General features: G+C 42.0%; 1 protein-coding gene across 4 annotated transcripts; it reads left to right on the plus strand.

The window, feature by feature from the left end:
* The first annotated feature begins 2,608 nt into the window (after positions 1 to 2,608).
* On the plus strand, positions 2,609 to 60,626 carry LOC124381290 (girdin-like). Of its 4 annotated transcripts, XM_046842761.1 has the most exons (32): positions 2,609 to 3,332; positions 3,423 to 3,523; positions 12,851 to 12,959; positions 24,231 to 24,300; positions 29,653 to 29,711; positions 30,821 to 30,904; positions 30,990 to 31,130; positions 31,788 to 31,963; positions 35,060 to 35,141; positions 35,921 to 36,079; positions 36,183 to 36,329; positions 36,418 to 36,565; positions 38,142 to 38,314; positions 38,706 to 38,843; positions 39,755 to 40,825; positions 41,618 to 41,745; positions 42,809 to 42,947; positions 43,051 to 43,227; positions 43,364 to 43,525; positions 45,427 to 45,704; positions 45,798 to 45,941; positions 46,697 to 46,883; positions 50,101 to 50,246; positions 50,506 to 50,598; positions 50,692 to 50,888; positions 51,885 to 51,926; positions 52,303 to 52,380; positions 53,438 to 53,626; positions 55,154 to 55,219; positions 55,661 to 55,818; positions 56,208 to 56,613; positions 59,464 to 60,626. In XM_046842761.1, the coding sequence occupies exons 1-32, from the start codon at positions 3,261 to 3,263 to the stop codon at positions 59,526 to 59,528; spliced, it is 5,385 nt and encodes a 1,794-aa protein (XP_046698717.1). In that variant the 5' UTR covers positions 2,609 to 3,260; the 3' UTR covers positions 59,529 to 60,626. The 4 variants fall into 4 exon arrangements, with proteins under 4 accessions (XP_046698717.1, XP_046698714.1, XP_046698715.1 ...); XM_046842758.1 differs by lacking the exon at positions 59,464 to 60,626 and having other exon boundaries at positions 56,208 to 57,448; XM_046842759.1 differs by lacking the exons at positions 51,885 to 51,926; positions 59,464 to 60,626 and having other exon boundaries at positions 56,208 to 57,448.
* The last annotated feature ends 11,463 nt before the right edge of the window (positions 60,627 to 72,089 follow it).

Below are 72,089 nucleotides of genomic sequence, written 5' to 3' on the forward strand. Positions count from 1 at the left end.
CAGCATTCCTCTACTGATATACCCCATGTCCCTCCTCTGAACATGTCCAAACCATCTCAATCTCACCTCGTCACAATGATTGACACCCTGCACATGGAGGGTGAGACAAAAGGTCGTCGCTAAAGAAGCTGCTGTTCACAGACTGCTGTATCCAAGCACATTAATGGGAGGAAAATAATGTGGTGGAAAAATATGAAACGAAGCTCCTTCAAGAATTTTTTTAGATTCACAAAGAGTAGACTGCAGCTGGAGTCAGTGCTTCAAGAGCCACCATGTATCCACGGGCTACAACTGATGCGTTGGAAATCAAGGTCCCAGAGTCTGGAAGAAGAAGAGAGTAGAGAATCCAAGTTGCTATTATATAGTACTTTATAACTATAGTCCACAGTGTGATAGTAGCATGATGCAGTATTGCATTGAACACCAGTATTTGAAGCTTGTGCTTGAATCCACACCCAAGAACATGGAATTCTGTCACAATCTAAATCCCTACAACCTTCATTTCATCACCTCCATGTGCCCACACTAAGGCTGTAATGATGAGTAAAAACCAGGCAGATGTGGATGAGATGTGTTCATGAAGAAGAGTGAAGAGGATGTAAGGGTGTGCTGATGTTGCTGCCGTCGCTCACGGATGCTCTGGGCAACGGGCGGTCTATTGTTGGCATGGCAACACTGGATTCCCCATGGAAATTGTGGACGAAGGCTGTTTCTGCAGCTCTGTGTTTCATAGGCTTGGCATTAATCGCATGTGTCGTATCATGCAGGACGGGCCGGGATCGATTTTACGCCTGATGGAGATATTTGTCTTTTTGTCTTTGTCAACCGTGAAGGGTTACTATCCAAAACATCATCTTAATGTCCTGCTGTAATGCCTGAATAAATCCACATGGTCCCTCGTATTTTCCCATAATATTTTATTTAAATATTAAATAAATATTAAATATATTTAATATAATATTTAAATACATTTTTTTAATATTATTAAATATCAATATTAAATTTTCCAATTTTTTCTCGTCCTGTGGGCCAGAAGAGATCAGATCAGTATTCCTTGGACTATACACAGTGTATGGACTTTACATTTTTCCATATGCAACCTCAAATATGACGATCTCAATATTATTATTATTATTATTATTATTATTATTATAGCTTTAAAAATATATTTTTAAATATGCAATATGTCCCCTCACCACTAGGGGTCAGTGATCACCAGGTCAAGAGCATTACTAGCAGAAAAAGGGTGTGTCTACTGCATCAATTCCTAAATAATGGCTACACAATCAGTGTAATAAAAAAAAAAAAAGGAAGAACCCAAGGCCTACATGATGATATGAAAATCAAAGGAATGGCGCCAATGTGGCTTCTGAGGATCACAAATATTAATACAGTACACATTTAAATATTAAGTTATTATATTATTATATTTTTAAAGGTATATATTATTAGTATATTATTATTATTATTATTATTATAATTATAATAAATAAGTTGATTTATTGAGTTGTGAAACAGCTGTCTGTTTAAATAATAGATAGGTTCCATTCAAGGTTTGGATGGATGGATGGATGGATGGATGGATGGATGGATAATGGATGAATGGATAAAGGATGGATGGATAAACTGTATGGATGAATGGATGGAGGATGGTGGATGGATGAATAATGGATGGATAGAGGATGGATGGATGGATGGATGGATGGATGGATGGATGGATGGATGATGGATAATGGATGGATGGATGGATGGATGGATGGATGGATGGATGGATAGATGGATGGATGGATGATGGATAGATGGATGGATAGATGGATGGATAGATGGATGGATGATGGATAGATGGATGGATGGATGATGGATGGATAGAGGATGGATAGATGGATGGATAGATGGATGGATAGATGGATGGATGGATGGATGGATGGATAATGGATGAATGGATGGAGGATGGTGGATGGATGAATAATGGATGGATAGATGGATGGATGGATGGATGGATGGATGGATGGATGGATAATGGATAGATGGATGGATAGATGGATGGATGGATGATGGATAGATGGATGGATGGATGATGGATGGATGGATGGATGGATGGATGATGGATAGATGGATGGATAGATGGATGGATGGATGATGGATAGATGGATGGATGGATGATGGAGGGATGGATGGATGGACTGATAAACTGGATGGTAAAGAAGTCTTTAGTGTGGAATAATTTTGGCAAGTTTTACAAGAGAACGCCAAAGTATCTGTCCAGATGTGTGTCCAGATGTGTGTTTGAGTTTGTTTGTTTTTCAGTATTTTTGAATGTAAATTAAATATATATTTGTTGATATGTATCTGATGGAGTTTTATTTCTATGTAGCAGTAAAAAGAATAAAGTGTGTATAGTTTTGAAGTTTATAAACACGTGTTTTAAGATATAAACCCAAAGGGAGGTGTTTGGTGTGTGCAGGAGTGGGCGGGGCCAAACGGCTACAACGTTGCTGCAGAGGCGGAGCTTATGTGAGTAACGGGGCGTGGTTTCGGTGGAGCGTCTATGTGGTGGGTGGGCGTGGTTTCTCCCGGTCTCCCCTTGCACACTGCAGTGTGTTGAGTGTGTTAGTGTGTGTGAGTGTGTGTGTGTTGAGAGAGTGAGTATGAGTGTGTGGGTCCTTTTTGAGGAGCGGCATCATGGAAACGCAGGCAGGAAACCAGCGCTGCCCGAATCCACATTCCTGGGATACTCATTAAATATTTTTCTTTTTCCATGATTTTAGAAACGTCTTGGTGGAACTCAGGAGATCACTGGAGAACCACGAGATCGGTGATTTTCTATTTCACCTGGTGGATTTTTTTGGATTTGATTGGTTTCTTCTTATATATATATATATATATATATCTCAATGGTTGCTGCTGGATCTATTGCATTCTTCTAAGGACCTTCAGAGGCTTTTGTGTGCTCCTCAATCGGCTCTCGGGCAAAACCCAGGACATGATACATCTATCATACAATATTTAGACAAAGAGAAGAAACAAAGAAACTCTGATTTTCTCCTTCTTTTCTCATTCCTTTCTCACAATATGCGCCCTGGAACCTCATCAAGAAGATCTGCGGCTCTGATTTGCGGTTTATTTATGGGAAAGGCTTCATTCAGAAGAAAAATGATTCGGTTCATTTGATCCTTTTTTATATTTATTTTGAGTCCATAAAAAAACCTTTTTCCATCACATTATTATTATTATTATTATTATTATTATTATTATTATTCATGGAGATCATGGACAGTGAGGTGTTCACACCACAGCTGGAGCAATTTTTGCTCACTCCTCTGGTGGCATGGGTAAGATCAACCTTTTTCTAGATATGGATTTTTTTTTTAATACATGCATGTATTTGTGTAAAAAAAAAACAATGTCTGGTTCTATTGTAGGTCCAGACGGTTCTCCAGCCGAGCCCGAGCGACCGGAGCAGCCTTTCTCTCTACATGGAGTTAGTGGATGGGTCCTACCTTAACGAGGTCATGTTGATGATGTGAGTCTTTTTTATTGTATCTCGTCTGGGTTTATTCCGCACCCGATCTCATATCTTGAAGCATCATCTCAAAAGCTCAGAAAAGCATTGGATGAGAATCCATCAATAGACGAGTCGTAAATTACATCCCGGGCGATGTAGGTTCCTTTACTTCTCTTTGTGAGGTCCGAACGATCATGCACACACATCGAGCACGCGTCTGGTCTTCAGACCTTCTCATCTGAAGGTGAGACGGTGTGGGTGTGCTTTTAAGAATGCCACGCTTTCATGGCAGACATTGAGCATGAACGTATCCTCCTAAAAAGGTTTCCAAATAGCTTCTGGAGGTCAGAATGCTGATCACGAATTTAATAACCTGAGCCACATGGTTTGGTCTTCAGACCTTCAGAAGGTGTGCTTCAAGAATGCCATGCTTTTTGAAGACTTCGTGTGAACCTCCTGAGAAGGTTTCCAAACGGCTTGGGGAGGAAATGTCGAGGAAATCTCTCTGTGAGGTCTAAATGTCGCCCAAATCGAGCGCATGCTCTAATCACCAGATCTTCTCACCATCATGCTTCAAGAATGCCATGCTTTGGAAAGATATTGTGCTCCCCGCCTGAGAAGGTTTTCAAAGAGCTTGGGGAGGAAACTGTCAGGAAATCGTGTTGAGTTCTTAATGATGGTCACGAATCATACAAGCCGAGCGCATGTCTGGCCTCCTAACCTGAAGGTCTTCACAAAGTGTGACCTTACAAAAGAGATTTTCCTCATAGTTTCGAATGTCTTCACAAGAAAGCGTGGCCTTTTAAATCTCACCTTCTCACCTTCTGGTTGATCTTTTAAGGAGCTTTGAATGTACGTAGACGCCACATTCACACTAGGAGGACATCATTTATGTTCTGCGTACGAGTGAGACACTGAACTAGAATCTTCCACAGCAAGCAAGCAAAGTGTCCAGATGATCTTCAGCCCAGATCTCATGGAGTCTGTGGTTTGACGTTCCTTCAGGTTCTTTACGTTTTGTTTCTGGTTGAAGTTTGAGCTCGTTGCAGATGTTGGAAAGATTCTGACTGTTTCTGCATTTCAGTCGTTTATTTTAAATTCTATTTTTTATTACGACACTTTCATGTTTGTTTTGCGGCTTTGAAGTTTCTTCTGCAAACCAACAGCAGTGCGAGACCCCAGACTGTGGAGCAACCAGAAATTCACTTGACCCTGATATTAGTTTCCTGGAATTCGTTGTTTTTAGGTTTAATTTTTCATAAAACACAAAACTTTAGATTTCATTTCCACCAACTCTAGACTACAGTTACTTTCTTTCTTTCTTTCTTTCTTTCTTTCTTTCTTTCTTTCTTTCTTTCTTTCTTTCTTTCTTTCTCTTTCTTTCTTTCTTTCTTTCTTTCTTTCTTTCTTCTTTCTTTCTTTCTTTCTTTCTTTCTTTCTTTCTTTCTTTCTTTCTTTCTTTCTTTCTTTCTTTTTTCTTTCTTTCTTTCTTTCTTTCTTTCTTTCTTTCTTTCTTCTTTCTTTCTTTCTTTCTTTCTTTCTTTCTTTCTTTCTTTCTTTCTTTCTTTCTTTCTTTCTTTCTTTCTTTCTTTCTTTCTTTCTTTCTTTCTTCCTCTTTCTTTCTTTCTCCTCCTCCTCCTCTTTCTTTCTCCTCTTTCTTTCTCCTCCTCCTCCTCCTTCCTCCTCCTCCTCTTTCTTTCTTTCTTTCTTTCTTTCTCCTCCTCCTCTTTCTTTCTTTCTCCTCCTCCTCCTCCTCCTCCTCCTCCTTTCTTTCTTTCCTCCTCCTCTTTCTTTCTCCTCCTCCTCCTCCTCTTTCTTTCTCTTTCTTTCTCCTTTTCTTTCTTTCTTTCTCCTCCTCCTCCTCCTCCTCCTCCTCCTCCTCCTCCTCCTCCTCCTCTTTCTTTCTTTCTCCTCCTCCTCCTCCTCCTCCTCCTTTCTTTCTTTCCTCCTCCTCTTTCCTCCTCCTCCTCTTTCTTTCTCCTCCTCCTCCTCTTTCTTTCTCCTCTTTCTTTCTTTCTTTCTCCTTTTCTTTCTTTCTTTCTTTCTTTCTTTTCTTTCTTTCTTTCTTTCTCCTTTTCTTTCTTTCTCTTTCTTTCTTTCTTTCTTTCTCTTTCTTTCTTTCTTTCTATCTTTTGCTTTCCTTTTTTCATTGTGTACTGTCAGTACTGTTTTTCTCTCTCAAACACACACACACACACACACACACACACACACACACACACACACACACACACACACACATTAAATGTACTGATGACTTTCACTATACAATGAAATTCGGTGTTTTTATTAATGGTTAAAGTGGAACTACGACAAACATTACGGGGCACAAGATATAAAATTAATTTGACATTTAGTGGAAACGTATATGTTCGTTTTAAGGCCCTTTTTCTTTTACTTTTTGCTTCGCTGTGTTTTTTTCAGCAACCTTTTTTTTCCTAAAACCTGAACATTATTCTTTGATGTTCTTCAGTATCTGATCCTCAGATCATGAAAATCAGGATGTGGATTAAGATAGAAGTTACATCACCATCCTAATGAAAACGTTATAAACCCTGTTTATAACTGAATCTACTGTGCATTTGTTAAAAAGAAAATGGAAAAAAGAAAATGAAATTCTGAATAAATGGGGAAGAAAAAAGGAGGAAAAAACCTTGATGCGACTCAAATCCTCAGTCAGTCAGAAGACGTTATTGTTCCCAGTGGGAAATTATTTGGTGGCTTCAGTAAAAGATTAAAGTAAAATAAAAACGAATATTTATTTACAATTTCTTCATGTATCTTCTTTATAAATTGTGTCGCAGTGAAAACAGACGACAGAAAAGTCAGACTACAGTAAAAGTTATTGCACATGTAACTAATTATTATTATTATTATTATAATTAAAAGACGTCTCCAAAACCGTAGCTTCTATTTGGAGCAGTTGGAAGTTTCTGGGATGCTCCTGTGGTGTGTGTGGTGTGCTGTGGGCGGGACGTTGGTCCTGGACGAGGCTCCTCGCTTTGGGCAGCTGTTGGCGCTCGTCCTCACAGCGTGGCGCTCGGACAGAAGGCACATTGTCTCTCTGAGGGAAGTGAAGCGGCTCTTTGTTAAGCGAGTTAACTGGACGCTCCTGAAGGTCGTGTGATAAAATCGATCAGTTGTTTTGAGTGGAGAGGAAATGTTCTGGTCATCACGTCTAGAGTCGAGGCAGCGTTCTGTTCCTCCCCAGTGGAGAAGAGCAGAGGAGTTTAGATGAGAGTCTGAGAGCGTCGCAGTCAGGCGCTGAAACGCTGAGGAACATTACGGCTAGTGATCAATACCCACTCTGGAAAAGGGCTTTTATTGGCGTGTTGGTGCTCAGGCTCGTGATCTGGAGGAACTGCTGCAGGAGGATTTGAGCTCCACATTCGTCTCAGCAACTCAGAGTTCTGTCACGTTTCGGCCCCGAGCCCAGAGTCTGTTAACGTCCTGCTGCTTCTCCACAGTGTGTGATGATGATTTGGGGAACGCGGTCAGGAACAATAGCAGGAAGTACATCTGCTGAGAGAGAGGGGGGGGGAGAAAGAGAGAGAGAGAACCATAACATCAAATATGTTCTTCACAGTTTATGGAGTCACCGCTTGCTCTTATAATAACTTCCACTCTTCTCTTTCTTTCCCTCTCTCTTGCTCTCCCTCTGTCTCCCTTTTTCTCTTTCTCTCGCTCTTTCTCTCTCTCTATCTTTCTTTCTTTTTCATGTCTTCCGTTCCTTGTGAGCTGGAATAGTCGGGTGTCCCAATACTTTTGCTTATACAGCATATTTCAGAAGCTTCTTCCCAAAAACATTTCCTTTTGTCTTTTGTTTGTGGTCATATGGTCATGCCTCCTGCTTTAGCTCATGCAAACACACACACACGCACACACACACGCACACACACACACGCACACACACACACACACAAACACACACAAACACACATGTTAAACACTCTCAGTCTCCTCCTTTTTTCCTGGAGCCCCGCAGCAGACTTATTTCTTGGTCTGAGAAAAGAAGCCTCCAGGATTAGCTAACGGTTTTAGCGTATGTGAAACAGATGGTGAAGGTGAACCGCAGACACACTCCTGCACAGGTCCACAGCACCTGAACCCACGTTTATCTTCTTATCTCCTTAAACTATCATCCCCAACATAGCCATTACCACACAAGCTGTAGCGCTGTTAGCATTGTGACTTAGCATTGAGATTTTACACCAGCGCTTTTATTACAGCGAATCCCCAATCGGCCCTCCTTTCTTTTTGTTTATCAGTTCTCACCCCATGCTGCTTTCTTTGATGGGTGATAATGGGATAAACCAACATTAACACACACACACACGCACACACACACACACACTCACACTTCTCGCGTCTTGCTTGCTTCCTCTCGATGCACGGCAAAGCCTCGTTTCCTCCTTTGTTTCCTCCGTCGTCCGATCTGAGCCTCGGCTTGTCTGAATTTTTTACCTTCAGGCAACCGAGAGCAGGTTTGAGACGAAGGTGAAGATGATGTCAAAGATTCCATCCCCCCTTCATTCAAACCCTTAAGGTTTTTTTTTTTTTTTTTGCTCTTATCTTCCAAGTGGAAATGAGCGCCTGTGATTCCTGTGTGGAAAAACGTTCATAAAAAAAGTACTATTATGCTTTAGATTGTCTGCCTGTCTGTCTGCCTGTCTGTCTGCTTGTCTGTGTCTGTCTGTCTGTCTGTCTGCTTGTCTGTGTCTGTCTGCCTGTCTGTCTGCCTGTCTGTCTGTCTGTCTGTCTGTCTGTCTGCTTGTCTGTGTCTGTCTGTCTGTCTGTCTGCTTGTCTGTGTCTGTCTGCCTGTCTGTCTGCCTGTCTGTCTGCCTGCCTGTCTGTCTGTCTGTCTGTCTGTCTGCTTGTCTGTGTCTGTCTGCCTGTCTGTCTGCCTGTCTGTCTACTTACTTACACATATCCTGGTCTACAATAAACCAAATCATGTAAGAAGAACAGAGATTTCCAGAATGATCGTTTTTCAGCTGATTAAGGGCATTTAAGGTTATTATGGCCTCGTGTTTGTCGACACCTGAGCGTAATCCTGCTTCTTTTTGAATATCTTATTCCACATTGAGTCTCCATTCACTCCTTAAAATCTCCAGGAAGATTTTTCATTTGATTTCTGTGGAGATTTGTGCTCATTCAGTCATTTAGTAAAGTCAGTTACGGGTGTTGGTGATGTGAGGAGGCCTGGGGGCGCTGTTCCAATTCAGTAGGTGTTCAGTAGGGCTCTATAGCAGGAGATCTTCCAACCCATGTACAGGTTTGGGTGTTGAAGTTCAATGAAAGGGTGAATATCATGTTCTGGCATCCAAAAAAACTGTGTCTACAACTTTGTGGTAACAGTTTGAGGAGAAACCACATATGGCTGGAAATGTCAGGTGGCCCATCCAGTGTATGTAGTATTGCAGTGCAGGCTGATTTTTAATCCAGTTCAGATTTTTTCCTCAAAAGAAAAGAAAGCCAGACAACACACAACTGTTCAAGACATCAGAGATTATAAAGTTGAGGCATTAAGGCATGCGGCTTCGGAGGCAAAGGTTGTGAGTTCAAAACCCGGTCATACCATCCTGCCACCTCTAGGGGTTCCTGAGCAAGGCTCTAAACCTTGTAGCTGCTCAGTTGTATGAATGAGATAAATGTAGGTCATAAATAAAAACTTAACTGTAAAAACAAACAAATAAATGCATTAAGATCCTGTAGTCTTGAATTGGACAATATTTGGGGAAGTGAGACCTCAGTGGTTAGGGCTTTGGATTGCGCATTAGAAGGTCAGGGGTTTGAGCCCTGGTATTTTTAGGCTGCCACTGTTGGGGCCCTTGAGCAAGGCCCTTAACCCTCTGTGCTCTAGAGGTGCTGTATCATGGCTGACCCCACCAAAGAAAGAATTTCACTCTTGTTTACCAATAAAAAGAGTGATGTTTAAATTTCAATGCCTTTTTTTTAATACCTATTGGTTAGTCTGGTACATTTACATTTAAATTTGCGGCATTTAGCAGATGCCCTTATCCAGAGCGACGTACAAAAGTGCTTTAAATCTCTAGTAATGAATAAATCTACACTGGTACGCAAGATTACAAACTTAATATAAATATAACTCGAATTCTACAAACTTGGAAAGTGCTAATTTAGGTATTTCAGGAATTTCTGGTAAAAGAGTAGAAATCAGAGCGAATTTAACACAATCAAAAGGTTGGGGGTTCAAGCCCCAGTATCGCCAAGCTGCCTCTGTTGGGCCCTTGAGCAAGGCCCTCAAGCTTCTCCGTGCTCCTTGTGCACTGTATCATGCCTGACCCTGGGAACATTGCTTTGATATGGAAACAGAAACACCAAAAAAGAAAAGAAAACCCTGTCTGATTTGGGTATTGAAAGGAACAAATTGTTGTTTTTGGAAAGGAAGTTGTGAATTCTTTAACAAAAAAAACAATAAAAATCTCCCAAACGCAAGAGGAGAATAAACATCATGGCTGTGTGGGTTTGTGTTATTACTCAACGCTTGTATTTCTGATTGGTCCGACGTGTGTGTGTGTCGTCCTCGAAGGCTGACCAATGGGATTATCGGCCCTGGGGTACATGATGAAACCTATTCAGACTGTCAGATGGAGGTTACTCGGGTGCCTGGGCATCGTCCTCTGCGTGACCTGGTGTTTCCTCTCGCTGCTTGCTAGCGAGGGTGAAGGAATCACAGGAATGTGTGTGTCTTGGTTTTGCTGAGGTGAAAATGATGGACCTGAATGATGAGTGTTTAACCAGGATTACTGTTCCCACTGCTGGGTTTAATTACGGGGGTTAAACTCATCAGGGCCGCCTGAATGCCCTCCTGTGATCAGAGGTCACGTGATAGATGCTGCATTCACACTGCATAAAAAAAGACCTTGTCCTTTAATTTGTAAGACAGAGGGGCGGTGTGTGTGTGTGTGTGTGTGTTGATTACCTTTCTAGCTTTTTGTGTTCATTTACGACTCGGACGTCTGATGACGTGTAGTTTCCCAGTCACATGATCGTGTGAGTGACACAGTTGAATGGGCGAGTTAACCATTGTGTGTGTGTGTGTGTGTGTGTGTGTGTGTGTGTGTGTGTGTGTGAGAAACCCCTAAGGGTGAGACAAGAAAGTGTGTCAAGGTTCATGCATGTGGCACAGAAGGGGGACTGGGGTTACTGATCATGTTTAAACTTCATTGAAGGTGATGGTGGATGTTCCAGTTCTTGTGTGACGTGAGAAGATCCTGACGTGGTGTTTTGCGGTTGTACTCTTAAGGGTCCACACATTGTGGAAAAACTAAAACTATGAGTAGCCTTTCTGTTTTTTCTCATCATCAAGTCCATATTTCTGTGTTTGGAAATACTGTAGAGTTGTTGTGTGAAAGTCACTTCTTCTTTCTTCAACAACCAAAGTAACTGAGTTCCATCTATTAGTTCACTTTTTATTGGGGTCTTTTTGTTGTGTGTCTTTTTCACAATCCTGATTTAGACAGTTTGGGACCTCAGTGGTAAATAAGGCTCTGGGTTACTATTCGGAAAGGTCCAGGGTTCAGGCCCTGGTATCGCCAAGGTAATACTCTTTGGGCCCTTGAGTAAGGCCCTTAAGCCTCTATGCTTGATGGAGATTGTATCTTGTCTGACTCTGCACTCTGCCCCAGGTTCCTAACTTCTTTCTTTCTTTCTTTCTTTCTTTCTTTCTTTCTTTCTTTCTTTCTTTCTTTCTTTCTTTCTTTCTTTCTTTCTTTCTTTCTTTTCTTTGTGTACTGTCAGTGTCTTTTGTTTTCTTTCTCTCACTTTTCTCTTTCTTTCTTTCTTTCTTTCTTTCTTTCTTTCTTTCTTTCTTTCTTTCTTTCTCTCACTTTTCTTTCTTTCTACTTTTGCTTTCTTTCTTTCCTTGTGTACTGTCAGTGTCTTTTGTTTTCTTTCTTTCTTTCTTTCTTTCTTTCTTTCTTTCCTTGTGTACTGTCAGTGTCTTTTGTTTCTTTCTCTCACTTTTCTTTCTTTCTTTCTACTTTTGCTTTCTTTCTTTCCTTGTGTAGTGTCAGTGTCTTTTGTTTTCTTTCTTTCTTTCTTTCTTTCTTTCTTTCTTTCTTTCTTTCTTTCTTTCTTTCTTTCTTTCTTTCTTTCATTCACTTTTCTTTCTTTCTACTTTTGCTTTCTTTCTTTCCTTGTGTACTGTCAGTTTCTTTTGTATTCTTTCTCTCACTTTTTCTCTTTCTTTAAGAAATGTTTCTCTGTATTTGGATGTAGAATTGTCTTTGTTCAGTAAAGTAATTTAAAGTGTATTTATTAAATCCTGACCTTCACTTTCAGTATTTACTGCCAGAGCCTCACTTTTTGATCTGTTTCCACTCGGGTGTTTCGCAGCTCAGACTCATTCTGCAATGGTGTGATAATTGAGCCAACATGGTAGAACATCTTGAGGGAATTCTTCTTTTTCCCGCCATACCAGACTCGTCTCTCAGTCGAAGTAAATTCGTTTCTTACTGTAAAATTATACAAAGCAGCGTATATATAACCAGATTTAGACCGAAATAAATCCAGATTAGGGTTCTGTCACGAGACGGGTTAATGTGTGATGTGCATGAAGTGAAGGGTTATGATCCGGGTGACGCCGAGGCCAAGTCTGAGACAGACGCATGAGATGTTTTGGTCTGGTCACCACGCTGATGTTACTCATAAACACTAAACACGTGCCATTGAGAGGATTTTGGACGTTTTGTACAGAAAAAAAACTTCACTGTTTGGACAAATGTTTCTCGACACCAAGGTTGCCATGTGCTTCTTTTTAAGTATTAGTAGTATTAAACATTTGATCGAAAACAAAAAGCTACGATGTAAAAAGATGATTGTTGTCGCATCACATGATGTCTCTCTATTACGCTACGATCAACCCCCATCATTATCTCCTTCCCACACACACACACACACACACACACACACACACACACACACACACTCACTGTGTTTAGTGTCTGGAAATATCACACGTCTCGGTCGATGCATGTTTGTTTTTCAAGAGTCACGTCACATGATGCCACGTCACATGACAAACTTTTGTCAGCGTTCCCATTCATCCTAAAGATGTTCATTAGGGTTGTGGTCAGAGATTTGTAGCAGGCCACCCAAGATCTTAGATAGATTTAATGCCATCTTCATGGTCAGAGGTCTAATTATCTTCATGGTCCGAGCTCTACAGCAGGCCATTGTAACTATATATCTCTTCTCTCTATCTCTCTACTTCTAAAGTTTCTGCTATGGAGCTAGATGGCCTCAGATGATGACATGGCATGAAATCTCTCCTCTATCTACTCCATATGGGATCTAATTGTTTCTGTTGTGTTCTGCAGAAATCCCAAAGTCTCCAGCCAGAGAGTGAACAAGAAAGTGAACAACGATGCAGTATTACGTGTTCAGAATCTCTCCATCCTCATACGCCACATCAAAACATACTACCAGGTAAGTCGCTGCTTTTATCATAGAAATCTTTTTTAATAAATATGGCTTTTTTTTAAAGCTATGACGGGGAATTTGCACTGGCGATTAGTGAATTTAGTTTTATTTACTGTTTATTATTATTATTAATTTTTTTTATATTTAATTCAATTATTTTATATGTCAACACCAGTGATTGTCCCAAAGCAGGATAGGTTAGGATAGTATAGTTTGGGATAGTATAGGTTAGTATAGGTTAGGATAAAATGGGGTAGGTTAGGATAGGATAGTATAGGTTAGTATAGGTTTGGATAGGATAGAATAGGTTAGTATAGGTTGGGATAGTATAGGTTTGTAAAGGATAGGATAGGATAGTATAGGTTAGGATAAGATAGGTTGGGATAGTATAGGATCAGTTAGTATAGGCTGGGATAGGATAGTATAGGAAAGGATAGGTGGGGATAGGATAGGTTAGTATAGGTTGGGATAGGATAGGATAGGTTAGTATAGGTTGGGATAGTATAGGTTAGTAAAGGATAGGATAGTATAGGATAGTATAGGTTAGGACAGGATAGGTTAGTATAGGATAGGATAGATTAGTATAGGTTGAAATAGGATGGGGTAGGTTAGTATAGGCTAGGATAGTATAGGTTAGTATAGGTTAGGACAGGATAGGTTAGTATAGGTTGGGATAGTATAGGTTAGTAAAGGATAGGATAGTATAGGTTAAGATAAGATAAGTTGGGATAGCACAGGATCGGTAAGTATAGGCTGGGATAGAATGGGATAGGATAGGTTAGTATAGGTTGGGATAGGATAGGTGGGGATAGGATAGGATAGTATAGGATAGGATAGGTGGGAATAGGATAGGATAGTATATTATAGGTTGGGATAGTATAGGTAAGGATAGGATAGATGGATAGATAGATACTATAATTTATAATGAAGGGGGCATTTGGTGTTGAGGAAGAGAGTGATGTTTATGTGGTGTCTGGTTCCTCTCAAGGTTTCATCATCATGAAGTTTCAGGGAATGTTGCCACTGGCTCGCTCATTAGGAATAAACATAACGTGAGCGTAATGATTTTTATAAACCTGCTTTGGGACAATGTCCACTGTTACACAAAAAACCTTGAGTTGAATTAAATTGCTGAGGACGTCCTACAACATAAAGGAATAGAAATTGCAATGCGTCGCTCTATAATGAATACAAATGCGTAACATTGAACACGTTGCACATGTACAATGCATTTGTGATGGAAAGAAAAACAAGCGATTATTTTTCAAACGATCCCAATGCCTCAAAGAGCTCTAATAACTCCCTTCCGTCCTGTTACACGTCACACAGTCGTAACCTCAGCGTGTGACTGCAGCGTCATGTGACCTCATTAATCATCAAACCCTCACCGAGCCGAGTTTCACCACTAATTCAATCACCAAACATCAAACCGTCCCTCTGCGCCTAATATTCAATACAAGCAGTGACTTTAACCACATCTGTGTGTGAGAGACGTTCCTGCTGTAACACATCTGCAGATTTGGCGAGAGGCATGTGGAAAACAGGCGGCGTTCCCACATCGCACTTCATCGCACCAGCCTGCGGAATACGAGGGCATTTTCCACCATGTTCTTTTTTTCTTTTAAAATAACTTCGAATTTTCCGTTTACTTCGGCAGCGTGCTCGGTGTCTGCAGGTTTTATTCCGGGAAACCACTCTGGACTGATGGTCTCAATGATTCAGTACAATACGATTTAGTATTCAGTTTATTCTGTACACAGGAAAAATCTTTTCATTTGTAAATTCTAAAAAAATGACACATACAACAATCCATAGTGGCTAAATAAATCAAACTTTTCTTTGTTAGATTTTTTTTTAATCTATCATTTATTTAGAAAGACTTGACTTCACTGTCACTGGAGACTCCTCACTGGAGACTCCTCACTGGAGACTCCTCACTGGAGACTCCTCACTGGAGATTCCTTTAATAAATGTTGACATTTCCATAAAGAAAACGCCACGACGGGAATCGTAGCTCATTACTATTAACACCTTCTGACCAGTCAGGATCAAATATTTAACAGCACTGAGGTGAACAGCACACTCGTATTGAATGGTTTTAGAAAATTGGACTTCGGGCTGGATGGAGAAATTGAACGCGATGCGACACGCCTGATGTGGACTACGGAATGCGGGAAATGCAGGGGAAAAAAAGATGGTGGAATTTCTTCATTAGTACATCTGCTGAAGTGCAGATCACAGAGCAGAGTGTGGTAATAACAGACCCTGCAAATCTACACCTGGGATTTTTACTGCCTCAATGGCTTCAGCTTCAGTGTCAGATCACAGCAAATTTATTGAGTTATTGTATCTGATTGGTCAGACGGTATCTGTCTGTCTGTCTAGACAGACTCCGATTCAAAATTAGATACGTTCCATTTTGAGTGGTTCCTCTCAAGGTTTCTTTCTCATGAAGTCTGTATAGATAGATAGATGGATGGATGGATGGATAGAAAGTTGGAAAGATAGAATAATGAACTAAAATGAAGGGGCATTTGCTGTTGACTCGTTTGTGTTTGGTTTCTCTCATGGTCTTTCCCTCATGAGGTCTCAGGGAGTGTTTCCCTGCCACTTTTGCCTCTGGTTAACTCATTAAACAATAACATATAGGGAGTTTTCTGTAAGTACAGATCTAAAGGACACAGCTATCTGTCTGTCTAAATATTTATTTAATGATCACTTCTGCTGGATCCTCAGACACAGGTTTATATTTTGTTCAGTTTTATTCATTGTGAAACCGAACCACACAAACTCGATATCAATTTTGCTCACATTCAGTCTCTCCTTGCAAACCGACTCACTGGTGCGTACGTATTTTTAGTAGTAGGAATAAACTGACATCACTCAAGCCGTTATAATCAGCTTTCCGTTCAGAGAAGCTTTGATTTATTTGAACTCAAGTAAATGTTGGGATTAATACTGAAAGAGCTCCGTGCTGCCTGAATCCGCAGAGGGATTAAAGAGAGCCGAGTCAGCAAAAATCCAAACCGTACGTCCTCTGATGGGACTGTGGGATGCGATAAAGCCCACATGTCGCTAAGACTCGACTCCAATCACCTCCACGGCATTTGTTGTGGTAGAGCTTTAACGTCTGTGGGACCGAGTGCCAATAAATCGGAATAAGCTGAAGTCTGCTTTCATCATAAAGGCTGGATAAAACCTGAGACCCCAGAATCACGTCTGCTCCTGATGGATTTTTAATGGAGGGGGAACATGCAGGCGTGGGACGTCTCAGTCTAGACACACGACTGCTAAAACCATCACATTCTCTGAGACATGAGGGTGGGGTGGTGGGGGCTTCAACAGACTTCGACAGACCTCAGAAAATCTCAACATACTATACCTCATCAAACCTCAGCAGACCTCAGCAAACCTCAGTAGACCTTAGCCAATCTTAACAGACATAAGCAAACCTCTACAGACCTCATCAAATCACTGCAGACATCACCAAACCAAAAGAATTTTACAGACTTTAACCGACCCCAAAAAATATCTACAGACCTCAGCAAACCTCTATAGATGTCAACAGACCTCACCAAACCTCACCAGGCTTTAGCAACCCTCGACAGACCTCACAAGACCTCAGCAACCCTCGGCAGACCTTAGCAAACCTGTACAGACTTCACTATACCTTAACAAACCTCTACCTACATTAACTGACCCCTGCAGACGTCTACAGACCCCTACAGACGTCTACAGACCCCTACAGACGCCTACAGACCCCTACAGACGCCTACAGACCCCTACAGTCGCCTACAGACCCCTACAGACCCCTACAGACGTCTACAGACCCCTACAGACGTCTACAGACCCCTACAGACGTCTACAGACCCCTACAGACGTCTACAGACCCCTACAGACCCCTACAGACGTCTACAGACCCCTACAGACGTCTACAGACCCCTACAGACGTCTACAGACCCCTACAGACGTCTACAGACTTCTACAGACCCCTACAGACTTCTATATACCCCATACAGACATCTACAGACCCCTACAGACTTATATAGACCTCTACAGACTTCTACAGACCTCTACAGACTTTTATATACCTCTACAGACTTATATAGACCCCTACAGACCTCTACAGACCTCTACAGACCCTTACAGACTTCTATAGACTTCTACAGACCCTTACAGACTTCTACAGACCTCTACAGATGTCACCAAACCTCTACAGACCGCAGTAAACCTTGGCAGACATCATCAGACCTCTACAGACCTCAAGGCTTGTCTTGTTTTTGGACCGTGAGATGAACAGAGCTCTTTTCTTGGCCCGAACCCTCAGGCTACCGAGCATGAGCACATACACCACATTTTCCCCCCCTTTGAGCTCTTTTTGGAAGCAATTACGCACATGTAGGCGACTTTTTTTTTCTTTCTCCCCCTTCTGCCCCGTGCCACTCGGATGGAAATAGAAGCGACTCCCACATCAGTGAGTCTCGCTCTGTCCTGGCTTTCAAAAACACAGCAGTTTGTTTAGGGAGTTACGTAGAAGTCGGCAAACACAAAGAGCCTCCTGTTCGACGTCCAGTCGGGGGAAAACAGCCGGGGTTGGGGGGGCGGGGGGGAGTTTATTTACCCCCTCTTGTCCTCAAAGATGATTTTTGACTCCACTGATGATTTTTCCCCCTTGCATGTTGCTATAAATCACTACAGATTTATATTATAAGGATAAAATGTAAAGTTTAACAGTTTAGACCTACACAGAGTTGCCAAAAGTATTCGTACACCCGGCATTTCCACCCAGATGTGGTTCTTCCTCAAATTCTTACCACAAATTTAGAGGCACAACATCTCTAGAACGCCTTAAGATGAAATGTTTTCTTCACTTGCAACTATTAGACCCAAACCTGTTCCATGAAGAAATGCTTTACAAGGGATGGAGTGGAAGATCTCCTGCTATAAAGCTCCAACCCCTCAACTCCCAGGGCTCATCAGGTGACTTTATTAACACCCTTGTGACTGAAAGAATCTCCACAAATCCCCACAAAATCTAGTGAAACATCTTCCATAATAATCAATTATGAATCATGTAGTCTTGACCTTGTGACCTATTTATGCATCTTGTGTTTTGGCTGTGATGGTGTGTGTGTGTGTGTGTGTGTGTGTGTGTTGAAGGGCTGAGAGCACATCACATCAGTTTATTAGGGCATGTCCTGAATGTGGAATAGCTGCAGGCCAAATGTACTTCCCTACACACACGCGCACACACACACACACACACACACACACACACACACAGAGGCAGGTCAGTGTGTCAAAAACACACGGCAACATTGATTTGCTGGCGCTAATCCTCAACTTAAAACAGAGTACACAGTGTGATGATGACTAGCTGCAGTTTTCAAATTGAGAATTTCTATGCTAACTCAAACCCAAGTGTATGCTTACTAGTGCCTTTATGCGAATTCAAACCAATTTTTACGCTAACTAGCACCTTCTTACATAATCCGCATCAATTTTCATGTGGACTAGTGCCGTTTGACCTCATTTGAATTTATTTCTATGCTAACTCGACAGGATTTCTATGCTAACCACCAAATTCTTACCTTATCTGAACTGCTTTTTTTATGCTAACTGGATCCTTCTATGTTAGTTCAAACTGATTTCTATGCTAACCAGTGATTTCTATGCTAGTTCGAAGCAAATTCTATGCTATCTAGTGCCTTCTTGGCTAATTCCTGCTTTCTGAGTCATATTGTGTCATACTGAAGAGGGAAGATATATAATTATATTGTTAATATTATTTATTAGCGTAAGTCGGAACCGTATTACCTTCTGTTTAGCGCATTATCAGAGCCGCAGTGTGACTAAAAATCGGTGCAACTGTGGGAAAGGCAAGATAGACCCCCACCCCACACACACACACACACACACACACACACACACACACACGCACACATAAAGGGTGAATAAACCTGACTGTTGCCATGGCGACCGCACCGGGTCTGCAGAATGGGCATGATTCAGATCGTTAGCATTATTTCTTAAAGACGACACGCGATCAGTCACCCCCTTGTTCGTGCCTCTACACACACACAACCAAGAGAATGAGGGAAGGAAATGTCCATGCATACACACACACACACACACACACACACACACACACACACAGAAGCCTCAGAGCTGCAGCTGCAACCCCCGGCTCCTCCCTGCTGCTTTGCCGTGGCTGCCAAACAGCACTTAAACAACATATAATCCACATCCGTTGAGAATTTGGCCGGAGGTTCATAGCGCTGAGCTTCGCTTCGTGTCTGAATTCACCGTCTGTAGGAAGCCCAACAAACGATAATGACCAGATTACAACAGACTTCCGGCGTTTATCCAAAATTACAGCCGGTACTCAAGGTCGTTAGGGGGAAATGAGGCAGGCAGGTCGTCGCTGCGTGAGCTCGAAGATGCAGGCAAAACAAAAACCTGACACGTGTGTCGCCATGAAGTGCCGAATGACCGTCCACGAGGCAGGAACATAATAGCAGAGGAAGTCTGTCTGTGACGGGTTTGATTAATTACAGTTTGCATTGTCGGATACGCTGCCGAGTTCAGGCCGCATCACCATGGTGACTCGTAATGTGGGGTTTGAATAAGACTGCAAAATCGCAGCTCTCATTGCACAACGTTTATATCATTTATAGTTATATCTCTTCTCTATATTCCAATTAAATAATGGAGCATATTTTAAATAATATAAACATCCTAATAAGTTACAGAACACGCCTCCTTTAATGAGACTGAAGGATTTAGACCACGCCTCCTTCTCTCAGACTGACACACAGGTCATTCCATTTTTACTGAGCCTGAACAATATAGGCCATGCCTCCTTTTATTTTGAATCAAACAGGCCATGCCTCCTTTTCTCATTCTAAAGTTCACAGGCCACACCTCCTTCTCTCATTCTTAAGTACACAGGCCACACCTCCTCTCATTCTAAAGTACACAGGCCACACCTCCTTCTCTCATTCTAAAGCACACAGGCCACGCCTCCTTTAATTGAATTCTTAGCTTAAATTTATACCTCTTTGGTGTAAATTTGAGAATTGGAGAATCTGTCAACAACAGCATCTGTACACACACACACACACACACACACACACACACACACACACCTGCCACTATTGTGGCTTCACATTTAACCTTCATCTCCCTGCACACACACCTGTCAGGTCATGTTTACAGCAAATCTCCCGGCTCATAGTATCAGTGGCTTCACATTTACTGAAACACTTTCCCTTCTGAAGAACGAAAGCAGGACTGGACAAAAGAGACTTAACAACCAGCAGCTCTGCGTCTGACCCTAAACCTATGTTTTTTTCTTTGTTTGTGTGCTTTAGTGTTAATGAAGGGGGTGTTGCCTGTGTGCTTTAGTGTTAATGTAGGAGGTGTTGCCTGTGGGTTCTGTGTTATTGAAGGAGCTGTGGTCTGTGTGTTCTGTGTTAATGAAGGAGGTGTGGTCTGTGTGTTCTGTGTTAATGAAGGAGGTGTGGTCTGTGTGTTCTGTGTTAATGAAGGAGGTGTGGCCGGTGTGTTCAGTATTAATGTAGGAGGTGTGGCCTGTGTGTTCTGTGTTAATGTAGGAGGTGTTGCCTGTGTGTTCTGTGTTAATGAAGGTGGTGTGGCCGGTGTGTTCAGTGTTAATGAAGGAGGTGTGGCCTGTGTGCTTTATTGGTAATAAAAGGGGTGTGGCCTGTGTGCTTTATTGTTAATAAAGGGGGTGTGACCTGTGTGCTTATTGTTAATGAAGGAGGTGTGGCGGTGTGCTTTAGTGTTAATGAAGGAGGTGTGGCCGGTGTGCTTTAGTGTTAATGAAGGAGGTGTGGCCTGTGTGCTTTAGTGTTAATGTAGGAGGTGTGGCCTGTGTGCTTCAGTGTTAATGTAGGAGGTGTGGCCTGTGTGCTTTAGTGTTAATGTAGGAGGTGTGGCCTGTGTGCTTTAGTGTTAATGTAGGAGGTGTGGCCTGTGTGCTTTAGTGTTAATGTAGGAGGTGTGTCCTGTGTGCTTTAGTGTTAATGTAGGAGGTGTGGCCTGTGTGTTCGGTGTTAATGTAGGAGGTGTGGCCTGTGTGATAGTGTTAATGTAGGAGGTGTGGCCTGTGTGCTTCAGTTTGAGTAGTGGTGGCGTGGCTTTCATTAAAGATTATAACTTAGCCGTATGTCATTGTTCTGCACCAAAACAGCTTTAATGTGTATCTTTATCCATTGAATTATTATTAACACTATTAAATAGTCTCTAATTTGGAGATGCACGTCATTGTTCAGTAGAAATTATTTTAAATTTCCGAGAGACGGTGAACGAATAAGCGGTAGGTTTTTTTCAGGTCACATTTCAACTTTAATTTCCTTCTCTGTTTTCTATTTTCGGTGTTACAGTTGCGAGATGATGGGAATGGAGCTGACTCACTGGCTGCTAGCAGACTTACAATCCTCCTTTACTATCTGACTCACACACACACACACACACACACACACACACACACAATATCCTCATTCTTTTGTCTTATTATCGGTTGAAATAAGATCAGATGGCGACTTCTGAGTTGACTGAGTGGATTCGTTTTGCATTGGTGTGAAAGAGCTGAAAGGTTCATTAAATACAGATTAGGAGAGAGAGAGAGTGTGTGTGTGTGTGTGTGTGTGTGTGTGTGTGTGTGTGTGTGTGTGTGTGTGTGTGTGAGATTTTTTTTTTAATTTTTATTTTTTTTCCTTGCTTTGAGGAAGCTGTAAGTGTATGACCTTGGTGGCAAAAAACTGCTGGTCTTTGGATATTTTTTAAACACTCACGGAGCATTCAAATGTCACATGTTTAACAAAGTGACAGACTTTAAAGGCAGCACCAGCCATATTGAATATAAAAAACTGATCAGATAACCAGTGTGTAATCTCTATAAGCAGCCCAGAGCATCTGTCAACCAACGTTTTCCTGTTTTTCTTGCCTCTGTTTTTCTGTTTGTGCATCGACAAAGCAGAAGTCTGAGATTTTTTTTTTAGGCTTTAGAAAAAAGCAATAATGCCACACTAGAGTGCTACGGGAAGTCTAGATGTGATCCAGAAAGCCTGTGTTTGCTTGCCTCAGCCCATTTTTGTAACCACTGGAGCTCGAGAAAAAAAAAAGAGCTCTTCTATACTATAAAAAGGAAATCGCAGAGGACAAACTGACCGAGCCTTAAAAACATCAGACTCATGGTTATTGCCAAGTGGGTTACATATACAGGGAATATTCAGGGTGTCCTGGTGCTACAGAAATATAAACACTAGTAAAATAAAATAAATTGTCTTATAAACATCTGGTTTACAGCAGCAGCTCTCATTGACTCTGTAGTAACAGCACCAGCATCTGGGCATGTGATGAGGTCTCTGAGGTAAGATGGTGCTGGTCCATTTATGGCCTTGTAGGGACGCATCAGTGTTTTGAATCTGATACGTGCAGCTACTGGAAGCCAGTGGACCGAGCGCTGCAGTGGAGTGGTTTGGAAGAACTTGGGCAGCTTGAACACAAGTTGCGCAGCTGAGTGTTGGATTATTTGCAGTGGACGAATAGCATGTGAGGAGAAGAACAGTTAATAGTCCATAGTTACTCCAAGGTTGCGAGCAGTGACTGAAGGACAGAGCAGTTATTTAAAGTTATTGTGAGATCCTGACCTGGAGATGAATCTCCTAGGATGACCTGCAGTTTTGTTTTGCTGGTGTTGAGTTTTAGTTGATAAGCACTCATTCACAATCATATGTCTTGCCATGATTCGAGCCGAAGCTGTGGTAACTGAGGAAGGGAAAAGAAAAAATGAGTTAATCAGCATAGCAATGGTAAGAAAACCCATGTGAGGATATGACTTCACCAAGAGAGTGGGTATAGAGAGAGAAAAGGATGGGACCAAGTACTGACCCTTGTGGGACACCAGTGGAGAGTCTGTGTAGAGCAGATGCGAAACCCCTCCATGTCACCTGGTATTAGCGACCTTCCAGGTAGAAAGCAAACCATTCCCATGCTGCTCCACAGATACCGAGGCTCCTGAGGGTAGACAAGAGAGTCTTGTGGTTGACAGTGTTGAATGCTGCTGAAAGGTTGAGGAGGACGAGTACAGATGACAGCTTGGCTGATCGAGCAGCATGTAGTTTCTCAGAAACAGCCAAAGGGCCCTCTCTGTGGAATGTGCCTCTTTGAAGCCAGACTGGTCTGGATCATGGAGGTTGTTCTGTGAGAGATAGAAAGACAGTTGGTTAAAAACTGTGCATTCCAGAGATTTAGTAAGGAAGGAGAAAAGTGATAACGGTCTGTAGTTGTTGATGTTCAATGTATCCAGAGCAGGTTTCTTCAAGGTGGGAATAACCTTCATTTGCTTGAAGGTAGTTGCTACATGACCAGATGTTAAGGAATCATTGACGATTATGGAAATGAACGACAGGTCTGAAGCATAGTTGAAGGGATTGGATCCAGAGGGCAGGTAATGGGATTGCAAGATTGGATGACTTGCAGTATATTTTCTTTTGCTATGGTTGAGAAGCTTGAAAATGAAGTAGCAGGGAATTCCTGGGTGTGTGGTGTAGTCATTGTTAAGAAGGAAGTGAAGTTTGGGCAGATTTCCTCTTCAGCATTCAGGGAGGATAGGGCAGCTGTTTGAGATCGAGACAACAGAGGAGGGAAGACGAGGTTACTGGCAATGTGACCTTTGTGATGTGGATGAGAACGATCTGCCAATTTGAGATCAATGTATGATTTTACCACAGGTGAGACTGAAACTACCCTTGATTAATCACCTGAGAGAACTAATAAGCACAGACCAACACTCTAGAATCAACACTATAGGACACTATAGAATAAATAATGCTATACAAGGTAACAATGCAAATAACACTCTAGAATCAACTGAGTTAAGTAGATATACAAATTTACAAAAGGGAACTGGTAGCCAGATTTTTCTACTTCAGTGTAATTTCTATCCTTGATTATGCGTCTTTGTGTGGCTCAAGATTTAAACTCTCACCTCCTATTAATTGTTTCAGGTGAAAGCATGAATGCCTGCCATCAGTGGGGCTGCTAAAAGCTTTTCCGTGTGTGTGCTGATATACAATAAATGCATAGTCTAAAGAGCCTGTTAAAGCACTTAGTATTGATCCATGCTGGTGGATAAGCGGCAGCTGAATAAGTGCTGACAGCAGCAGCAGGTACACACAGCTGAGAACCAGAAGGAGATCTGGACTGATAACTGATGAACTGTGTGTGTTTTCTTCTCTTTGTGTTTAGGAGACCCTACAGCAGCTGGTAATGATGCCCCTGCCCAACGTACTGGTGCTCGGCCGAACCCCACTCACTGGTAGGGGATTTTGAACTTTCTCTTTTCCTCCCTCACCATCTCTATTCGAAAAACTATACATTTTGCTGATGGATTTAACCTTTTCTGGATTTATCTCATTTAAATTTGTAAGACGTTCCCCAGCAATTATTAGCCACAAACCTTTTATTCAGAATTCCTTGGAAAATGCTTTGAAACTGCAGTTAGTGGAAGATTTAATATCCAATCAGTAGTTCATTATGATCTCACTACCTTAATATCCCAGTGCCTCATTACCCCAGTACCCCAACCCCTCATTACACAAATACCTCTGTGTCCTATGACATCCTTACCTCAGTAACTCAGTACATAAGTTCTTCTGTATCTCAGTATTTCAGTACATCAGTTCTTCTGTATCCCAGCACACAGACACCCCATTATATCAGTACTTTATTATATTAGTATCTCAGGACATCAGTATCCCAGTGCCTCGGGTTTTTATAACGCTTTTATACCTCCCTGTTGTGGTACAACTGTACATCAGTGTCTCATTACCTCAGTAATTCTGTATCTAAGTACCTCAGTATTTCGGTACACCAGTCCCTAGTACCTTCACATCCCTTTATATCAGTATATCAATATCTCAGTGTCAGATTTATATCAATTTCATACCTTTCTATTGTGGTACATCAGTGTCTCATTACCCCAGAACTTGTACCGCAATGCCTCATTACACAAATACCTCTGTCTCTCTTAATATATCAGTTCCTCAATACACTGGTATTTCAGTACATCATTATTTCAGTGCCTCATTACCTTCTTGCATCAATGTCTGAGTCCCTAAGTATCTTGGTGCCTCAGTATCCCATTGCCTCAGTACCCCATTACATCAATATCTCATCACATCAGTGCCTCAGTACCTCATTACATCAATATCTCATCACATCAGTGCCTCAGTACCTCATTACATCAATCTCATCACATCAGTGCCTCAGTACCTCATTACATCAATATCTCATCACATCAGTGCCTCAGTACCTCATTACATCAATATCTCATCACATCAGTGCCTCAGTACCTCATTACATCAATATCTCATCACATTAGTGCCTCAGTACCTCAATACATCAATATCTCATCACATTAGTGCCTCAGTACCTCAATACATCAATATCTCATCACATCAGTGCCTCAGTAGCTCATTACATCAATATCTCATCACATTAGTGCCTCAATAGCTCATTACATCAATATCTCATCACATCAGTGCCTCATTACCTCATTACATCAATCTCATCACATCAGTGCCTCAGTACCTCATTACATCAATATCTCATCACATTAGTGCCTCAGTACCTCAATACATCAATATCTCATCACATCAGTGCCTCATTACCTCATTACATCAATATCTCATCACATTAGTGCCTCAGTACCTCAATACATCAATATCTCATCACATCAGTGCCTCAGTACCTCAATACATCAATATCTCATCACATCAGTGCCTCAGTACCTCATAGAAATCAGCATGGCCTTGGTACCTAAACGCTTCATTACTGAAAACTTCATTATCCGAGTACCTCAGTATTTAATGATTCAGTACTTCACAGTGAGCCACAGGAAAGCAGCGGTTGCTTCATGTGGAACTGTTCAGCCATGTGTTTTTTATTACGCAGTCATTAGAGCTGGATGGGGGATGGGGCCCGTTATCAGCTAAACACCAATTCACCTCAGGCTACACTCTCTCTCTCTCTCTCTCTCTCTCTCTCTCTCTCTCTCTCTCTCTCTCTCTCGTCTTTCACTCGTCTTTCACTCGTTCTTTGTCTAGTTTAGAGTCTCTCTGTAGTCACTCGTTTCAGTTCATGGAATTCCGTGTGGTTTGTTCACATCAGAAATATACGTGTTCAAGTCCAAGAGGAAAACGATTAGCTAGTCTCTCCTCGTCAGTCTCTGTGCTCGGAGTGTTTTTATTTGCCATCGGAAAACTAAATGTAAATTACGATGCCTTCAGTCCTTTTTCGATGTAATATTGAAAGCAGAAAATTGCGAGAAGGGCTTTTTTTTAATGTTTCTTATCCATACACAAAAAACAGACAACGACTCCCTTTCTAGTGTAGCAATTAAAATCGCACAATTTATCCCAGAACCTAGAAGTGAAAGGGTTGTCTTTTCTAACGGAGAGATGATTGAGTGTCCGGAAATATTGCGCTTTGCATAAGACTGTAAGAAGAGGACATATGGGAGTCTCCTATTTCCTGTCTCTCTCTCGTTGATTTAAAAAAAAAAGCACCTAGTGATCCATTTGAGCTTCTTGGAGCGAAGCCAGAATGTTGGATAAAGCCGCTGATGGATTTTGCGTTAATGGTTGATCAGTTGTTTTACATCCCGATTGTTCAAGAATCCCACAATCTCAAATAATTCAGCATATTTTGATATAATATTTTGAGCCAAATTTTTTTTTTAAACATCATTATTACAGCAGCGTATTGCAACACGGAGCGTTTGCTGTATTGCTCTTGGTTTCTTTTTCCACACAGTTTTTCTGTTGCTTTCTTGCTCATGGATTTCTCTTTCTTACGCTAACACTATCCACTATTCCCTCGCTTTACCTTCACCACTTTTGTCTTACTGTTTTCTCTCTCTCTGTTTTTTTCTGTCTTCATAAAAAGACAGGTCACCATTCTGTCTCAAGTTGCACTCACTCAGACCAGGTTGTACCGACTCTCTCAGCGCTTAGATACGTCCCTGACAGCTGCTCAGATCAGCCATTGTAAACAGGGACAGCTGGAGGACCTGGCGGACGTGTCAGGACAGCTGCAGTTTAGCAGCAGGTTGTTAGGATGTTAGCATAGTGGAGTGTGTGAGAAAATGCTCATATTAGCGTTACACCATATAATATACACTATTCCTCAAACCAGTCCATTAAACGTTTCTTTAGCTACAAGCTAACAGATGTTACTGTTTGTCACACAAAATTACTGAAAATCATAGTGATTGTGTATACCACTAGTAGCTAGAGGAGACAAAAAACACGTGAGCAGAATGAAACATATCGTGTATAACACGAATTGCAGGGTATAAACTAGTCTATTGGCCACACTGCAAAAATTGCTGTCTAGATATAAGAAATAAATGCAGGATTCAAGAAAATACAGACTCGAAACAAGTTAAATGATCCGCCAGTGCAGTGAGAAAATGATACTTGGTGAATATTCTTGAAATAAGAAAACACTAAAACACTTAGTCCCAGCAGTCGATTTAGTCTAATTATTAAAAATTAGAATTTATGTCTTGACAAGATGAGGAGTTTTTGCAGTGCATATGTTGATTCACCAAAGGAAAATGGTGAACAAGCCAACGATCACAGCTATGAGGGCAATAAGTGATCGTAGCTTCATTGTTCAAACATATAACGTCATGCTGGATGTGTCAAAGCCCCAAACCGGAAGCGATCGTCGGTGACATCATCCAGCACCTCTACAGGAAACCACTCTGAGTCAGTATGAAGCTTCATCGTCCATCAGAAGAAGATGTTTCCTCTTCCTGCACACCACACATTGTTTAGAGGAACTGCTGGAGGTTTGGCAGGGTCCCTGTGACCTCTAGTTTCCTGTCAGGATGATGGCAGAAGAGGTTAAGAACTGTGAAATACCGTATTTTGGGGTGTGGATAGAGCAATGTTTCCTATCGTCCTTCTCCTTCACTCTATCGCTCCTCCAAGTGGCCTTGAATAATTGATGTGCAAATACAGCGGACCTGATTTGAAACCAGTAGGGATTTCCATTTCAGGATCCAGGAGTTTGTTTGTAAGAGCGAGAGAAAGCGAGTTCATCTTTTTATGATTAAGAAAAAGCATTTCCTGTAGGGAGAGCTCATGTGGATACTTCAGCTTACATCACGTTTCTTTGATTCCGTATAACGTGTTGATCCTGCAGCACTCGTTTGCAGCTCGGTGTGCGTTTTCGTGCATAATTTCCATAATCACGTAAACAGACTTCCTAATGGGTTTAATGCCCAATCTACTGTGTACGGTCAAGGCAATTGATCGTACAAGCCCCACCCCCTTTCTTCTAATCAGAGTAATAATCAGATTGATAGACAGACAGACAGAATCTAGATAGATAAACAGACAGACAGAATCTAGACAGACAGACAGACAGAATTTAGACAGACAGACAGACAGAATCTAGGTAGATAGACAGAAAGACAGAATCTAGACAGACAGACAGATAGATAACACTCAAGATGGCTGTTTGGATGTACGCTTCAGTTACAATGATCCGTAGTCAAGTTCTTCTGGTAGAGACGGAAATGTCCCGTTTATACTCCATAGAACTTCCTTGCACTCATTGGCTGTTCAGTTTTTTGTCTGTTTTTGCCCTTTTACCTCGTTTATACTCTAGAAACAGAGGGAACATGTATATGTCTTAAAGACCATAAAAGACCAGGTGTTTCCACACATTTGACAGGTGGACCAATCCTGTTTAACTTGGAAAAAAAATACTATAGCTATAATAGGCGGGATCAATGCAAATCATGAGATCAATGCAAAAATAGAATCCTGTTGTAGTAAATATATATTTCAGGGAGAAATGTGTAATGACTCCTATACTCCTTAATCAGATTAGATTAGATTTGATTAGATTAAATGAGAGTCAACTTTTTATCACTTACAATGTAACATATTTGCTTATATGTCCAGGTTGGTAAGGCTAGGATATATGTTAGATTTAATTAAATAATGACAGATGAGTAAACAATATGAATATAAATAAACAGTACAATAAACAGTGGTAATTTTTCTACAACCGCAACGTTTTCTCAATAACTGCGAAATCTTTAGGATGATGTCGATCATATGTGTGTGTGACCAGAAGCCCGACTCGGTGGTGATGCATAAATCTGGGCCAAGTCGAAGTGCACATCCTATTAGAAGCTCAGGAAATATCAACACACTGAAGCTTAGATTTCATACGCCGTGTGTACGAGAAATCCGATCCTTGTGCGGGCTTTATTTTGCTTCAAACGGGAAGGAGGTTGTCGTGGTGTCCTGGCCGACTCCTCGCAGTAGTACTTTTCACGCTCGTTAAACAGCCCGTATGTTTGTTTTTCTCTGATTAAGCCCCTCCCCTCGTCTGGTTCAGCGGGAACGTCGGTGCCAAGCAGCCCAGTTGGATGAACCACCTGCTTTTCCCTTCTTAATTCTGGCGTGTTAACAGTTCATCTCCCCTTAACAGCTGCCTTGCGCCTCGTCTTGGCTTCCCACAGTCTGGGGTGTGCTGAGGGGCTGAGGATTATGTTTGTTTTTGTTTTTTATTGCATCAAAGTGTTTCTGTTCAACAGGTGTACATGTGTACACGTTTTATGATGATGTGGTTTCTTTGCTTTCAGAACAAGGGCTTGCTGAGGTGAAGAAGCTGCTCTTGCTGTTGCTAGGATGTGCTGTCCAGGTACAGACACACACAAGCACATATATATACAAACACACACATATCTTTGTCATGATTTACAGTGTCTGTGCAGCTGGTAGAGACTCCAGATTGTAAAAAAGAGAAGTAGGCGATAATGCCATAAGCCTGACAGGTGGCATCCGCTGGCCAGGAGCCAAGATTAGCTCTGGGCAAGGAGCGGTCTGCTCTGTAGGAGGATGGGGTTAATCCTGCACACACAAACACCAGACATAAACCAAGGGGTGCCAACACTTTCATTTATCCCTAGTATAACCCTAGTATTAAAGTATATATTTAAATAGATATTTACTAATAAGGGCAATAGGAAGCTATATGTTAATCTCTTGTTTTTTGCAAAAAAAGTGAATGTGAAGTTGTTTTCTGATTTGAAGTGATTTTGATTATAGTTGTGGGAGTTTAGTGGTTAAGGCATTGGACTCTGGATCGGAAGGTCATAAGGTCAAATCCCAGCCCGCCAACCTGCCTCTGCTGGGTCCCTAAACAAGGCCCTTAACCCTCAACTGCTCAGTTGTAGTCGCTCTGGATAAAGGCGTCTGCCAGATGCCATAACTATAAATAACTCTGTTTACCAGTCAATGGTCTGAAATTTTAAGCTCCACCCACACATTTTGGTTGTCATGATACCAGGGCAAGGGCATAACATGGTATCTGACTATAAAGGTATGATTGGATCAAATCAGACGTAAAGCACATCCTGCTTCTGTAAAAGGAAAAATGGGCATAAGGATTTGAGCGAGTTTTACAAATTGGGTCAGAGCATCTCCAAAACTGCAGCACTTGTGGGATGTTTCCGCTCTGCAGTGGTCAGGGTCTATCAAAAGTGCTACAAGGAAGGGCGACAGGGTCTTGGGCAGCCATGGTTCATTGATGCACGTGGGGAGGGGAAGGCTGATTTGTGTGGTCCGATTGAACAGACGAGCTCCAAATTGCTGAAGAAGTTAATGCTGTTAATGCCCGACTGGTCTGGACTGTTTTGGCACCAACACATGCCTGATGGGTGGTCATAATGTTATGCCTGATCGTTGTTATTTGCGTCTGAAATGGCTTGCAGATTCTCTCCTGGGATTCACTTCTCTGTTCCTTTACAGTGCGAAGAAAAGGAGGAGTACATCGAGAGGATCCAGACGCTGGATTTTGACACCAAGGCGGCCATCGCGTCTCACATTCAGGAGGTACGACGCAAACAGTGATGAAAAGCTGTACTTCCAAAAACGTAGGGCAGACAAATGGAGTCTAGTGTGTGCATTTAATTCGCAGGTCACTCACAATCAGGAGAACGTTCTGGACCTGCAGTGGCTGGAGGGGGGCGATTCTCCTCCTGAGGACCTAGACTCGCTCTCCAGAAACTTGGCTTTCCATCTTCGACAACTGGTCGACGAGAGGGATGAGCAGCTTGAGGTACGATTGTTACTGAAATTCTTAGCTCAGCCCATGAAAATAAAACCTTGAATGCTGATTGGTCCGAGCTGTGTATTAATCCTGGATGGTAATTGGTTGAGAGCACCTAGAGCTTTAATCGAGATTGGTGGAATTCTAGGAAGCTGTGATTCGCTGCAGTCCTGCCCTTGAGCCCCAGTAGCTTCTCAAGCATTTCCAGGATCCTCCTCTATTCATTAAAACACCATATACACTCAGTTTCTTCATCCTCACACATGAATTGGTCATTCTATAATTTTCAGGATGTTCTACACAATTATGAAGGCTAGATCTAGATCAAGTTCAAACCCCAGGAACCCGTTCTACTAATGTGTCGAAATGTGACCTCATTTTCCGAGATTTCTCCTCTGTCCTTGGTTTCTACTTAATGAATACCTAAAATTAAAATGAAATCCTGACCTTAATCTGGTTCTTCTCTCCGGAGCGGACTGAACGCTGCTTGAACATTTGACTGAACTATAAACAGCTCCGGCTTTGTGTTTCTCTTCTCCTTACGAGTTATCGATATTGTAGGACATCATATATTCTTACACATATAATCACAAATGGCTCATAAACCCATCCGAATCATTTTTCTTGTGTGGATAGTGTTGACTTTTTTGCGTCTCTGTTCCGCAGACCATCGTGGAGCTGACCCAGGAGCGAGATTGCGGTCAGTGTCCACCTCCACCTCCTCCGCCCTGTGCTCAGTCTCCCAGCGACTCGCCCAGCATGCGGCGCACCGAGAGCAGGCAGCACCTCAGCGTCGAACTGGCGGACGCCAAAGCCAAGATCCGACGCCTCCGCCAGGAGCTGTGAGTCCCGAATTTAAATCCTGTTATTCGTCTTTCTCAGGAATCCTCACACGACAATCCGATCACAAGTAATTTCCCAAGATTCCTGTTATAAATCCAGAAAGTTTCCAAAACACTTATTTCCAGATTACAAAGACCCTCTAGTTGTAGAGTACTGACAGTACTTAATGTCTTCAACAAGCCTAGAAAATTTTCGCTAGCTATAGTGAAGTCAGCGTTTTTAATCCGATTCGTAAGGAGTAGCTAGGCTAGTTTTTGAGCAACATACAGTTCCTGTCAAAAGTGTGGAAACACCTTGTCTTCTGTGGTTTTTGGAGACACATGCATGTTCCTTTTTTTTCGATTCTACACAAAAACTTGCTAAAAGGCAAAAACACACAAGAACTAGACAGTAAATGAATAAAAAAAATAGCCAAATTTGACATTTTTATGTCTACCAGAAGAACATTACCAGTGTAAGATAGAGAACAGAAGAGAAGATATGATCACACTGCCTCACCCCCACAGTCAAATATTCTGGTAGAAGGTTTGTGGTTGTTTTAAAACAAGAAAGGTTGGAGACTTATTCCAATGGGGTGAAAGGAATCCTGAAGCAACAATTCTACCATTCCATACTTTAACCAATCTGGTTGGTTCCGTCTGGACTGCGGCTCATTGGAAGGGACTTAACAGTACAACGAGACGATGAAGAGTGCCGAGAGTACGTCCAAGCTCTGTAAGCGTTATTTAGAGAGCAAACAGTCGTCTGGAGTGGTATCTATCTATGGAACGGCCTGCCCAGTCACCGCACTGGATTCCTATCGAACTGCTCTGGGATGAACTGGATCTTATATAAATCCCTAGTGAAGAACTTCTTAGGCACTGCAATGTATTTCAGCTGAATGTTTGGAGAAATGAACTGTCTGGATGCTCAGAGCATGTAAAGAGTGTGTTCTTTATGTTGAGTGAGGATTTTTCAATGGATATCAAGTCTGTACATTTCTTTATTCGTTTGGTTTAAAAGAATTTGTACCTCATTTCCAAACTTTTATCAGTTGAAGTATAGGAAAAATTCTTTTCATTTTTACTTTAATAATACAGAGATTTGAAAACTGCAGAACATCATCCACTCTCTTGTTGGTTTTTGAGTTGAGTTATAAGTAAAATATGAATTTCTTTTTAGGACAAAACTTTGAGAACAGATTTGCTTTTAAGGTTTGTTGGATTCATGTGGATGCAGAAGATATTATAGATATTCTTATGGACTTAAATTAATCTGTGTGTTTGTTTTTCTGGAATGGGACATAAATGGTGCAACATTGTTGAACCCTATGATTGAAAGGATTTGTCAGATTAAACCACTACAGCCTTGAACGTCCTGAGCAGTAGAAACAGGATGTTCTCTGACAACCACCATAAACAGTTTCTTTATTTCCCTATAAAAAATGTGTTAGGATTGAACCCTTGTGACACAGCACAATAGAACTTGCACAAGCCACTGTGTTTATTCATCATCATCAAAATTCCTCGTCCTGACTCACAACTCGTACTGAAATTCCTGCTAACGACAAATGATGAACCGTGCTTTTTAACGCACTTCCTCTGCAAGGTCCTGGAATCCATAGTCGTTGCTATGTTATTTTTTATTTTTTTTTTACTTTGTAAATAATTGAACTTCCTCCTTAAAAGCGCATTAACCTCAAGAGACAATGCACAGCGGGAGGGATTTGGAAGTAGCGGTCACTTGGATGGAGAAGCGGTTTCGAAATGGGAGGAAGTTGAGTGAAGTGCAGCCGATCAGGAAGTTTTCATACGGCGCATGTGAGACACGTCGCGGTTATCACATGAGGCCAGACACGGCCTGTTTTTCTTTACACGAGGCCGTGACATGGTGATAAACGTCTGTGCGGCGGACAGGCGGCGGGTCAGATGCCTTGGGGATTCGACCCAGATCACAAGATAATCTTGCATACCCTGATATTCTTCAAACGTCTTTGGCCTACTTACAGAGATTTTATTAGAGCACACAACTACTGGTTTTATCACTGCACATTTCCACCTTTGCTGCTTTTTAGGAGATTTGGCAACTGTTTCTCTTGCAATTCAGTCAGGATTTGTTTTCTTGCCTAAGGTTGGAACAGCCCAGTTCACATTTAGTCTCCAATCTGCTGTTATTATGACCTCCATTCTTCTGGGAACATATTCCACTTTATTTTCTGTGAGATTCATTCAGCCACAAGTGTTTAGTAAAGTCAGGTACTGATGTAGGTGAGGTGAGGTGAGGATGGTCCCGGGGTGCAGTTAGTGTGAAAACACATCCCAACAACGTTCATTGGGGTTCTATAGCATGACATCCTTCACATCTTCCAACCCATGGAATGCATATCTTCATGGATCTGTTTTTTTGTGGCTTCATACTGGAAAAGGTTTGTGTCGAGTGAAGGGAAAATTCCATGCTACTGCTTCCAAACAGTTTGAGGAAGAACCACACATGGCTTAAAAAGTCCCAATACTTTTGTCCAAATAGTGTATCATGCTGAAAGAAGAAAAAAAGAGGGTCTTACATAGTATAGCATCTGCTCATGATTTGCAAGAACTAGTTTGGTTACATCAGTGCCAGAAATACAGCTTTAAAACATCAGGAAGTTTCCTGCAGCTTCACCTTTTCTCCATTTACTGCCACAGTGAGCACACGGACCCCATACTAACTCATTATTATTATTATTGCGGTCTTCCTTATTCAAATGTAGTGGGCCGGATGGCTCAGGGAGAGACGGTTATGTGAGAAGAGTGTGTGTTCATTCCGTTCAGAGGAGACCGTTGCAGATTTGCATGCCCTCAGAGCGTTCGTTTTTTTTTTCTTTTTTTCCTCTCGTTGAGACGGGGGAAAAAAATAAAAGCAGTCAGAGCCCTAATGTGGATATTAAATAGCAATCTTTTCCTAATTGTAACACCAGGAGGAGGAGAAAATTTATTTGCTAAACACATTAATTTCTTCGAAGGAAGTCATATTCATGTGACTGGTTTTGAGAAGGGTTTTTTTATTACGCCTTGTGTGCTGAGATGGAACTGCTGGTAAATTATAATTGTGTGTGTGTGTGTGTGTGTGTGTTCCAGCGAAGAGAAAAGCGAGCAGTTGCTGGACTGCCGGCAGGAGCTGGAGAACCTGGAGAAAGAGCTGAAGAGGTTTCAGCAGGAGGTAAAAAAAAAAAACACAACTCCGATGTGCTCCATCAAACTGAGAACTTCAGATTAACACCCGATTGACATATAAAGAGAATTATTAAAACTAAAATGTCCGTTTTGGGGGGGTTTAGCCTTCCTTGGCAAATTTGAACTCTGGTACTTTAAAATTGTAAAATTGATTTTAATGAATTAATGAAAAATGTAGCATTATACACTGTATAGTGTGTATATACACTATTTGGACACCTGGATTGGGTCACCTTACTTTTTTCAGACATACGGTTCTTCCCCAGACAAATTTGGAGGAGCACAAATGTATAGGAGTAGATGTGGATTGGATGTGGTAGTATAAAACTAAGCCTGTTCCACCATGGCAGTGCCGCTGTGCACAAAGCCAGCTTCATTAAGATCTGCTTCACATGGGTTGGATTAAAAGATCTGCTATCGAGCTCCAAAGCTATTGAACACCTTCGCACAAGCACATTCCAAAATCTAGTGAAATATCTTCCCAGAAGAGTGGATAAACAACGAACGTGGAATGGGATCTTCAGAAAGAAGCATACGTATATACCAGTGTTACGGTCAGGTGTCCACAAACTTTTGTCAGCATTCCAATTCATTCCAACGATCAGACCTCTAAAGCAGGCCACTCAAGATCTTTTACTCCCTCCTGTGTAAAGCATATCTTCATGGAGCTGATTTTGTGGACAGGGACTCAGAGGGTCCCAGTAACTTTGTCCCTATAATGTAGGTATACTGTGTGTGTGTGTGTGTGTGTGTGTGTGTGTTCAGAATCTCCAGTTGCTATCTGATGCACGCTCTGCAAGGGCCTACCGCGATGAGCTGGACGCTCTGAGAGAAAAGGCGATCCGAGTGGACAAGCTGGAGAGCGAAGTGGGACGTTATAAAGAGCGTCTCCATGACATCGAATTTTACAAAGCCAGGGTTGAGGTAGGATAAAAAGAAACGCGCCACAATGGCATGCGTCCGATCGGGTTCTGTTGTTCATCCACAGCTCCAGAAGTTCTTAACGTACGCATTGCACGGCCCACAGGAGCTCAAAGAGGACAATCAGATCCTGCTGGAGACGAAGAGCATGTTGGAGGATCAGCTGGAAGGCTCCAGGGCTCGCTCGGACAAACTGCACGAGCTCGAGAAGGAGAATCTGCAGTTCAAAGCCAAAATCCATGACATGGAGATGGTAAATGTTTGTATTTTACAATGCAATTGTTATGCCTTCTCTAATACAAAGGGTTTGATCCTAATTACATTGGGTTTGTATTTGCTAGGAGCGAGACATGGACAGGAAGCGTATAGAAGAGCTCCTGGAGGAGAACCTGACCCTGGAGATGGCTCAGAAACAGAGCATGGACGAGTCTCTGCACCTCGGATGGGAGTTGGAGCAGCTTTCCAAAACCACACCCGAGGTCACCAACGGTACGGATGCTTTTGCTCTAGAGTGGGTTTGTGAGGTCTGGGATCATGCAATCAAAGAATCTCTAAGTGCAGAGGTTACTGTACACCTGCTAGGTGGCCCCCAGTGCTGCAAACTCGAAAAATCTGATTCTGCAGGTCGTTGACCCCAGCAACACATAATATAATGACTATTGGAATAATTGAATACATTTTCATTGACAGTAATTCTTCGGTACTCGTCGGTCGCGGAACTCGTCAAATTCGGTATTCGTCACGTAATAAAAAAACTTTCTTTCGGCTTCTCCCATTAGGGGGCGCCACAGCGGATGATCCGCATGTTTGATTTGGCACATGTTTTTACGCTGATGCCCTTCCTAACGTAACCCTCCCCATTTATCAGGGCTTGGGACCGGCACTAAGAGCGCACTGGCTTGTGCAACTCTAATGGCTGGGGTTGTTCCCTGACCGGAGATCAAACCCGGGCCACAGCGGTGAGAGCGCCGCATCCTAACCACTAGACCACCAGGGTATTCGTCACGTAATGACAACAAAAAAAGTTTCGTCACTCGCTCGGAACTCAACACCGACTCTCGCAATGAACAGATCAATGAACTAACACGAGTTCTCTTTCTGTGCATTTTAAGCCGAAATCATGGGTCCTAAAGTTTTTCAAAATGCTAATACCTACTTCTTCAGTACTCGTCGGTTTCAGTACTCGCTACACGTTCCAGAACTAATTAACGAGGTATTACTGCATAATAAAATGTAAGTCAGTGATTTCTGGCTCTGGCCACTGGTAACAACTGATGTGTCCCGGAGAGACGTTCCACAACGTTCAATTTACTCCAAAGTGGATGAAATTATTTCCGTATTCTTTAATACACCGATCAGCCTCAACATTAGGACCACTGAGAGGTGAAGTGAAGAACACGGATTATCTCTTCATCATGACATCTGTTAGTGGGTGGGATTTATTAGGCAGCAAGTAAAGATTTTGTCCTCAAAGTTGATGTGTTGGCAGCAGGAAAAATGGGCAAATGTAAGGGTTTGAGCTCAAATTGTGATAGGCGACTGGGTCAGAGCATCTCCAAAACTGCAGCACTTGTGGGGTGTTCCTGGTCTGTAGTGGTTAGAATCTATCAAAAGTGCTCCAAGGAGGCCGAGGCTTAGTGATGGACGTGGGGAGCGATGGCTGGTCTGTGTGGTCCAAACCAACAGACGAGCTTCTGTAGCTCAAACTGCTGAAGAAGTTCATGGTGTTAATGATCGATGGGTCACGACTGTTTTTGGGGACCAACACAATATTAGGCAGGTGGTCATAAAGTTATGCCTGATCGGTGTAAATAAGGATTTATAATCATTGTCTGTCATATAAAAGGAATCAAACATTCAACTTTTAACAAGTTTCTTTGTAAGGATTGTTTTTACCGGTGTGTTTATTATTATCCAGTAAAACAAAACGTATCACTGCCATTATCACATTCTCAATATTTAATCACTTCCTCGCTAAGGGCTATAAAGCTGCTCTCAGACAAACTTCGTATAAAGACGGAGCAGGAAAATCGATTTTACGCTTTAATACTCGTTTTCCCTGCAGTTCCTCAGAAGTCCCTGGGCCACGAGGTAAACGAGATGACCTCCAGCCGCCTCCTGAAGCTGGAGATGGAGAACCAGGCACTTCTGAAGACCGTGGAGGAGCTGAAGGGCCGTGGCGAGGCCAGCACCCGCCTCGTCAAGGCTGAAAAGGAGAACTTGAGGCTCAGTCAGAAGGTTAGAAGAGTAATAGTTGTGGTTTGGTTGTTGAAAAATAAAGAGGAGACCCAAAGGTCTGGGTTTTGGACATGTAGGACGGGTTTTACGCCGCACAATGCCCCGTAATTGCACGTTTGAGTTTATTTAAAGAGCTGAAAATGAGCCCGGAGACGTGTTTAAGGGCCAACGTTTGTCACTTGAGCGACAACGCAGACACTCGGTCCCGCCCCATCCTATCCTGAATAAACGAGTGTGAGCAAGAAAGGGTGTAAAGGGGTTTATTATCCCTGTCAGATTCGCCCCCCTTTTGATTAGAGAGAAACCCCACAGCTGCACTCCTGTTTACAGATGTGTGTAACACAATAGGCTTTACGTTGTCATGTCAAGGTGTGTTTGTGTGTATGCGCAGTTGGGGCAGCTGGAGAACGAAGCGCAGTCGGACAGGGAGAGTCTGCGCAGCGCTGAGAACCTAAGCTCGGATCTGATGAAGGAGAAAGCACAGCTGCAGAAAACCCTGGAGACTCTGACTGAGAACTCGGAGAGACAGGTACACCCGAAATCATAGCATTTTTTTTGTTGTTGTAAAAAACAAAGTGAGCAACCGGGAAATGGCCAAAATGCGGTCCCCACATTTGGAAGGACCTTCAACAATGCCAGAGGCATGTAATTTAAATTTTTTACATTTATTTTACAATAAAAAGACAGCTTTTAAACTACAATTTCCCTTAGTTATTGATGGGGGTTGAGGCACCGATAGTTGATCGCTAGAACTATCGGCAATCGGCAAAAATCCATACATATAGTTGTATAGTATATTTTTTATTGATCATTTATTATTAATAATTATGCTTATGTTCTTTAGCCCATTTTTATAATTTAGTACTGTTTTTATTTATTTATTATTTTTATAATAAAGTCTAGCACTATTTTTCATTGTGTTTAGATGTTTAGTGTTTTCTAAAACATAGCTTTAGAAAATTACATATTGAAGGTAAAACATCTATCTTACCCAAATGGGGTCTTACAAAGGTAAACAATTAAATTTAATTACATTTTTTAATTTATTCAATTGTATTTAATCAATTTAATTCGTGCCAATTTGATCAATGACTCAATTTAATCTATATAATAAAAAGTGTATTTTAATGGTTAATATTTTATTTATTATAGAATATTATCTAAGCAAGCAGGCATTTTATTTAAAATAAACTTTGTTCACAAATGTTAATAAAAATAAACTGCATTAATAAAAAAATAAATAAATAAATAAAAGCAATTCAATTAGTTTTGCATTTATTTTTTGCGTGACTGAATTTTGGGTATCATCACACCCCAGTAGATGCAGATGTTAATTTGACGTTTTGCTTTCCAAATGAAACCTACCAAAAAAACAGCAAAGCAGGAATTTTTTGCCCAAATTTTAATTTTTTCCTCCCTAATCTGTTTATCAACGCTCAGGTGAAGTGGTTGGAGCAGGAGAACGAGCACTTGACCCAGACCATCACGTCTCTCAGGCAGCGTTCCCAAATCAGCGCCGAAGCCAGGGTCAAAGACGTAGAGAAGGAGAACCGTGTCCTTCACGAGTCGATCAAAGAGACCAGTGGCAAACTGAACAAGCTCGAGTTTGAGCGCAAGCAGCTCCGCAAAGACCTGGAGTACTACAAGGAGAAAGGCGAGAAAGCTGAAGAGCTCGAAGCCGATGTCCAGCGCTTAGAGCGTGAGAATGAGGCTCTGCAGAAACGCATCGCAAGCCTCGGGATCACTTGCGAGAAGGTGGACGCCTTGGAAAAGGAGAACACTGAGCTTGAAGCCGAGAGCAGGAGGTTAAAGAAGAAGATCGACGGATTGAGGAACGCCTCCCTGCAGCTGGAAGCGCTGGAGAAAGAGAATACCCAACTTGACGAGGAGAACCTGGAGCTGCGGCGCACAGCCGAGACTCTGAGGTCCGCGGGTGCCAAAGTGGCTCGTTTGGAGCAGGAAAACCGTGAGCTGGACAGCGAGAAGAATCAGCTGCAGAGAAACCTGGAGCTGCTCAAAGCATCGTCTAAGAAAACGGAACGCCTGGAACTCAGCAACCAAGGTCTGGACTCGGAGAACCAGCGTCTCCAGAAGGCCCTGGAGAACAGCGGGCGTAAAATCCAGCAGCTGGAAGGAGAGCTCCAGGATCTGGAGAGCGAGAACCAGAGCCTCCAGAGAAACCTGGAGGAGCTGAAAATCTCCAGCAAGCGTCTGGAACAGCTGGAACAAGAGAACAAGGTGCTGGAGCAAGAAAGCTCACAGCTGGAGAAAGAAAAAAAGCAGCTGGAGAAGGAGAACAAGAGGCTACGGCAGCAGGCTGAGATCAGAGACTCCAAGTTAGACGATGACAGCCAGAGGATCTCGCAGCTCGAGAAGGAAAATCGCGCTCTGAGCAAGGAGGTGAGCACACTGAGCGATTCCTACAACCGCGTCAAAGATCTCGAGAGGGACAACAAGGAGCTGGTAAAGCAGGCCTCCATTGGCAAGAAGACCCTGGTCATGTTGAGAGAGGTATGAAAAGATGATTTGCAGGTTTAAAACACGTTGTTACGTGTCTAAAATTTAGTTTTGGTTCATGTCTGGTCTCCACCTACATTATAAGGACAAGTTTGTAGACACCTGAGCATGTGTTTTTGTGCTTTTTGAACATGCCATTCCACATTTAGTCTCCATTTGCTATTATAATAACCTCCACTCTTCTGGGATGATGTTCCACTAGATTTTGTGAAGGTTTGTGAAGATTTATTCAGCCACAAGGGCATTAGTAAAGTCTTGTACTCAGTTGGGTTTAGAGCTCTATAGCAGTAGATCTTCCATTCCAACCCATGGAAATCAAATCTTAATGCTAGATCTTCTAGTTCTAGTGAAAGCAAAATTTTAAGCTACCGCTATACAATTGTGTACTTCCAGGTTTGTGGTAACAGTTTGATGGAAGAATCTCATATGGCTGTAAAAGTCAGGTCTTCCGAGATCTGGTTATTTCTTTCGCAAGTTCCAATCGTTTGGATTTTTATTCAGTTTGACCTTTGATTAGTGGACCGACCTCGCCGAGTCGTTTGTATTATACATCCCAGTTTTTCATCTCATTTTGTTCTTCGGGTCGCGTTAATGCTAACTGTTAAATCATCATCTGCATCTTGCCGTTTATACAACTCTTGAGTTCCTGGTCCATGAGTTCCTCCAGTGGCGAGTGCAGGTTGTAAAGCCGATGGTGTAGATGCTGCTTTTTCTGTTACAAATGCTGTTTCCTGTTGTTCATGTTGTTCATGAGTTCTGATTTCTGCTCAACCCTGACCTGGCCAGGAGTTGGTAAACGAAAAACTGAAGAACCAGCAGACCAACAATGATCTAGAGAAGCTGACTCATGAGCTGGAGAAGATGGGCCTGAATAAAGAAGGACTGCTGCACGATGAACAGAGCTCTGCTGCAAGGTGAGACACATGCAATACACAGGTAATGTACAGGTACACAATACACACACACACACACACACACACACACACACACACACACACACACACAGTGTACAGGTACACAATACAGTAAACACACACACATACACACACACAAAAATGGTGTACAGGTACAAAATACAATACACACACACACACACACAGTGTACAGGTACACAATACAGTATACACACAAATGGTTTACAGGTACATAATACAATACACACACACCTGGTGTACAGGTACACAATACACACACACACACACACACACACACACACACACACACACACACACACACACAGTGTACAGGTACACAATACAATACACATACACACATGGTGTACAGGTGCACAATACAATATACACACACACACACACACACACACACACACACACACACACATTGCGTACAGGTACAGAAAACCAAATACACACACATGGTGTACAGGTACACAATAAAACACACACAGGCACACACACATGGTGTACAGGTACACAATACAATACATGCATAGACACACACGCACATGCACATGGTGTACAGGTACAAAATACAATACACACACCTGGTGTACAGGTACACAATACAACACCCACATGCACATAATTTATAGGTACACAATACAACACACACACACACACACACACACACACTTGGTGGACAGGTACACAACACAATGCATTCAAACAGTATACAAGTTCACAACATAAAACACACAGTATACAGGTACACAACACTCTATGCACTCACAATGCACACGGAGTACACACAGTATACATACACAGTGTACAACACACTATGCACAAATTACACACATACACAACCAGGCTACACAGGTATGGGAGTTATGGGAATGAAACTAATAAAAGTAGAGCTTTAGTAGGTAAAAAATCAGACTAAAGTAAAAGTGTCTCTTTAAACTTTCACTTGAGTAAATAAACATTTTCCTTCAAAAGTATCCAAGTACAATGATTTATTATGGCGATAATGTCTTATTATAATTCACAAATCCAGTAAAAATCTTGATGTATTATTCAGGTTTAAGCTGCTTGAGTCGAAGCTGGAGTCCACACTAAAGTCCTCGCTGGAGATCAAAGAGGAGAAGATCGCCGCCCTGGAGGCCAGACTTCAGGAGTCCTCCAACCTCAACCAGCAGCTCCGACAGGAACTCAAAACGGTGCGGATTCTTCAACTCTTGCTTTAGATGCAAATCTAAATTGCATTATGTCTTAGATGAGAACATAGGTAGTCTGACCCGAACCCTTCTTCATGTCCATCAGGTGAAGAAGAACTATGAGGCTCTCCGGCAGAGGGAAGAGGAGGAGCGCATGGTGCACAGCTCGCCCTCAAGAGGTGGGGACGACTCTCAAAGCACCAGTAAGTGGGAGAAGGAGAGTCACGAGGCCACTCGAGAGCTCCTGAAGGTCAAAGATCGACTCATCGAGGTGGAGAGGAACGTAAGTGACTACCTGCTGGGTAAAATTAAAGCGGAACAGTCAAAAAATGTCAGCGGAAATCACCAGGAACTTTTTTTTCACTTCCTTCACTTTTGTATGCATTTCCTCAAGCATGCATTTATGTTCCTCCTCCCAGAATGCCACTCTTCAGGCAGAGAAGCAGGCACTGCGTACGCAACTGAAACAGCTGGAGACTCAAAGCAGCAACCTCCAGGCTCAGATCCTCGCTCTGCAGAGACAGGCCGCCTCACTGCAGGAGAACAACACCACGCTGCAGACTCAGAACGCGAAACTCCAGGTCACTGAACGCTACAACCTAAAATACACACACAAAACCCAATGAACACAATTCAACACAAGTCTCCTTTCACTGCAGCATCGATATCACCCTCATATACCATCACAGTTTTCCCGGGGATTTGAAATGACAGGAAACAAAACACAAAAGTCTAAATGAAAAAGCTTTACAACTCTTTTGAACTGTTTTGCCAGAGCTTTCCTCGCGACATCCATCTTTTCTTGGAAAATTATATTGTGTAAATGTCCTTGGTGTGTCTGCGTCCAAATCGATTTCTTCTCCTCGGTCAGTCATTGTGAAATGTCCAATTGAAGAACGTGAAAACGCTAACGTTATTGTACACCTGCTATATGAGGTGATTTGAATCAATTAGACACCTGAAGAGTGTTCAGTTCTTTTTGACCCCGGCAACATGTGATTTGACGGTTGAAATCTGATTGGATAGAATCTCTAACCGAATATTACACTGCTAGAGAAACGCTATGAAATAAGGAGAATTGACTATTGGGGATAATGTATTCTTTTTATTGGCTAACATTAGACTAAAACCTGAGTCAGCTATTCTTAGGCTAGCAGAGGAGAACTTGGAGGACAATCTGAGTTGTGTGGAAATGTGTGTTTGCGATAACCGATTTAAAAATAAAGAGGACCTGGCACAGGATTGAGATCAGACAGGGGATTGAGTGAAATGTAGGTCACTCATAAACCTGCATGCGCTTGCGTGTCTGTTCCAGGGTTCTCGCAAGACTTTTTTTTCAGTCAATATCAGATTAAGTGGCAGATGGTTTAACCCACAGTGGGCTCAGGGGGTTTCTGTCCATATGGATTATGTGTGTAATCATTTTTAATGCAAACCAAATCAAAACAGACAGGAACATAGACGATACACTGCAAGAAGTAACTGAGTGACGTGGTGCATTTATTGATGAATTTGTGATAATTTGCATATAATTTATTGTGGTTGTTGAATGATTTGTGGCATTTACCGAATAGTGAAGTGGTTGCTCAGTGAATAAGATGTTGGACTTCTGATCAGAAGGTCATTGGTTCAAATCCCAGCACCCACCCTTAAATTCCTTTAATCCCCAACTGCTCAGCTGTATAACTGCGATGACTGTGAATTGCTCTGGATAAAGGCCAAATACCGAATAATTCACTGAGGGGACCAGTTGCTACCAGATAATTCACCACCGCTCTCAAAAATCCACACACTTTCTTTTGAAAACTTTTACCAGAGTTTCTGAAACTTTGCTCTTCTTACCATGTAATTTGCTGATGTTACAGAATAATTCTCTTTTAGTAATGAAAAAGTCAATAATTCAGATAATTCACCAGTTTTTCTCACTGTTGCTACTAAACAATCCAGACAATTTTGTTTTAGTGCTGAATAATTCCGAAAACCTCGCTGTAGCTACTGAATAATCCTAAATACCTCACTTTAGCTATTTAATAATCCTGAATATCTCACTGTAGCTACTGAATAATCCTGAATATCTCGCTGTAGCTACTGAATAATCCTTAATACCTCTTTGTAGCTACTGAATAATCCTGAATATCTCACTGTAGCTACTGAATATTCCTAAATACCTCGCTTTAGCTATTTAATAATCCTGAATATTTTACTGTAGCTACTGAATAATCCTAAATACCTCGCTGTAGCTATTTAATAATCCTGAATATCTTACTGTAGCTACTGAATAATCCTAAATACCTAGTTGTAGCTACTGAATAATCCTGAATATCTTGCTGTAGCTACATTATGTATTGAATCATCAACAAATCAATCACCATAAACTGATTATCTACTTAGAGTGACATTATTGGATTTCAGGGTTTTAGGCTCCATGTTTAAGTTATAGTCCATGTTAACACATTTCCATGGTTTTCTGGCTGTTTCTCAGGTGGAGAACTCGACTCTGAATTCGCAGAGCTCGGCGCTCGTAGCCCAGAACGCCCAGCTCCAGGGTCAGCAGTGCAGCGCAGAGACTGAGCGGGATGGCGCTGTGCGAGACCGCGAGGAGCTACGGTCCACCTACGAGCTGCTCCTGAGGGACCATGAGAAGCTCGCGACTCTGCACGAGCGCCAGGCAGCCGAGTACGAGGCACTGATTGGCAAACACGGGGGGCTGAAGAGCACACACAAGAACCTGGAAGTGCAGCACCGAGACCTGGAGGACAGGTAAAAAAAAAAAAAAAACAACGGAAAAGCTGTATAGAAAATATACAAGCTTTTATTGTTTTGTGATTTATTGTATGATTGTGTTGTGTCCAGGTATAACCAGCTGTTGAAGCAGAAGGCACAGCTGGAAGAGCTTGAGAAGGTTTTGAAAGCTGAGCAGGAGAAGATGCTGTCTGAGAACCAGAGGCACCAGGCTACAGCAGCTGAGTATCACAAACTGAAGGAAGAAAACCACAAGTGGGTGAAATTTTATCGTTTTTTTACTCAATTATTACTCTTTCACTGATAAATAATAAATAATAGTTTCAGAATAATTTACTGAATTTACCCAAATTATTACACTGGTTTCTTGTATTTGCGGTGGTATCAAAAGGTTTCGAGACTAATGGTGTAACTGGTGCTATTCTGAGTGCGTTACCACATCTGCGATTTCATTTCGAGCAAGTTAGAGCAAAAAGCAAACGCAAAATTCTGCATGAAACTTGGCAAATCTGCCACAGAGATGTTTGACACAACATGAGTTTAATCAGGAAGACCTTCGACGAGCTCAACCCCAAAAAATGTTGAAACCGTTTGCCAACTTGTGCAAGATAATCGTTGGAGAACAATCCACGTGATCGTGACACACCCCACTTGCCGATTTGGTTCCTGTGTCCTTCGCCCTTTTCCCGAAGATGAAGCTCTAACTCAGAGCTTGCCATTTGGACACTGTTGCAGAGATTTAGCATGAATTGCAGAAGGGGTTTGACAAGATTTAAAAAGAAGACTTCCAGGACACATTCCAGAAGTGGCTGGAACGCAGGAAGCGCTGTATTGTTGTTAGAAGGAACTATTTTGAAGGTGATAGTACGTTCTTGTGAACATAGCGGGTCTTGAAACTTTTCGATACCACTTCGTATATGATCTGATAACAGTGCTTCGTTCTATCCCTCTTGTCCTCCAAAGGAATTTCTCGCAACAATTTATTTCCCTCGCTTTTTCCCTCTTCAAAGGTTAAACACGACCTACCAGCAGCTGCTGAAAGATAACGAGGGGCTGCAGGCCGACCACAAGAACCTGAAGAGCCAGCTGAATGCTGCCAAACTGGAGCAGACTCGCCTGGAGGCCGAGTTCTCCAAGCTGAAAGAGCAGTACCAACAGCTGGATATCACCTCCACCAAACTCACCAACCAGTGCGAGGTACGTTCCCTCACTACCACATGCTCAGATCATTATTCCCCACCGTTTTTTCATTTTTTTATTGGACGTCTACAATTACACTCCTGACACCAGAGAGAAAATCTGTTCCACTCACGCTGTTAGTCTGCTGGTTTAAATGGCATTGTGATGTTAAATCGAAGCCGGCTGCACAGTCCTGAGTCGTCTCTTTGTCTCGCGGAGTGATTTATTTCTCCCAAAGGGAGGTCGAGGCTTGTCCTCAGGAATGCAAGGGCTCCTCACTGCCTCCAGTATGGACGTGTGTTAGGGTTTAGAGTGTATGATTACCTTCGAATTCCGTCTGTAATCTATTACTTGTTCTTTTCTCCAGTGAACTTTCATCTCTTTTTTGTGTTCGTCTCATAGAATATGTGGTCTGTAATTCTCATGCTTTTTCTTCTGGACTCCACATACAGTGCATTTAAAAGGTATTCAGACCCCCTTCAATTTCAGACTCTTTGCAACAACACTTGAAATTGAACTCAGGTACCTCCCATTTCTCTTGATTTCTGCTGAGATGTGTCTGCACCTTGACTGGAGGCCTCCTATCTGACAATGCAGATCAGAGCAAGAACCAAATAATGAGGTCAAAGCAACTGCATGCAGAGCTCAGGGACAGGATTGTTGCAATTCACAGATCTGGGGAAGGCTACAATAAATGAAGAGTCCCAGAAGCACAGTGGCCTCCATATTTCTCAGAGAGAAGGGGCTTAGTAAGAGAGGTAATTAAGAACCTGAAGGCCACTTTGACTGAGGTTTGGAGATCCTTTGCGGAGTTGGGACAAAGTTCCAGAAGGAGAAACATCATTGAAGCAGCCGTCACCAGTCTGGGCTTGATGGCAAAGTGGCTAGACGGAAGCCTCTCCTCTCCCTATAGAAAGCCTGCTTGATGTTTGCCGACAGGCACCTGAAGGACTCTCAGACCGTGAAGAATAATATTCTGTGGTTTGATGAAACCAAGGTTTAACTGTTTGGCCTCAATTCTAACCGAAACCAGGCACCACTCTTCATTTGTGCAGAACCATCCAAAAAGTGAAGCATGATGGTGGGAGTGTTTTTCTTCAGCATGGACTTGGCTACCTTTCAAGATTGAGGGAAAGCTGAATGGAGCAAAGTACAGAGATATTCTCAATAAAAAAACGTTCCACAGTGCTCATGACCTCAGTCCAGGCCACTGAGGTTCACCTTTTTACATGACAACAACCTTAAACACAGCCAAGATGACACAGAAGTAGCTTAACTCTAACTTCTAGAGTTGACTTGACCTGAACCCAATCAACATCTCTGGAGAGACCTTAAAGTCACTGTCCACCGACACTGACCCACCTTGAGAGGATTGGCCCTGAAGAATGATGGAAAATCCCCCAATCCAAGTGAAGGGGGTCTGAAAACATTCAAAATGCACTGTAAATACCACCACAACTAATGTGGATTGAAACCGGACCAAAACCCCTTTTGGGCTGGGTGTTCATTATTTAACTGGAAAAATACTTTCCTCTCCTGCCACTGCTGACTTGATCAAACACTACAGCTATCGGAAGGACGTGAGAACAAAAAATTGCATATCAAAACTGACCAAGCGACTGTGTTTTTGGTAAAGCAACAATCCACTTTTTTTTTTTTTTTGTTTATTTTAAACGCCACCTTTTCCACGCTTCCACGCAATCTTCAGTCCATGAGGGCACCATAATAAATACTGGAAATGACGTACTCGTAAATATCCTCTAAAATTGAGGAAGATTTTTCCTTTTTGTACTAGGAGATCCAAATCTGATTGTGCTCCATGAAGATATGCTTTCCATGGGTTTGGAGTGATCTCCTGCTATAGAGCTCTGAGATCAACCCCTATTGAACATGATGAATGTGAACGCTGACTGCACCCCAGGCCTCCCCAAAACCTAGTGGAACATTTTCCTGCAGCAAGGAAAATCTCCCTGAGATAAACGAGGAAGAAACTTTAAGAGGAACCAGACTCAAAAGGGGAACCCGTTCTCATTTGGCTCATATGAAGAGTATGATTATAACTCCTCAAAAACAACACAAAACCCCGGAGAGTGAGAACTAACATGAGCACCGGAGTGTGTGATTATGAAAAATTTTCTTTCTACAGTCTTATACAGTCAGTTGACTTTATGGAACCAGGAGCTACTGACCAACTCAAAAAATAGCTCAACATTTGAGGTCATCATCCAACACCAGCTTCTCAATGCCAGATCCTTTGAAATTTCGAAGAGGTCCCACATCCAAACACTACATAAAGAGGAATCCAAATGGCCCTGGTACATCTCTAGATTATTTAAAAGTCCACAATCTTCATGAGCTGGGACGTGACTGGGGCTGGAGCAACCTCAGGATGCCTCGAGATGGGTAGAGAAAGAGAAGCAGTGGAGAGGAATTACCGTAGCTGCTGTTCATAATAGTAACAGCACAAGTTAATAATGTGATGTGATCAGATGTTCTGGAGCACAAGGTTATGATGTGATGTGTGTTATGTGTAGAAATCACTAAAAAGATACGTCTTTAATCTGCACTTAAACTGGGAGAGTGTGTCTGAGCCCCGAACACTATCAGGAAGACTATTCCAAAGTTTAGGAGCTAAATGTGAGAATGTTCTACCACCTTTAGTGGCCTTTGCTATTCTAGGAACTACTAGAAGTCTGGAGTTTTGAGATCTAAAGGAGCGTGACGGATTGTAGCGTGTTAAAAGACTGGAGAGATACATGGAAGCCAAACCATTTAGTGCTTTACAAGTAAGAAGCAGTAGTTTGTAGTGGATTTGAAACTTAACAGGAAACCTGTGTAGGGATGATAAGATTGGGGTTACTATATGATGATATATTCTTGACCTTGTGAGAACTCTGGCTGCTGCATTCTGAACTAACTAAAGCTTGTTAATTAATGATGCAAAACATCCACCTAGTAATGCATTACAATAGTCTATTCTGGAGGTCATGAACGTGTGGACGAGCTTCTCTGCATCAGATATAAACATGTTTCTGAGCTTAGCAATATTTCTAAGGTGGAAGAAGCTGTTTTTGTAATATGGTTGATATGATTTTTAAAAGACAATTTCTAAAATAAAAAAAACGTTTTAAACAGTGTTTGGGGTTTGTCTGGATCTTTCATTTGGAAAAACACTTATCTTTGCCCCACCGTGTCCTTCTTTGCTCACCCAAAGCCTTCTTTGCTCTGTGTGTAGTTGCTGAGCCAGCTGAAAGGGAATCTGGAGGAGGAAAACCGGCACTTGCTGGACCAGATCCAGACCCTGATGCTGCAGAACCGAACCTTGTTGGAGCAGACCATGGAGAGCAAAGACCTTTTCCACGTCGAGCAGAGACAGTACATGTGGGTCATCACTGTTTAGAGCTACTCATTCAAGAGATATAATTGTTTAATTAACTTATTTTACCTGGAAATGTTCTTTCTCAAGTTGCCAAATGCCATTTTTCCCTAGAAACGGCAAACTCCCATTTCCTGACACCGGAGACTCCTTTAATAGATGTTAAATAAATGTGTCCTAAATCATTTTACATGTTTTTTAAACAAAATTCTGTATTTGCAGTGCAAGACGTGAATAGTGAACTCGGCTTTTCTCTTTTTTTAGAGACAAACTAAACGAGCTGAGGAGACAAAAGGAGAAGTTAGAGGAGAAGATCATGGATCAGTACAAATTCTACGACCCCTCACCCCCTCGGAGGTTCGTTATTTATCCTTATTTCTGGAAGTTAGTTCTGATTATGTGTCAAGAACCGACGAGATCGAGGATCTCTGCATTTGTTTTTCGCCTCAGAAGGGGAAACTGGATCACTCTGAAGATGAAGAAGCTGATCAAGCCGAAGAGCCGCGAGCGAATGCGCTCCCTGACGCTCACGCCCTGCCGCTCTGAGTCAAGCGACGGCTTCCTGGTGGCTCCTCAGGACAGTCAGGACAGCTCATCCATGGGCTCAGGGTCACTCGACGACCCTCTGTGTCAAAAGAGGAGCGGAAGTGAGTCGGAGCTTGCATTTTTAAATCTTGAATCAGGATCGACGTGTTTTCGGGTTTCTCTGGATCACATTGAATATATTTTCACTCCTGCAAAAATTCCTTACACTACATGTATTTGGCAAGGTTCTTCATCCAAAGCAACTAACAATTATCTTATTCACACAACTGAGCAGTTGAGGGTTAAGGGCCTTGCTCAAGGGCCCAGCACTGGTTTGCGCTGGGATATGAACTCACGACCTTCTGAGCAGAAGTCCAACATCTTATCCTATGTATATACTAGTGATGTGCATCTCCATAACTGTGGCCGATGTGATTTGCATCTAGATGTATAAAATTGATGCGATTTTGATTCGATTCAACGCTCAATATGGCTCAATGCAATTCAATATGGTACAGAAAGTTCGCTTTTATTTCTTTGGTTCAGACAGGCAGCAAATCACCAATTTACTTGAGTGCCCTCTTATGTGCGTGGCCTTTAAGATAAAAAAAAAAAAAAAAGATAAAACCAAAAGTTCTTTTTCTGTTTTGTCTCCAGGAAGGTGCAGCTCTACCTCTGCCATGTTAATCTGTATTCTACGTGACCTGGAACGCGTTCGCAAAACAGTTTAGCGAGTAAAACGTGTAAAATACTGGTCACAAATTCTTGGTCACTTTCTGAATTAAAAAAAGAAAAAGAAGAGTGCATCTACTAATAATTATATAGAAATAAATCGCTTTTTACCAAAGAGAACATGAACGTTTTTTTCAATCGATGCATCACATCGTTAACATTTATGCCGATGCACCAATGCGAAACGTACGATTTTACAACCCGTAATATGTAGGTGGGCCATTTCCTCGTTCTCTCTCTGAGCATTTCTAAGAAGGATTTTGATGCGTGTTGACGCTCGAGACGGTTCATTTGCTTGTGCGATAGTTGGCGCTTACTTTTGCTTTCATTTGATTTGCCTTGTTTGTTTTTTTCCCCTCTCTCTTTCCCTTCTTGGGTGCTGAAAGGGAGGAGAGCACAGCACAGCAATGTGCAAAGTTCCTCCAATGGTATGCCTTTAACTGAGGTTTTAGCAGAAGCCTCATCTTCTCAGGGGGGTCATCATCCTCCACGTGCGTTTGTTTTATTAAACGGTGCAATGCGACCCAAAGGTCATTAACGCTCTTAAAAGCAATCATTATTAAAGCCCAATTGCCCACTGAATTGCACCTTTTAATATTCATCTGTGTGTGTTTGTGTTTGTGTTGTTGTGCTGCAGCAAAACTCTAGAAAACTCACCTCTGTTGTCTCAATGGGATTTGTACATTTCACATATGCGAATGTGATGGAAAAGTGTGTTTAGTGTGTGTCTGGTGTGTGTATATGTTAACATCACTGTGTTCTCTCCCTCATTTCTCCACCTCCATCGTTCCCTCGCTGACTCAGCACTAAAAAGGCTGCCCTTTATGAGGAACAGGTCCAAGGACAAAGACAAAGTGAAGGCCATTTATCGGCGTTCCATGTGTAAGACTCGAGATCACAGCCTTCTCTCTCCTGCCCTCTCTATCGCCGTCCCTCCGCCGTCCCCGTCCATTGTACCCCCTTCCACCGTCTCCTTCTGCCGTCTCTCTCGCCGTCCCTGTCTATGTTTTAGACTTTAGTTTCTCTCCGTTTGCTTCATCACAACCTCCTGAGTATATTTTACATCTTTATTTTTATGTATTTCATGTATCTGTCACTCTTTCTCTCTATTTTTCTCTCTTTCTCTTTATCTGTCCGTTGCTTTCTCTTAATCGTTCTCTATCTTTCTCTCTCTTTACATTAATGCATAAGCATTATTTTTAGCAAAAAAGAGACCTAAAAGTCAGTTTCTCTTTCCCTCTCTATCTATCTTTTTTCTCTCTCTCTCTCTCTCTCTCTCTCTCTCACACCCACGCACCCCCTTTGGTCTTCCTCACACAGTATACCAGACATGCTGGTGTTTTTACAGTGCATCAATAAAGTCTTGTTACAAAATCAGAAATGTACAAAAAGAAATGATTATGGAATCATTTTTAATCATTATTTTGGGCAAATGTTTGTGGATGTGCTTATTCTTGAACTTCCCATTCCAAATTTATTCTTATAATAAGCTCCACTCTTCTGGGAAGCTGTTCAACTAGATTTTGTGTGGATTTGTGGAAATTTAGTCAACCACTAGGGTGTTTGTAAAGCCAGGTCCTGATGTAGTGAGGAAGCCTGGGGTGTGTGGAAAATTCATCCCAAAAGGTGCTCAGTCGTTTTGGAGCTCTTTAGTAGATCTTCCACTCCAACCCATGTAAAAAAATATCTTCATTGAGCTGGAACAGGTTTGGGTCTGCTATTGCATGTGAAGAGAAAATTTCATGCTACTGCATGCAGAGACGACCTACACGTCTGAATGACGTTTTCACTTTCAGTTGTTTTCTTTTCATCTATTCATCCACTTTGTTTGCTCTGAGCATGTTATCTGTTTCAGTGTCGAGTTGCATGCACTCATCCAAGCAGAGAAGATCCTGGGTCCTTATGGCACGCTCTGATAACGCTTCGATTTCCTTCTCAGCCATGAACGATCTCCTGCAGACTATGGCGCTGTCCGGTGCTGGTCAGTGGAGTGGCAGTACAGATCACCTGGAGGCCCCTGAGGACCCGGTGTGTGCAGGCGGGAGCCAGCGAATGAAGGAGCTCGCGTACTCCACGACGGCCATCGACTACACCACCCTCAGCACCAAGCACAAGCTCAAGAACAAAGGTAGAGCTGGAGGCCCTCTTCATTCTTCATCCTCATGTGTAGTGTTGGTTGTGTTGTCTCAGGTTGTCTAAGGCATACTGTTGTTGGAGAGCTTCTTTAGGTCTTGGGAATTTCCAACACTTTGGATTGTCTCAGATCAGTTTATCATGCTGTTATGATGGAATGTACACACGATTTACACTCTTTAACGTTACTAGAAGTCATAGCTAGCGTGTTAGGTTATTTATATAGATTAGCTTGGTGTCACTCTGTGGTCACAAGGAGTCAAGGTGCTGAAGGTGGGAGAGTTTAAATCCCTGGGTGAAGAAGAGTGACAGGATGGATTTGGGACAGAAGAATATCTGCAAGAATGCAATTCAGACCTCCTATGTTGTATGGTTTTGAGACCTGGGCATTGACAAAAAGACAGAAGGCGGAGCTGGAGGCGGCACAGTTGAAGATGCTGGGATGAGTATGAACAGGATTAGAAATTGGTTTATTAGAAGAACTGGGCAGGTTTTGGAGACGAGGTGAGAGAGATGGTTCGGTCATGTGTAGAAGAGGGACATGGGGTATATTGGTTGAAGAAAGTCAAATTGAAAAGACGAGGAACGGCAAGGAGGAGGTTTTTGGATGTGGTGAGGGAAGACATGCAGGTGTTTGGGTTGAAAGAGGACAGTGCGATATAGAGGACTATCCTACATATATACAGTGTTCTGTATTGTTTAAAGATTTATTGTCACACTCTTGATGTCACCCAAATGAGGATGAGGTTCCCCTTTTGAGTCAGGGTTTCTTCAGTCGGCATGGCTGCTCATCGGGATTAATGCACCTTAACCTTTAAAATTCTGTAAAGCTGCTTTGAGACAATGTCTGTTGTGAAAAGCGCAATAGAAATAAACTTGACTTGACTATCCGCTATGGCGATCTCTAATGGGAGCAATGTCAATGGGATATTTCAAGTCACTTTGCGGAAGACAAACAGGGGGTTGACATAACTCGACCCTTCTTCAACATCCGTCTGATTTAAATGTTTGAGTCACTGTTATTTGTAAGCTTTTTCATGAACATTGTACTAAAGCTGCTTTAAAGAATTGTATAGATCCTAAAGATACATTTTACCATCTTACATTTTAACCCTAATGGCCAAACCGGTGGCGGCAGTGGCAGAAAAAAAAAAATCAGTCCTCTCATTCATTTACATTTACTGCATTTGGCCAAAGCATCTATTAGCATTCACTTTTCTCTAGCACAAGCCTGTGGTTCTGATCAAAGCTGAAGCGGCCCAATTGAATATGTGTGAAAATGACTGAAAAGCAACTCATTAGCACCACCTAGTGAAAGGCTAACTTAATGATACATCATATTCCAATTCACAGAGATGATTAGAAATGACCTAAAGATGTAAAGTTCCTGAAAGTTCCTCCTGTATCTGGAACCAAAATTACAGTTCTCCCTCACTAACTGCATCTTTTGGTTGGCTAAAGACCCTCGATTAGGCAAAGGTCTAAACCAGAACGACAGTGAAAGATTTTTATTTGTTTGCAGATAATGTCTCCTGCGAGGACGTCACTCCTACTTCTTCAGACGAGCAGAGTGCCGTTCAAAGCCAAGGTAATGAGTTAACATGCATGCTATAAAAACTTCTAAACCTTTACCTGGCTCAAGAGTGAGTGAATGTCTGGTCTGTAAGTTGTTGAGATGTTGATGCAAAAAGTGACGATATAATGGGATATAAGGTGTGTGTGTGAGAAAGACTAAGATTTTCCACAGCATGGAAGTTCTGTGCGCTTGTTTGTGTGTAAATGAACTTCCTGTATATCTTGAATGACAGGTGTCTCGTCCAATGATCAGTAAGTGTTCCATTCACAACTATACCTACCTTTTCCGGTTTGTCTGAATTGTCGTTGTTTTCGGATTTGTTAATGTTTTTGGCACTTCTCGGCCAGCGTAATATGCTCATGTATGTGATTTATTTATTTACTTTTATAATCACTATTTCTCTTTCACATCAATGTCATCATGTGTGTCGATTTGCGTGATGTTGTGTGTCAGGTGCAGTGAACGGCAGTGCGAGTCGACCACACAGCGAGAGCAGTGGAGAGTTCAGCCTCAGCCTGGATGCCGAGGTTTGGTCGAGCGAGAGTAGCCCGGTTCAGAGATCATCTCAACACAACCACCAGAGGAGGAGGAGCAGCATTCACGCCAACGAGGTGCTTCACACTTCAGATATGGCGGAGATAATGGCTGAAAGTTGACCAATAAAAAAAATTACGCTTTTTGTTTTTAGTTTATATAGTTCCTTATTTTTATTTACTAAATTATCATTTACAGGACGTATACAATATATTGAAAATAAAACCAATAAGATCTGCATTGAGTAAATAATTAGTATATATATATATATATAAGCTTATTATATACATTTATATATATTTATATATAAGAATTGTCATCCAGGTTGCCAAGGTATCCAACAATCTATTAATGATCAACATTTTAATGTATTTTTGTTAATAAAATTAAAAGGGGTATTTTTTCTTAATCTTATTTACAACTTCGCTACAATTAAGGATTCCTTGTGTATCTGTGCTTCTTCCAGTCTGGCAGCCAAGACAATCTGAGTGCAGAGTCCCCACGCTTTTCCAGAGCATCCGATCCTGTGCCGAAGGAGCGTCCCAAGGGGCGGGGAATCCTGCGGTCTGCCAGTGGGAAGGCCACGCCCAGCGAGCCCAGAGCGGGCCGTCCGAGTCTGCGCAAGGCGGAGAGCACCCGGGTGAAGGGTCCGAGTCAGCCGCGATTAGGCCTGAGTGCTCAGGCGAAAGCGACGTCCGTGTGCGAACGCCTGGACGCCTCGTCGTCCTCCGCCGGCCTCCCTCGCGCCAGCAGTGTCATCTCTACAGCCGAGGGCAGCACGCGGCGCTCCAGCGTCCACGATATGCTGGCCAAGGACGCCCGCGAGCCGGTCTCCGTCGATCCGTCACCCTCGAAGACTCAAACCGCATCCAGTGAGTACCTAAAACCCAACCTGCCCAAATCGGCCAGCATGCCCTGCGCGGGCCACCTCCCGCACGCAGATGACTCTGAGCTGTCCACTCTGCAGGAGTTCTTAGGCCCATCCTTTACCGTAGATTCCGTCTTTCTGGACTCTATCTTTAGCGAGCCGGCGTTTTCCAGCAGCACCAGGAACCAGGCTTTCCTCTCGCTCAATACGTCTCTCGTTAGTAACATCAGCGGCCCGCCTCTCAAACCCAAACCCAATCACAATCAGCTGCAAGACGGAAAGGTAGACACACTGGGCCACGAAAACAATCCTGACCAATCAGCTCCCATGAGTTCAGAGGACAGTCAATCGCTGTGGTACGAATACGGCTGTGTCTAACGCGTGCGACTCCGTGACCTCATTTCCTGTCTGGTGATGGTCGAGCACCTGCATGAACGCTTCTTTTATCCGTTTTTTTTTTTTTTGGCTTTGTTGTGTTTGTTGCTGGCTCATCACCTCCCCCCTCACTCTCACCCTCGCCCTGGCTCTGTCCTTGGTCCTGATTATGTACAATCCCTCTGTTTTACTTTGTTGAATGTCTGCATGCGAAATATGTCTTACAATCACGTGTTCTTTTGTTAATATATACAATAATCATACTGCCATGATTATTCTATAAGTATCACAAAATGTTTTTTTTTTTTTTTTCTTTTGTATCATTTCATTTTTTTTTTTTTTTGCTAATTTATAATGTAAGCTCTGCCTCCATTTGCTTGTTCGGGGGAAAAAAAGATCCAAAATACGAAGAGCTGAGACCTGATCTACTTTTAATATTTAAATAAAGCAATTAGGCTTGTGGAGCACGTCCCATGATTCTCTTGTCTTCTCGAGATGATCTAAAGCACTAACCCATGATTCATTTCTTCTAACCTGCTAGATTTCCTGGCTGTTAATTTAGGGCGGGAGTTATTTTTTGTGGGGGCTTGGTATCTGGGACGTGGTGTTGCATAAATGGGTCTCTCGCAATCATTTCCGAGTCATTGTGTCACTTTTTTTTTCCCCCACCTCAGTCCTGTGATCCCATTTTGACTGCTTTAGTCAAAATGAAGGAAATGATGTATTGATTTTTTGTTTGGTGCAATTGAGCGGTCTCGAGGCAGGTGGCTTCAGTCATTTCGCTGAAGACAGAAGGCCCTTAGATTTGCCGGTACACACACGGATATCTTTTGAACCAATGTAAGGTTAAGTTATATATATTTATCACAGGATCACTGAGCTGCCACTGCTGGGCCCTTGAGCAAGGCCCTCAACCCTCTGGATAAGGGTGTCTACCAATTTTTACAAATGTAAATGGTAACTTGGTGGTTGAGGCTTTGGTTTACTAAACAGTGGGTCAGGGAATCGAGCCCCGGTATCGCCAAGCTGCCACTTTTGGGGCCCTTGAGCAAGGACCTTAACCCTCTGTGCTCCAGGGGGGCTATATCATGGCTCACCCTGTGCTCTGACCCCAGCTTTCTAACGTCACTGGGATATACAAAGAATTTCACTACACAGTAATGTACATGTAGTAAGTATAGAGCACCTTTTATCCTTTGAATTTTCTATAAGGTTCCAGAATTTCAACATTTCAATGCAAAAAAAATAGAAGACCAAGCGAACCGTAACGATTTTTTTTATCTCTCATCCTTATATGTTTATCCCTAATGAACGAGCCAGTCGTGACAGTAATGAGGAAAAACTTATACCTGAGATGGTATAAGGGGAAAAAACTTTGACTCCAAAGGAAGGAAATCCATTTTCTTGGGATTTCCAGTCATTATAGTGCCAACATTTTTGAGGCTAATCATCATAACTGTTCATGGTGATTGCATCTCTGCTAAATTGTCTATCCAAATCCATCTTCATGGTTCTAAAAATGTCCATAATTTAAATAATTGTGCTGTTTTTTTTAAATTATTAGATTTATGAATTTCTGTTGTTGCTCTAATCCACCTAAAGATCCAACAGAATTACAGTTACTTCCCTCTATACAATGGCTATTTATACTAAATTATTCCAAGTTTTTTAAAATTTTGTTATATTACATTACACAGTTACAAAAGTTTGCGATGCCTGGCTTTTCCAGTCATATGTGGTCCTTCCCCAAACAGTTCTGAAAAATCTGAGACACACAGTTAGTGTAGGACGTCTTTGGATGGAGTAGCATGAAATCTACCTTTCACTTGACCTTGAAGACCCAAACCTGTTTTAGCATAAAGCAACACACATGGGTTGGAAGATGTGGAAGATCTGCTATAGAGCTCCAACCCTATTGAACACCTTTGTGATGAGTTTTTCACACCGACTGCACCTCACGCCTCCTCACCACACCTACAACAGTACATGACTTTACTAACTACCTATGTGGCTGAATGACACTTGCACAAATCTCCATAAAATCTAGTGAAACATCTTCCCAGAAGAGTGGAGCTTATTATAAGGGCAAATGGCCACTAAATATGGAATGGGATGCGAAAAAACAGCACATACCATATCTTTACCATACCTTTTTTCTATGTAAGTGTAATAATATTTAAAGTAGTATAATAATGAGAAACGCAATTATAATGGCAAAAGATAAAAGCAGCCAATCATGGAGCAGTATGCGGATTAAGATCATGTAAAACTCTATGTAGCGTCTTTTTGAAGGTAAAAGTGTTTTTAAATTTTTATTTGATTGATGAAAAACAATTTTATTTCCGGGAAATATTACGTTCATCGGTAAAACAAAGTTGTTGTGCAGTATTTCTTCCTGGCGATGTTTAGTCTGTACAGTTCCACCCATTTTTGTGGTGTTTTAATAACGTAACATTCGCCTACTTTTTGTTTCCCGCAGATGTGGAAACATCACGCGAACGCAGGAAAACTAAAAGCCGATCCGGAGAGCAGCATATCTCCTAAAGGGTGATTGTTTTCCCGAGCCGGGAAAAAGGGGCAAGAGTCTGGGTGCAGGAAGTGGGGGGAGGGGACGAAGGGGGAGAACAGATGTCCGAGCTGCACGCTCTTCGCTTCATGGAGCTCGTGGGGGTTGAAGATGTATCCCGAAGACGACGGCTACGCTCCTGAACACACTACATTCCCTCTTTCTTCACTGCGGTACTGCATGATGTTCTGATACCGTGTCTGGAAGCTCCACCTGTATATATACACATGTCTTCACTGCTTCCTCATACAGAAGCTCTGAACTTTTATGAAGAGCTTTACATCAGTCTTTTTTTTTTCTTTTTTTTTCCTTGAATCAAGGAAATACAAGCGCTCCTGTTTTTGTTTTGTTTTGCTTGAATCTCAATCATCTGCTGGTGCGATATATATTTTTTTTTTTTCTTCACTCTTTTTTGAAACCTGCATCCAGATTCGATTCAAACACAATCATCTACAAAGTGGATGAGAAATGTGAAGCACAATGACAAATAGAGTGTGTTCGTGTGTGTGTGTGTGTGTGTGTGTGTGTGTGTGTGTGTGTGTGTGTGTGTGTAGGACTACTGCTGCCATTCAGACCTGACTTTTGCCTGAATACGCATTTCATGTAAGAAAACGAGAAGAGTTGTCTGCTTTATTACACACGTTTCCACAATACAAAGCTGATTTAAGAAAACGTTCCAAAATACAGCCTCCTGTACCTTTATTCACCTCAAACCACATTCCCATAGTGTTCTTTTATTTGTACTAATCAAATATGGTCTAAACAAACAACAACAAAAAAGAAATGATGCTGGATTTGTTTTTCAGTCGTCCAAGAAAAGTACTGCCACAATGTTCAGAAATAAAAAAACAAATATTCAGTTCATATCACAAATTATACGTAGTGCATTTTTTCTCAATCTCAACTGTTTTTCCTTCGTCTTATAGTCAAATGTTTTATATATAGTTACATTTAAAGATGTTGACACAATGTTTAAAAAAACTATGACTTGTCATTTTTCTATTACTAAGAAATCGCGAAGCATAAACTCCTCTGTACTGAAGATGTTGGTTTATTACCGAAATACACGTTCATATCATTCAACACGTCTCCTTTCACTGTAGCCACAACTGCACCTCCCACATACATCATCTCTAACAGAAGCATCGATATTAACCTCAGAATGTGTGCATTTTTTCCATGCATTATGTTTTTTTTGGGGATTTGAAATAAAGGAAAATTGTGTGTTTTTGTGCAGGAAAGAAAAAGTATAAACAGAAACACTTAACAACCGTTCTGGGCCGACCTTTCTTCACGACCGCCAGCTTTTCTTGAAAAGTCCGTCTTGTAAATGTCCTTGTAAGTGCGACCAAATCGATTTCTTATCGTCCGTCAGCCATTGCGGAATGAAAAAACAGCTATTTAATCCAGATTTGAGCCAGAGCTACAGATGCGGGTTGTGAGCCTGAAAATGCCGACGTCACCGGAAGCCTGCTAGATGATCCCGGAGTCAGTACATACCATTTCATCCCAACGCAGGTTTGTAAAATGGAATCTTTGATACATTAAGACACACTGCAAAGTTCAAGTAATGAACAAACAGAGAACTGGATGAAGATCAGAGAGCAGGAAACCAATTTGTTATCAAAAAGAGCAATCGAAGAACGAGGCTTGGAGCATCAAGAGAGCAGGAACAAACACTAAAAACAGAGCAGATAGATAGAAGAGCCTTTGCTTATCACATGTCATAGGAAGCTGCGGTCACAGCACAGGATCAACAATAATACAGTGCCCCTGGAGGGTTAAGGGCCTTGCTTTAGGGCCCAAAGAGTGACTGCTGGATGATACCGGGGCTTGAACACCCCATCTTCTGATTAGTAAACAAGAGCCTTAACTACTGAGCTACCACTTCCCAGAGCTGGCAAGAGTACTGATACTAAGCATTATTTTAAACTTCCCGATTAAACTCAGACAGTAAAAAATATCAATCTTTTTTTCTGTTTTTTCCACAGCAGAACCTCCAATCTCTCTCTCTTTTTCTCTCTTTCTCTCCATCTCTCCATCTGTCTCTTTCTCTCTCTCTCTCCATCTTTCTATATTTTTCTTTATCTCCCTCCATCTGTCTCTCTCTCTCTCTCTCTCTCTCTCTCTCTCTCTCTCTCCATCTCTCTATCTTTCTCTCTCTTCCTCCACCTCCCATCTCTTCACTTAAGTAAATAGTTTTAAAATACTTGGGTAACAGTTAAAGTACTGACTATTATGATTACTACTATTACTGCTTCTATGATTATTACTACCTGTTTTAGTGTCACGCTGATAAAGTGGTCGTCAATCCTATTAATATTAGGGCCGCCAATTAATTAAAATCTTTAATCGCGATTAATCGCACGATTGTTGCGAGGTAACTCACGATTAATCGCAACTTAATCGCCCATTTGTATCCATTTTAAATGTACCCTGAATTAATACCTCCAATTTTTTTATACTCTTATCAACATGGACAAATATTGATTGAAGACAAAAAGTTTTAAATGACGTCAATCATCAGGACATCAAACGAAACCTTTGCTATGTTTCCACACGGACGCTTAATGAGGTGAGACCGGAGAAACTGTACATCATAACTTTCATAACGATTACATAATAAGATAATATCCGTATTCGATGTGAATTGGTTTGTTATTGTTAATTAAATAATAAAATAAGATAAGAAATAAATGCTGCAATCAATTGACAGCCTGATGTATCTGTATTATTACGTGAAATATATGACTTACCAGTAATAATAATTATAATTATTATGGTATCAATAGATATTCATATTTAAATCCATAATCAAAATAATGATAAAGGTACATTTGTTTTCCTGATGATTTAAGTCATTTAAAACACCATTTAAAACAAAACATTTATAAGAATATTTAGTCTTCATGCTCGGTTCGGTTTCACTAATAATAAACATACATTTGCATAAAGCATCCAGAAATCCATGTCCATGTTGACTAGAGTATTAAAAACTTGAAAAGTATTACTTTAAGGTCAGGTAAAGATTAAGATTAATTATTTTAATTGATTAATTGCCCAAGTTAATAAATTAATTCATTTTTTAATTGTCACATTTTCTTCGTTATACTGAGCTCCTCGGTGTTAAAGCAGAATACACTTTTGAATTGATTTAATATATATACAAAATTATATTTTATATTAATGTATATTTTATAATTTATATATTAATTTATATACATTTTAAATTCCCCCCTTTCCTCGCCCATTTGACGCGCATGCGCACTCACACGCCCTATCCCCCTGCTAACCGGAGACACCTGTGCGCTCTGAGGAAACTTCAGCGTCTGAGGTAAAGAACGTTCATCTTTTACCTGCTGATATATTTTTAACTTTCACTACACGTTATTAATGCGATTATATTATATAATCCGTGTAGATCTGTTTTAGTGTCACCCTGTGATCCGGGTAATTTTACCTCAGAAATTATAGTAGCAGTATCACACAGGTAACAGTTCATTTGCAGTTCAAAGTGGGTATTTTTACAAGTAGATTTTCTTTAATTATTTTGGTTTTTAACAATATTACATTTTAGAAGATATTTATTTTTTATTGTAAGCTTTTTACAATTTTTACAATTTTTTTTTAGGGGGCGCCACAGCGGATCATCCGTCTCCATTCCCCCCTGTCCTCTACATCTGCCTCTTTCAAACCAACTACCTGCATGTGTTCTCACCACATCCATAAACCTCCTCCTTGATCTTCCTCTTTTCCTCCTTCCTGGTGTCTCCATCCTCAGCATTCTCCTACTGATATACCCCATGTCCCTCCTCTGCACATGTCCAAACCATCTCAATCTCACCTCCCTCACCTTGTCTCCAAAACGTCCTATATGCGCTGTCTTTCTAATAAACTTATTTCTTATCCTGTCCATCCTCGTTACTCCCAATATAAATCTTAGCATCTTCTACCAAATTCTGCCATACCTCCCACTACTCACACACGTACTACCAACACCCCCACACACACACACTATAAACACTTTAAACACATACTACCAACACCCACACTACCTACACAAATAATTATGTAAAAACTTCTGTAAAGCTGCTTTTCTATTGTTAAAAGCGCTATAGAAATAAACTTGACTTGACAAATACTATTCCCAACACTATCAATGCAAACACAAATACTACAAACACCCACAATACTAACACAAATGCTAGCAACTTCCAACATAAACACCCCCAAAATCCACAATCTACTCACTCACTCTACCAGCACAAATACAATCAAATACAATATCAAAACAAATACGAGCAAACACCTTCACTGTTGTACACAAATACTATCTCCAACACTACAAACACAAGTACTCCCAACACCCACAATACTAACACAAATGCTACAAACACCTACACTAGTAAACCAAATACCATCCCATATACTACCACACTACCTTTGGTAGTGTGGGTGTTTGTAGTGTACGTTTTTTTGTAGTATTTTGTTGGTATTTCTGTTGGTTTTGTGGGTGTTGGTAGTCTAGGTATTAGTAGTATTTGTTAGTGGTGATGGTTTTAATAATGTGGGTGCTGGTAGTAATTCTGTTGGTAGTTTTTGTAGTCTTTGTGTTAATATAATTTTGGTTGGTAGTGTTTGTTGCTCGAGTTGCGTTAGGAAGGGCATCTAGCGTAAAAACGTGCCAAATCAAACGTGCGGAGGATCCGCTGTGGTGACCCCTAACAGGAGAAGCCGAAAGAAAGTTTAGTGTCGGTATTGCTAGTATTTGTGTTGGTGGGTGTTGGTAGTGTAGGTGTGTAGTTTTTGTGTTGGTAGTATTTTTGTTGGTAGTGTGGGTGTTGGCCTTCTATAAGGAAAAGCTTGAGACCTCTGAATAAGATTCTTTTAAGATTTACATCACTTTCTCCCCGACTATGCCTTTACTTCACAGAGAGGAAACCTTTACTTCTACGTTGTCAAATTTCTCAACATTAGCAGAAGAAAAGATACTGCAGATCATACATTCTTGCAATCTCATCACCTGCCCGCTGGATCCAATCCCTTTAACTACACTCCAGATCATCTCGCATAACCTCCTGCCTTTTATCCCCACGTTCATCAGCGGGTCCTTAGCATCTGGCCATGTGCCAACTACCTTTAAGCTAGCGAGGGTTATTCCCATCTTGAAGAAAACTGCATAGACATCAACAACTACAGACTGGTATCACTTCTCTTTCTAAAACTCCTGAACACTGTGTTTGACCAACTGTCTGTCTATCTCTCACAGAACCAGCTTCAAGATCCCAACCAGTCTGGCTTTGAGGTGGCACATTCCACAGAGACGGCCCTTCGGGCTTTCACTGAGAAACTACATGCTGCTCGATCAGCCAAGCTGTCATCTGTACTCGTCCTCTTCGACCTTTCAGCAGCATTCGACACTGTCTGCCCTCAGGAGCCGTATCCATCGAGCAGCATGTTTTTTTACCTACCTGGAAGGTCGCTCATACCAGGTAACATAGAGGGTGTCCACATCTGCCATACGCAGACTCCACTGGTGTCCCATAAGGCCCAGTACTTGGTCCTCTCCTATTCTTCCTCTATACTCACTCTTGAATTCGTATCCTCACATGGGTTTTCTTACCACTGTTTTGCTGATGACACTCAACTTATCTTCTCCTTCCCTCCCTCAGATATCGCCGCTTCCGATTGGATCTCAGCATGCCCGGCAGACACATCTTTGTGGATCGACTAAAACTCAACCCCAACAAAACCGAACTGCTGGTCATTCCAGGTGATTGATTTCCAGCTCAGGATCTCGAAATAATTCTTCATAACTCTCTGCTTTTCCCTTTCAGCCAACATTCGACTACCTTGGGGTAACTATGGACAGTCAACTGTCCTTTTTCTCATATGTTGCAAATGTGACTCGTTCTTGTCGGTTCCTTCTCTACATCATCAGAAGGATTTGACCATTTCTGTCCCCACAGGCTGCTCAGGTGCTTGTTCAGTCTCGATATTTTAAGACTGGACTGCTGCAACTCTCTGAATGCTAGTCGTCCACTGCAAATGATCCAAAACGCAGCTGCGTGACTTTTCAGCCTGCCCACGCCACCCCACTGCTGCGCTCCTCCGCTGGCTTACGGTAGTTGCACGAATCAAATTCAAAACACTGAAAACACCCTCTTACCTCAGAGACCTCATCACTCTTGCACTGCTCGACTGGTACCACCTTCTCTCAGGGGGGAAAAGGTAAATATATATTTCAAGGCTCTTCTCTGTTCTGGCACCGAGGTGGTGGAATGAACTTCCCCTAGATGTCTGATCAGTGGAGTCCCTGGTTATCTTTAAGCCACGGGTAAAGACCTACCACTTCCTAAAACACTCAAACTAACACCACCCGGTTTGCTTTGTCTTTTACAAAAAAAAATAAAAAATCTCAACATATTTATTCATTGCTCGACTCAATGTAGTTTTGTCATCGCACTGGACACGGACGTCTGCTAAATGCCACAAATGTTGGTAGTGTGGATGTTGGTGGTATGTAGTACTTTTGGTTTGGTAGTGTTGGTGTTTTTATTTGTTGCTTGTAATTGTTTTGGTATTGTGGGTGTTTGTAGTATTTGATTTGGTAATGTAGTTGTTGGTAGTGTAGGTATTAATAGTATTTGTGTTGCTAGTTTTTAATTTGGTACTGTGGGTATTGGTAGAATTTGTGATGGATGTATTTTTGTTTGGGTAGTGTGGGTTTCGCAATATTTGTGTTGGTAGGGTTAACCCTAACCCTAGAAAAAATACTTTATGATTGCTCGATTAATCAATGGACTAATCGTTAGAATACTTGATTATTAAAATAATCGATAGCAACAGCCCTAGTTGGTAGTATTTGTGTTGGTAGTGTAGCTGTAGCTGTTTTGTTTTGTTAGTAGGGGTGTATGTAGTATTTGTTAGTTTAATTTTTCTTGTGTGGGTGTTGTTGTATTATGGGTATTGGTAGTATTTGTTGGTAGTGTGTTGGTATTGAGGATGGTGGTATTGTAGGTGTTTGTGTGGTTGTAGTATGTTGGTTGTAAATGTTGGTAGTACTTTTCTTGGTATTGAGTGTTGGTAGAATTGGTTAGCTTTGTGGGTGTTGGTAGTATTTGTTGGTAGTGTGTTGGTATTGAGGATGTTGGTGGTATCTATCTATCTATCTATCTATCTATCTATCTATCTATCATCTATCTATCTATCTATCTATCTATCTATCTATCTATCTATCTATCAAAAGTTTATATATATATATATATATATATATATATATATATATACACACAATATCTCTCAAAATATAATAACTGGCAGCAAAAGTAAGTACACCCTCAGTAATAACAGCTGTACATCTTGAAGCCACACGTCCTCTTCATGTTCATGGTTTTGTCTGCATGACAGAATCATACAAATGTGTGTATCTTTGTATTAAAGCAGTTAAAGCAGTTATTTGGTGCTTTGGGTTCAATACTCGTACTGACCACTGGATGTTCAACATGGTACCTCATGGTAAAGACTTGAGAATTAGAATCGTTGCTCTTCACTACGATGGTCTTGTCTATAAGATCAGTAACATCCTGAAACTGAGTACGTACAGTGTTTAGGGTCATACAGATGTTTTCTAAGACGGGTTCCACTCAGACCTCACAAGGGTCCATCAAATAAGTTGCGTCCTCGTGCTGTACGTCAGTGCTGCAGTATTGATTTATGTTGCAGAAGCTGAAGGTCAGTACTCAGATCATACGCCACACACAGCAACAAGTTGGTTTACTGGCCACCGTCGCAGAAGGAAGCCTTCTCTGAAGCTGCTCACAAAGTCTGCAGTTTGCTGACCTGTCCAAGAGCATGAATTACTGGAACCATGTCCTGTAGTCTGATGAGATGAATATAAACTTGTTTGGCTCAGATGGTGTCCAAGCATGTGTGGTGATGCCCTGGTGAGGAGAATCAAGAAAATTGTGTCTTGCCTACAGTCAAGCATGGTGGTGGTGGCATCATGGTCTGGGCCTGCATGAGTGCTGCTGGTACTGTGGAGCTGCGGTTCATTGAGGGAAACATGCAGCTCTGGTGAATTTCATGTCCACGAGAATGAAGGCAGACGATAATGACTTTTTTTCAGGCGACAGTAAATCTGTACCGCTGTACAAGCTGCATATTGACTAATCTAGAAATGAAAGGTGGATATATTTGATATATGTTCAAGGGGACAATAATAAAATAGTTGCTGAAATGTGAGGTGAACCGTGTGCTTACGTACCTGAGATACTGTGTGTCAAGACAAGAAGCTTTTGTCATTTCAACCATATAGTGTTGATTCAGTACTCAGTGGAATGAGTGTTAAAGTGCAACACAAAAGACACTGTAGAACCTGCACAAGGCACAAAATAGTGTTGACCAATAAACCTACAGCATGTTATACAGTACAATGTGTGAAAGAGAACTATAAACAAGTGTACTTGTAAACTGTCTGTCTGTCTATGCATGCAGACCCACAGTTCTGGATCTGTTCCCTGGTCGAGGAGAGAACGTGGTGTGTGACGGCTCGGGGGTGTCTGATTCCAGCGTGCTCATTTCAGCGCTTCACTGTGTGTAAAAGTGTTTTGGCTTCTCATCTGGAGAACGAGAATTACAAGCAGGATGTGAAGATCTCACCTTCTGGAGTGCTGCACATCTTACGTTCACATCTGTCCAGCCGTCACGTGTCTGTAAACTAATCCAAACTATAACGTGTTCACTGTCACCGTTTATGTCCAGGGTTCTAATGATGTTTTTATTAGCATGTGTTTCTGTGATTCAGGTGAAACTCTGGTGTCTGCTGTTTATTTCCGATCAGAGACGTGTGTCTGGGCTGAAAACTACACGCCATGATTTCACGTGTGGATCAAAAAGCAGTCATGAGAAACTTTACTGAGATTCAGCAGTTCAGATTCTTTTTACAATCACAAATCAAAATTTCCTGTGTAACAGAACTTCAGCTTGATCTCTCGAATTCATCTGATTGTTTCAGAAGAATTCACACTTTAATGTATTTTTATATATTATCTTATATAAATAAACAGGTCTGTTGCGGTCTTTTAAATCTGTGTTTTCTCACCTGTTCACGTCCACTGCTGTTCCGCTCCTCTGCCCCAGGGGGCGTGTGTCCCTTAGAGTCAGACACTGTCTTACTACTAGACACTTACAGAACCAGCAGAAGAGGAGCTCACCCCCCAGAGCATCTCTCTCAGCAAACGTTCCAACAATGACGTGGAAGTGACCTTCAGCCACTAGCGCTCATTTTCATCTCCTTCAAGGGCTCGTCTGATCAACTTTCCTTGAAAGAGTGATCACAGTGTAATGATCTACTGGTTTAGTGATTCCTCGTGAGGGGTGTTAGTGAGGGAATGTCGGTGAGGACGTGTTTAATAACAGATCTGATAGATGATGACTTGTTCACTTGTTAGGACACTAAACAAAGAGTCTGTTAGTGAGCGTGTTCTGATTCACTCACAGCCGAAATATATAATAAACTAATCTGTGTTTAAGACAAAGTGACACCAGTGCTGAATCTCCTGAGCATTAAACATTTAGACACATTAACAAACCTTCAGTGTCTCAAGATTTCAACAGGATACACACTTTTTAGATCACCACAAAACACACACGCTAACACCGCTGAGGTGTGGGTGGAAGTCTGAAATGGGTGGAGTCTCTGATGTCACAATGATTGACAAAAGATTTGGGTAATACCTGAGTTTATTTTAGAAGATAAACACGGCCCAGAGAGGAGGTGCTTCATGCAGGACTCAGTGGCTCAGTGGTAAGAGCCGTACCTCTAGTGTGAGAGGTTCTCGGTTTGAATCCGACCAAGTCTCTGCGCTCTCTCTCTCTCTGTGTGTGCTGTCTCTCTCTGAGTTAAAGGTAAGTAAGTAGATGGAAGTAAGTGGTACAAGAGTATATGATAGATAGGAGGAGTAGATGATAGGTGGGGGGACAGAAGGGAGAGTAGATGGAAGAGGCAAGAGTAAGTAGGTGGTGGAAGATTAGATGAGAGAGGAAGAAGATGGGTGGGTGGGCTGGTTGGCCAGGGAGGAGAAGAATAGGACAACAGGACAGAGTTGGTGGGTCAGTGAAAAGGAGAAGATGATAGGACAGAGTGGGTGGAGGAAGAGGAGAAGAAGTAGAAGACAGGACAGAGTGGGTAGACCTACAGCATGTTATACAGTACAATGTGTGAAAGAGAACTATAAACAAGTGTACTTGTAAACTGTCTGTCTGTCTATGCATGCAGACCCACAGTTCTGGATCTGTTCCTGGTCGAGGAGAGAACGTGGTGTGTGACGGCTCGGGGTGTCTGATTCCAGCGTGCTCTTCAGCGCTTCACTGTGTGTAAAAGTGTTTTGGCTTCTCATCTGGAGAACGAGAATTACAAGCAGGATGTGAAGATCTCACCTTCTGGAGTGCTGCACATCTTACGTTCACATCTGTCCAGCCGTCACGTGTCTGTAAACTAATCCAAACTATAACGTGTTCACTGTCACCGTTTATGTCCAGGGTCCTAATGATGTTTTTATTAGCATGTGTTTCTGTGATTCAGGTGAAATTCTGGTGTCTGCTGTTTATTTCCGATCAGAGACGTGTGTCTGGGCTGAAAACTACACGCCATGATTTCACGTGTGGATCAAAAAGCAGTCATGAGAAACTTCACTGAGATTCAGCAGTTCAGATTCTTTTTACAATCACAAATCAAAATTTCCTGTGTAACAGAACTTCAGCTTGATCTCTCGAATTCATCTGATTGTTTCAGAAGAATTCACACTTTAATGTATTTGTATATATTATCTTATATATAAATAAACAGGTCTGTTGCGGTCTTTTAAATCTGTTTTCTCTCACCTGTTCACGTCCACTGCTGTTCCGCTCCTCTGCCCCAGGGGGCGTGTGTCCCTTAGAGTCAGACACTGTCTTACTACTAGACACTTACAGAACCAGCAGAAGAGAAGATCACCCCCCAGAGCATCTCTCTCAGCACGTTACTAACAGATCAAACGTTCCAACAATGACGTGAAAGTGACCTTCAGCCACTAGCGCTCATTTTCATCTCCTTCAAGGGCTCGTCTGATCAACTTTCCTTGAAAGAGTGATCACAGTGTAATGATTTACTGGTTTAGTGATTCCTCGTGAGGGGTGTTAGTGAGGGAATGTCAGTGAGGACATGTTTAATAACAGAACTGATAGATGATGACTTGTTCACTTGTTAGGACACTAAACAAAGAGTCTGTTAGTGAGCGTGTTCTGATTCACTCACAGCCGAAATATATAATAAACTAATCTGTGTTTAAGACAAAGTGACACCAGTGCTGAATCTCCTGAGCATTAAACATTTAGACACATTAACAAACCTCCAGTGTCTCAAGATTTCAACAGGATACACACTTTTTAGACCACCACAAAACACACACGCTAACACCGCTGAGGTGCGGGTGGAAGTCTGAAATGGGTGGAGTCTCTGATGTCACAATGATTGACAAAAGATTTGGGTAATACCGAGTTTATTTTAGAAGATAAACACGGCCCAGAGAGGAGGTGCTTCATGCAGGACTCAGTGGCTCAGTGGTAAGAGCCGTACCTCTAGTGTGAGAGGTTCTCGGTTTGAATCCGACCAAGTCTCTGCGCTCTCTCTCTCTCTGTGTGTGCTGTCTCTCTCTGAGTTAAAGGTAAGTAAGTAGATGGAAGTAAGTGGTACAAGAGTATATGATAGATAGGAGGAGTAGATGATAGGTGGGGGACAGAAGGAGAGTAGATGGAAGAGGCAAGAGTAAGTAGGTGGTGGAAGATTAGATGAGAGAGGAAGAAGATGGGTGGGTGGGCTGGTTGGCCAGGAGGAGAAGAATAGGACAACAGGACAGAGTTGGTGGGTCAGTGAAAAGGAGAAGATGATAGGACAGAGTGGGTGGAGGAAGAGGAGAAGAAGTAGAAGACAGGACAGAGTGGGTAGACTGGCTGGCCAGTGTGGAAGAGGAAAAGAAGTAGAAGACAGGACAGAGTGGGTAGACTGGCTGGCCAGTGTGGAAGAGGAGGAGAGGTAGAAGACGAGACAAGAAAACAGGACAGAGTGGGTGGACTGGCTAGCCAGTGAGGAGGAGGAGAAGAAGACAGGACAGAGTGGGTGGGTGGGCTGGCCAGTGAGGAGGAGGAGGAGAGGTAGAAGACGGGACAGAGGGGGTGGGCAGGCCGGCCAGTGAGGAGGAGGAGAGGTAGAAGACGGGACAGAGTGGGTGGGCTGGCTGGCCAGTGAGGAGGAGGAGGAGAGGTAGAAGACGGGACAGAGTGGGTGGGCTGGCTGGCCAGTGAGGAGGAGGAGAGGTAGAAAACAGGACAGAGTGGGTGGGTGGGCTGGCTGGCGGCGGGCTGGCTGGCTGGCCAGTGTGGAGGAGAGGTAGAAGACAGGACAGAGTGGGTGGGCTGGGCAGGCGGGCTGGCTGGCCAGTGTGGAGGAGAGGTAGAAGACAAAACAGAGTGGGTGGGTGGGCTGGCTGGCCAGTGTGGAG

This window comes from Silurus meridionalis, chromosome 28 (genome assembly GCF_014805685.1).
Source record: "Silurus meridionalis isolate SWU-2019-XX chromosome 28, ASM1480568v1, whole genome shotgun sequence".
Taxonomy (NCBI): Eukaryota; Metazoa; Chordata; class Actinopteri; order Siluriformes; family Siluridae; genus Silurus; species Silurus meridionalis.

Coding starts and splice junctions, on each gene's coding strand:
- LOC124381290 (XM_046842758.1), top strand. CDS start 3,261: ATGGAGATCATGGACAGTGAGGTGTTCACACCACAGCTGGAGCAATTT. Junction 24,301..29,652: donor CGGCCGAACCCCACTCACTG/GTAGGGGATTTT, acceptor CTTTGCTTTCAG/AACAAGGGCTTGCTGAGGTG. Junction 55,220..55,660: donor GAGTGCCGTTCAAAGCCAAG/GTAATGAGTTAA, acceptor GTTGTGTGTCAG/GTGCAGTGAACGGCAGTGCG.